The sequence below is a fragment of the Bison bison genome, unplaced genomic scaffold, assembly GCF_000754665.1.
Source record: "Bison bison bison isolate TAMUID 2011002044 unplaced genomic scaffold, Bison_UMD1.0 scf7180017864373, whole genome shotgun sequence".
In the NCBI taxonomy this organism is placed as follows: domain Eukaryota; kingdom Metazoa; phylum Chordata; class Mammalia; order Artiodactyla; family Bovidae; genus Bison; species Bison bison.
The window spans coordinates 10,799,728-10,871,816 of record NW_011494945.1 but is presented as its reverse complement, the minus strand read 5'-3'; positions in this window follow the sequence as shown (position 1 = coordinate 10,871,816).

Sequence of the window (72,089 nt, the reverse complement as noted above, 5' to 3'; positions counted from 1 at the left end):
ACTGCACAGGTTGTTCCTACAATCCCCAAGTAAATACAATACTGATGAAAAGAGACAGCCCTTATATGGCACTGCCACCGACCATTAGCTACAAGGTGCTACATAGTAGGTCTTCTTGACCACAGCAAGCACACTGATATCAGACATCACAAATTCAAAGAGACAGTTCCGGACTACGGAGAATTTCCAACATAAAGATCAAAACAAAAACATTTAAAAGACCTTGGAAAGATTTCTCTCCCTTGCCCCATGGCCTTCCCATGGAGGGAACCAGTTCAACAGGGGAAATTCAAAGGAGGAAAGCCTAAGAGAACTCCCCTACTTCCACAACATTAACTTTAATCTTTCCACAACATTGGCCCACATAAAAATCAATTCATGTGCCAACCTTTCAACTCAAACAGTTCTCTTTAATAGGCTTCCATTCTGGTAATAGTTATAGATCTAAGTCCAACTCTGCCGGAGCACCACTAAGTGCCAAGTAGGAATACCTAAATTAGAATTGGCCCTAACAACACTGATCCTCCTCCACTCCATTTAAAATTTACCTTTATAAATGGAACCTAGTGCGAAAGGAGGAGGAAATGGCAACCCACTCCAGTGTTCTTGCCTGGAGAATCCCAGGGACAGGGGAGCCTGGTGGGCTGCCGTCTCTGGGGTCGCACAGAGTCGGACACAACTGAAGCGACTTAGCAGCAGCAGTGCGAAGCAATGGGAAAATGCTTTTCTTGTAAACCTCTCCTTTATATATCTCATTTATGGTTGAAGGAATCTAATTTCAATTTTAAGATTTCCTTTACCAGTTTCAAAGGAAGTTCAGGCAAATACTTTTTAATCTACGCCCCTTACATTTATACTGATAACCCTCACTCTCAACTGCTGAGAATTCTTTCCAACACTTATATTTTAAATCCATTTTTTATTGATAATCACAACGTATCTCTTGGGTTAAAGTTTGGGAAGCACATACACACACACTTATATTTCATTTTAATATCAGCTCTGATAGATATTATTTGCTTTGTTGAAAAAAAGATAAGAGCAAAACCTCAGATTTTATCAGAAGCCCCAGCCCTTCTCCAACTCTCTAGTATATTGAGTCATAAGTTTTTTTTTAAGTTAGAATTCATTTTTCTTTTTTTGTTTGAATGCTGCACATAGTTGCTTTGTGTTCTACTAAGCCTGTAAATAAGAAAGTGTTAGTTAATCAGTCGTGTCTGACTCTTTGCTACCCCATGCTCCTCCATTCATGGAATTCTCCAGGCAAGAATACTGGAATGGGTAGCTGTTCCCTTCTCCAGGGGATCTTCCTGACCCAGGGATCAAACCCAGGTCTCCTGCACTGCAGGTGGATTCTTGTCCATCTGAGCCACCAGGGAAGCTCTCCACTGAGCCTAGTGCCCAGGTATTTATGAAAAGAAACTGTTTGAAAAGTCAGAGATCCAAGGTATCATGCCTTTACCAAGCACAAGAAGAACAGAAGGGCAAAGTGAAGCAAAGACACAATGGTCTTCTCAAATGTATTAAAGTTGCTAAGCTAAAATTCTATCTTCTACGTATTTAGCTTAATATTTGCTAAGCTATCAAATAACATGAAAAATAGGAGAGTAGATTTGCCTATACTATTTGCCTACATATCTTTGTAGTATTTATCTTTTTATTCATCAGATCATTGGTTGCTTTTTATACACTCCTTGAAAATAAAAATTATTCCAGCTTTCATCAAAACTGGCAGTATTCTCCATAATGTGCAAAATTCTTTATGTTTACAAGGAAAAGCTTGTGAGAAAATCACTGAATTCAAAGATTACAGAATGAAAGGAGAGACTGTTTTAGAAATTTACTTATATCCACATTACTGACTTTTAAGTAAAGCAAAATTACATTCCTTTGAAAGAAATAGCCATATAAATAATACTATATTCATGTTATACAGAATAATGAACATATTGATCAAAATAATCAATTGTGATTTTGGTGTACCAAAATTAAGATGCTGAATGCTTTAATGTTTTCATCTTATAAAATTATTTAACATTCTTCACTAACTTTTCCTGAGAAGCTCCCAAAAATAGATCTATTATACATCAGACAGTCCAATCCCTTAAAGATATAATTGTATCAGCTTTTATAAAATAATCCTATACTCTATAAATAAAAATGATTTTAAAATCTGTCCTCCATAGAACAAAGAACTTGTGAAATCCAAAAAAATTCTGTAGTTTAATAGTACTGTACTGATGCTAATTTCTTGGTTTGACAAATCTACCGTGGTGATGTAAGATGTTACCACAAGGGGAAGCAGGGTGAAGGGTATACAGAAATTCTCTGTACTATCTTTTCAAGTCTTCTGCAGATTTAAAATTACTTAAAAATAAAAGTCTTTTAAGAAAATCATGCTTTGTATTTCAATGTAAGATTGGCAATTGGAGAAGAAAAACTTCTAAGATTTTATTTGGAACCTAATCATAAACACGCAATTAACAAAGAACATGTGTTCTCAATTGACTTCTGACATTAAGCCTATTTTATAGTTCTAGAGACCACACTAAGGCAAAGGGGTTACGACTCCAACATGAGCACAGTATATTTGTATTCTCATTCAGACCACAACCTTTCAAAGTCTCTGTAAATCAACATCTATTTTCAATCACAGAAAAGTAAGATAAGCACTTATTTCCAGAATGGAATTATCCAAACCAGTAAAGCACTTTTTAATGCACATATTATGAAAATTATTCATGGAACAGAGCAGAATATTGAACTTACCTGTCTATGTCCATTATTTACATGAAAATTTTACATTCAAAACTAATATCTATCTTGACTCATGAGAATTTTGAAGACTTTGTGACCATCAGACATGTTATGTAATCCCATACTAATAGTGAAATCTCATTAGACCAAAGTGTAAGGGAGTTTATGTGTCTGCCCAGTGAAGAAATCCACTGTCAGCTCAAACCCAATGTGGAAATCACGCTTCCTAGCAATGAAGAACAAAGGAACCATATCCCTCCTCTCCATGTTAGCACAGAAGTAAACAAGAAAATGATCCTGCCCTGATGGAATGGAAAAATGCACAAATGAGAAAATGGCAAAAAAAAATTATATTCAAATAATAACAAATACAAACATTGTACAGCAACTCACAAAAAAAGCAACCCACAATACAGATGCAACACAGATGATGGAGGCATAAGAGATGAAATCTTCACTTTGAGTAACTGCAAATACAATGAAAATTCTCTGCAATTAGTAAAAAGAGTTCTGATAACAGGAGGGTTCTGATCCCAGCACAAATGGGGGACAAGACAGAAGAGCTCAGAGAGAAGAGGGCATGCAGAAACTGAACAACTAACAAACAGAAAAAAATGGGAACCAACCAGAACAGAAACAGTTCCCATGGTGGTGAGAGATACGAATTAAGTGTCAACCAAGAGTCATCAATTCCTAGCACGAGGAGCCAGAAATGAATCACCGAGTGCCCCAGTATATCGTGTCCTGGTATAGCATTTGATGTTTTTGTTTAATATACTTGCACTTAAACCCATACTAGGTAAGTGAATGCAACTCACATTACACAGTAAGTGTTCTATCAGTGTCAGTACCTTTATTGTCTTAAACCTGAGTTAAGGAAACTCTCCAGGCTTTCATAATCCTGCCTGATCACTGGACAAAGGGACCACACTGCCAGTGTGTCCACTCTGTGCCTAGAGGCACGAGGTGAGCAGGCAAGTAAATCGGATGACGTGCCACTCACCCTTCGATATAGAAAGTTACTCTACCAAGCCTTGTTTCTGGGTGCTACAAACCAAATGTTACTCATTTCACCATATTTTACTTTTAACATGAAGTAGCGATCGTCACCATACTCACAGGAGTTCACAGGAGCATCAGAGTTTTCATTTTTAAAGAACTTTTTGAGATTTATTCATATTGAGGATTGCTTATCCAATATTATACTTAGTAACATCAGATATATATTAAAGATGTTATTTTATATAAATATTTCATAATTAAAAAGAAAAAGGACTCTATTGAAAGTTCTGAAATGTCATTTATATACATATTTACATTTGTATGTATATTTCTATGGGCTTCGCAGGTGGTGCAATGGTAAAGAATATACTGCTGATGCAGGAAAAGCAGGAGATGGGGATTCAATAAGATCCCCTGGCTGAAGAAACGGCAACCCATTCCAGTAATCTTACCTGGAAAATTCCATGGACAGAAGAGTCTGGCAGGCTATAGTCCATGGGATCACAAAGAGTCAGAAACAACTGAGCAATTGAGCACACACACACATATGTATAAATATATGCACACACAAAACATATATATTAGCTTTCACATTTGCTCTTCCAAGTCATTTTTCTGAAAATATTTTATTTTGGCTCTGCAGTCCTTCAAAGAGGCAACTAAAGTGTACTGCATCTTATCTTAGGTTTAATTACTCAATATAAAAATCACAAAGCTCTCTGCAGTATCACACTGAATAACAACTTGCAGTAATTCCACAGTTCATAAAAGTTGTATACTTTATTAAGATTTCAACATAAAATAATATTATTAAAGATTATTTTTTAAATATATTAAATCATAAATGTACTATATTATAGACTATAGTCCATTTCACAGGTCCCTAGAAGTTCTGAGCATGCATTGAAATAAAATGAGCACTCATATCACTTTCTTCTTGCTTTAATGACTTGAGTTTAATTGTAAGCATCTAAAAACAATCTAGGTTTCACTTGAACTAAATTCAAATGAGAGGCCAGCAATGAAACAAGCAAGCATTTTTTAGCTAGAGGTCTGGTTTCAATGAACAAGTATAAAAACACTCATTCTTTAATTTCTTGAAGCATTTTTTTTAAAACCTAATGATTTAGTAAGGGCATTTGGCCTACTTTCCTAAAAGAAGTGTAGGTGCTCAGAAAATCAAACCATAACAAAACTGGGGGATATTTTAGTGAGAAGTAAAATCATTAGATTCTTCCAGATTAAAACTCACACTTGCCCAAAATATTTGCATATCTTCATAGTCCCCAAGAGGGAAGACCCTACCAGAAGGCGGAAGCAGAAGAACAAAAGAGGTCAAAACAGTAGATTCGTGAATTTTCTGAGCACTTGTCACTAGACTACAAGGAAACAGAAATGAACCAAACAATATAGTATTGAAATACCTTCCTCCTAGCATTGACACCTAGTATGAAACTTGAGAAACCTGTATGCAGGTCAGGAAGCAACAGTTAGAACTGGACATGGAACAACAGACTGATTCCAAATAGGAAAAGAAGTACATCAAGGCTGTATATTGTCACCCTGCTTATTTAACTTATATGCAGAGTACATCATGAGAAACGCTGGGCTGGAAGAAGCACAAGCTGGAGTCAAGACTGCCAGGAGAAATATCAATAACCTCAGATATGCAGATGACACCACCCTTATGGCAGAAAATGAAGAGGAACTAAAAAGCCTCTTGATGAAAGTAAAAGAGGAGAGTGAAAAAGTTGGCTTAAAACTCAACATTCAGAAAACTAAGATCATAGCATCTGGTCCCATCACTTCATGGTAAATAGATGGGGAAACAGTAGAAACAGTGTCAGACTTTATTTTTGGGGGCCCCAAAATCACTGCAGATGGTGACTGCAGCCATGAAATTAAAAGACGCTTACCCCTTGGAAGGAAAGTTATGACCAACCTAGATAGCATATTCAAAAGCAGAGACATTACTTTGCCAAAAAGATCCATCTAGTCAAGGCTATGGTTTTTCCAGTGGTCATGTATGGATGTGAGAGTTGGACTGTGAAGAAGGCTGAGTGCCGAAGAATTGATGCTTTTGAACTGTGGTATTGGAGAAGACTCTTGAGAGTCCCTTGGACTGCAAGAAGATCCAACCAGTCCATTCTAAAGGAGATCAGTCCTGGGTGTTCACTGGAAGGACTGATGCTGAAGCTGAAACTCCAATACTTTGGCCACCTCATGGAAAGAGTTGACTCACTGGAAAAGACCCTGATGCTGGGAGGGATTGGGGGCAGGAGGAGAAGGGATGACAGAGGATGAGATGGCTGGATGGCATCAACAACTCAATGGACATGAGTTTGGGTAAACTCCAGGAGTTGGTGATGGACAAGGAGGCCTGGCGTGCTGCTATTCATGGGGTCGCAAAGAGTCAGACACAACTGAGTGACTAAACTGAACTGAACTGAATGAAAGGCAGACAGCAAACAAGATATTTTATTTACTGTTCTGATAGTGGCTAGGAAGAAGAATTTGAGAAGTAATTTTTCAAGCTGGACAGAAGGTTCAAATACAGTTAGAGAGATTGGGGCAAGTAAGGACAGGAACATCCATCCCCTTAACAACAATGATATGAAACTGAAAACAGGTTCTATTTGATGAGCTCATTCTGTGTTAGAAAGTATCTCACAAAGACCCCATTTAATTTTCTCAGCCCTGTAGGGGAAGGGGAAGGTAAGTTTCATTGTCTCAATTATTCAAAGGAAACTGAGGCTCAGAGTGTAAAAGGACTTCCTTAAACTCCAGTACTTTGGCTGCCTCATGCGAAGAGTTGACTCATTGGAAAAGACTCTGATGCTGGGAGGGATTGGGGGCAGGAGGAGGAGGGGACGACAGAAGATGAGATGGCTGGATGGCATCACTGACTCAATGGACGTGAGTCTGAGTGAACTCCGGGAGTTGGTGATGGACAGGGAGGCCTGGCGTGCTGCAATTCATGGGGTTACAAAGAGTTGGACACAACTGAGCGACTGAACTGAGCTGAACTGAAGGTGCTACCACCTAGGTGATTAACCCTCTGTCGATGGTCTATACTACATTGAACCCAGTAGGGATCATACACCCTCCCAACACAGTGAGAGGAATTTCCTGGGCCACTTTGACAACATGGATGCACCAAGGCCATTTCCAGGAAACATTCCTAGAACCAGGACATCCTTCCTTTGATAACCTGGAAGGTGTAAAAGTAGGCATCTCTTGATTCTGGGATCCAGACAGGAAAATATCCCACCCCATGGTCCTAGAAACCTAAGCAAAACAGAAGCATCTCTTACAAATATACTTTGTCAAAAAGAGATCAAGTCAAATTATTTCAAAATACAATGTAATTTCATTTTGAGATAAAAAGCTTAGAGAGCAGAGCAGTGAGCACCTTCTATCTCTTTTATTAAATATTTTCTTTACGGAAAATTAATCTGGCCAAGACAGCTTCCTGTATCTGCCATCATACATTGAAACAAGAACTTTTCTTTCTCCTACCATCTCCTCCAAAACTGGACCACTGGATGAGCCCAGTAGGTAACTGAATAACCTTTGGGGTTTTCTTTTCTTCTTATAAAGCCATTGTGCTGCACACATCTCAGCAACGTGGCTGTCTTCTGTCTATCAAAAGCAGCTCTATAAAATCAAAATACAATGTAAAAGATGACCTCAAGCAAGGTTCTGTGGTTTGGCTCTAAAAGAGGTGGCTGTGCTGAGCACGTAGTTTCACCCCCAGCGCATGGTTCCGGCTCCCTGAGAGCTTTTGCAGGACTGCAGTGAAGTAAGGAGTTACAGTAAATGAAAAGAGATAGGAAAGGGGGAGCGGGAGAGAGCGAGATTGCAATTTCCTTGTGTGCACTGAGCCTGAGCATTTTCCATTTCAACTAAATATGAAGAATCATGGCCTTGTTTTAAGGATTTAAGAAAAAGAAGACAGTTTAAAACCAAATGCCTGCTCTCTGCTATGGCAGTTCCATTGGCAGGCTGTAATTTGTCAGTGAGAGGTAATGGAAATGCAGTTATGTTTGTGAAATCCATGGGCTGTTTATCAGCTAGGTAAAGCCCAGAGATACAGGGAGCAGCAAATCTTTATGTCTGAGAAAAGTCTTTCAACTCAGTAAAAGAAAAATTCCCACCATTTTAATATAAAATATAGTTGCATTTCATTTTTCTGTAGATTATTCTGAAGCCAAGGGAAGAGGTTAGTGGAATAAAAGAAAGGATCTGTAGGACGATAGGCATGTCTCACAGCACGTACAGAAGGAACACGAATGAACATTTCTCAAAAAGAGACACTTCTATTCATGCCTGACGTATCTTTAGCCCATAATTTGGAGCCAAATACCACAAATGACAGTTCTGAGCAAATCACTCCTTTGATACTAGGATTGCATCAACCAAAACCTTCTTTGGGAAGAAAAAGGCATTGTAATCAATGCAGGCAATAATTTGTTATACTTGGGGTTTTTTCTTGTCATTGTTGGCTTTTCTGGAAGAATCAAGCTCACAGTAAAACCTCACTCCTATCTGAAAGTATTAAATGAGCATTCACTAGTTTTGTAGTGAGAAATAATGTACATAGATATTAATGTGATAGGCTCCTTAAGAGCCATGTAAAGCAAATCCTGAAAATTGCTTCTTTATTCACAGATATTGGTATTTACTTCTGATTTCCAGTTTCTAGGCTGTATGTTTTACTCTGAGATACAATCTTACATCATCTTTTCAATGTCAGTATGTCAGTCTTCGATTAAATCAACAACGATGAAACCAGAGCTTATTTAGTAATAAACAGAAGGAATATGCACAGACTACAAAAACACCATGTAAATACATCTCAGAATACAGCAGCACTAAATTTCCATTTCAGCACATCTTGCAACCACACTGCATAATACTAAAGAAACTGGAGTGAAATGGCATTTCAGACCAGGGTTTCCCTGTGAGATTTCCATCTTGATCAGTGTCTGCACTGTTTAAATGAAAAGAGGAAAACACATAAGTCATGAGCATTTCTCCAACTTAAACATCCCTTACTGGTATTTCATTCTCTGTAATCTCAAGTGAGCTTCAAAAGCAAATCCAGCCATCAGCATCCGGCCACACGAGTAGCAGACCACTGCAGCTTTCTATCTTCTGATTTGGAGGGGAAGGAATACGTGCTCCCTGGACTTTCACAATTTTACCAAGCTCTTAAAAGTACCGGGGTATTTCTCCTTCACAGGATCCTTGTCAGGATTCAAGGCAGGAATCCCCCTAAAGAGCATCACAGAGCACTGCACACATAGCAAGCGCTCGTTAAATCATGTGTCATTCTTGGTATCATCATAATTAGTGACTTTTCTAGTTATTTTCTCTAAGCCGTAATTTCTCATTCAATATGTTGTAGCACACCCAGAGAAAGACTGCAGCAAAGAAAATTGCAATGACTTTTAGGGGACTTGAATTCAGATTTTGGCTTCATCATTTAATAGGAACATGACTTTGGTTAAGTTACCATAACTCACTGAGATTCAGTTTACTTTCCCATGCAATGGAGTAGATAATACTTATTTCATAGGCTTGGTGTCAGGATTAGATAATAAATCTCCCCACCCAAGATACAGTATAGCAGACAGATATAAAGAATGGAAACTGAGTACAAATGCTAAGGCTGCCAACCACTGTGTAACCTTGGAATTCTTTATCTCTCTATGACTTAGTTTCCTTAACTGTAAAATGGGCATAATAAAAGTGAATGTGCCTAATACAGGTGTGGTGATGACTTGATGATTTATAAATAACTTCCAGAAATGTGTCTGGAAGGCAGCAAGTATGAGTTATGATAGCTGCCTTTTTTTTTTTTTTAGTAATGAGATACTTATGGAGCAACTACTGTGTGTATGTCACTATGTTAGTCACTGAGGACACAAAACACAGACATGATCCCTGCACCCATGAAATTTAAGAGTCTAAAGAGGAGATAAACACTAATCCAATAATCACACAGATCCATGTTTACTTACGAACTGAGATATGTGCTTAGAAGCATGGGAAGTTTTATGAAAGCATAATTAAACAGGGGAATCCTCACTGGAGAAGAGGCATTTGAGCTGAAAGCTGAAGGACGAGGCATTAATCAGGCAAAGAGGACTGGGGAGATGGATGAGGGAAAAGGAGTTGTATATACAGAGGTCTTGTGGTGAGAAAGCATCCTACGCTATAGAAAATGACTAGAGAATGCAGGAAGACAGAGCAGAGTAGGAGCTGAGGCCTGGTGCCACACCATGAAGGGCTTGGGGACCAGGCTGAGGATTTAGGACTTTATCCTAAGAGATAAGGAAACTTCAGGAATTTAAGCATTGGAAGGCAAGAGGTGGTGACATGATCAGATTTGCATCTTAGGTTTGCAAGATTTGCATCTTGATGACTGATATGATTTGGATATAGGCATAAGTATATTTGGGAGGGGGTAGTTTCCCAGATTCCCAGGTAAAGAATCCACCTGCCAATGCAAGAGACAAAAGAGACTTGGGTTTGATCCCTGGGTCGGGAAGAGATCCCCTGGAGGAGAGCATGGCAACCCACTCCAGTATTCTTGCCTAGAGAATCCCATGGACACAGCAGCCTGGTAGGCTATAGGGTCCATAGGGTCACAAACAGTTGGACATGACGGAAGCAACTTAGCACACATGCACATATTTGGGAGACCAGTTAGGAAGCTGTGGCAAATGACTCTAGAGCTGGTGATGGAGATGGAATAAATGGGAACATTTACTGAATTTAGTCTGGGATGTGCGCGTATGCATGGTGGCAGTCAGCACCCTTTCTTTTGCCTGTCATTGCTTGGCATGGTTTTCCTGTACCTAAAACAAGGACACAGATACAGACAGACATGTATGATCACCTGTAGGGTGGGATGTGACCTAAGGATGATCTGGGTCAGAAAAAAAGAGTAGATGACCAGAGTAAGCTGCAGCAAGTGCTTCTGAGGGTGAGCTTTCATGTGAACTCCCCAGACCAACCCCAGCCCAGGTAGAGCAGAGAGCTACCCTGTCACTCAGGAATCCTGCAGACACAGGGGACTCTAGAATGCTGAAGCTGTTCAGCTCCTGACTGCTGCCTCTTTGCAAAGTCACTTCAGTCATGTCCAACTCTTTGTGACCCTATGGGCTGTGACCCACATGTCCATGGGAGTCTCCAGGCAAGAATACTGGAGTAGGTTGCCATTTCCTCCTCCAGGGGATCTTCCCAGGGATCAAACTCACTCATGTCTCCTATGTATCTTGTATTGGCAGGTGGGTTCTTTACCACTAGCACCACCTGGGAAGCCCTTTGCTACTTGGCAACTTTATTTTCTTGGGCTCCAAAATCAGTGCAGATGGCAATTGCAGCCATGAAATTAAAAGAAGCTTGCTCCTTGGAAGAAAAGATATGACAAATCTAGACAGCATATTAAAAAGCAGAGACAACACTCTGCCAACAAAGGTCTGTCTAGTCAAAGCTATGGTTTTTCCAGTAGTCATGTATGGATGTGAGAGCTGGACCATGAAGAAGGCTGAGCACCAAAGAATTGATACTTTCGAACTGTGGTGTTGGAGAAGACTCTTGAGAGTCCCTTGGACTGCAAGGAGATCAAACTAGTCAATCCTAAAAGAAATCAACCCTGAATATTCATTGGAGAACAGATGCTGAAGCTGAAGCTCCAATACTTTGGCCATCTGACACAAAGAGCCTGATTCATTGGAAAAGACCATGATGCTGGGGAAGATTGAAGGCAGGAGGAGAAGGGGATTACAGAGGATGGGATGGTTGGATGCATCACCAACTCGATGGACATGAGTTTGAGCAAGCTCTGGGAGATGGTGAAGAGACAGGGAAGCTTGGCATGCTGTATTCCCTGGGTTCACAAAAAGTCAGACAAGACTAAGTGACTGAACAAGAGCAACAAAAAGAAATCAGCCCTGATCTACCTAAGATCCACTCTGAAGTCTAAGTCACAGATGAACTGAAAAGTCATCTATCAATGTTTGATGTTAATTATACCTAATTTTTGCCAGAAAAAAGCTTCACATCATAACGCATGAACAGGATCTGGTAGATCTTCTTCTCGGTTACAGAGAATAGATCAAGTGTCTCCTTTAGTTTCTGTAGATGCTGACTTGTAGCCATAGAATACCATTTCTAAGCCTGACTCTGTGGTGAGGTTTGTTTTCTTTTACTCTGGGGTTAACTGGTGGCAATTATCTGTTACTTAACCCTGACTTTCAAAACACAGATCCTCCCTCAACAAAGATCAAACGTTTATTGAGCACGTACTATATACCATGCCTATGTCAGCTGCAGGGGACCAGTGAATAAGCAGCCCAGCCCCAGTATCAAGGATCAGCAGATTAATGGAAATGACAGATATAAACCCGTTAATTACAACCGGATATAAAAGTGTTAAGTCGTTCAGTCATGTCTGACACTTTGTGACCCCATGGACTGTAGACTGCCAGGCTCCTTTTTCCATGGGATTTCCCAAACAAGAATACTGGAATAGATAGCCATTCCCTTCTCCAGGGGATATTCCTGATCCAGGGATTGAACCCAGACCTCCTGTATTGCAGGCAGATTCTTTACCATCTGAGCCACCACGGAAGCCTACAACAGGATATGTAAGTGCTAAAATAAGGGCATGAATAAACTGTGGAAATCTAGAGCTAAGTATAATTAATTGCAGTCTGGGGTGGTACATAAAATCTCCACAGAATTTGTTACAAAACACAATAAAAATTAGCCTTTCAATTAACAGCTTCCTTCTGGCATTTTGTTCTTATCCTTTAACCTCATTGCAATTGCCTCATAGTTCTTGCACTATATTATTAATAGAAATGTTTCCCCTCATTATCCAGTGACTTTGTTACATAGACAATTGTGTTCTGGAAGATGCTTGAGAACTTCTTTAACTGATAAAAGAATTAACCTTTTAGACTAAGGCAGCCATTTACTTCTGGGCAAAACACTCAGGAATTTTGATTGCTTAGGAAATTCAGAACATTGATTTTGTATGAGTATATATATAGCCTAGCAAATAACTACTCATAAGAGTGAGATTTTATTATAGTTAAAGAATTAAAGAACAACAACCCTCATAATCATGCTTATGAAATATTTGAATCTCAATTTTTCTAGTTCCCAAAGAATAGAAATGTCACACAAAATCTTTGGGGTCCAGGGCCACATCTTCAGGAACGGAAGCAGAAGCCATGTGAATATGATGACTTGAGGACTATGGAAAAACTATCAACCCAAAAAATATCTTCCTCAGGGATTACGGTACTTGGTTATTTTGTCGTTGTTCAGCTGCTAAGTTACATCTAACTCTTTATGACCCCATGTACTGCAGCACACTAGGCTTCCCTGTCCTTCACTATCTCTCTGAGTTTGCTCAAACTCATGTCCACTGAGTCAGTGATACCACCCAACTATCTCATCCTCTATCACCCCCTTCTCTTCCTTCCCTCAATCTTTCCCAGCATCAGGGTCTTTTCTGATGAGTCAGCTCTTTGCATCAAGTGGGTTATTGGTGGGAATGCAAAAGTGATGTCCCCTGACATTCTATAGCTAAGAAATGAATTAAATTTAAGAACACATGAATTGGGGGATTTATGGTACAAATGGATGGGAGATTCATACTTTGGGTTCTTGGGAAAGATTGTCCTTCCTTTAATCTATCCCTCCCCATAGCATATAGAATAGAATCCAAGCATTCTAAGTGCCAACCTACATTCAATGAGTTGTATCCCACCTTCCCCATAACAAAGCCTTCACTCCAACCAGATGAGCACAGTCACTGTTCTCAGTTCGTTCTTTCCTCTTTCCCTCCCAGTGGAGATTGGAGCAGGCAGAAATTCTGTTGGAGGTAGCTGCAGAATTGGCTCCATTATGTGAGGGATGTTTCCAGCACCATACAGTGAGTTCCAAAGTCCCAAATCATATTATCAATAATCAAATTAGCAACTGAAGAAAGAGTAATCTCAGAAATAAACATCTAGGAATAGACACCCGACACCCGATGCGAGGTAATGAGTTAAAACAACAGGTAGCCTTCCTGAGGGATCCAGATGCTGTGCCTTCAAAGGCATTTCAGAATGGATCAGGCTTTCTTTTTAATTAATTTTTATTGGAGTGTAGTTGCTTTACTGTGTTGTGTTAGTTTCTGCTGTACAGCAAATATATCAGCTTCCCAGGTGGTGCTGGTGATTAAGAACCCACCTGCCAATGCAGGAGACATAAGGGAAGTGGGTTCAATCCCTGAGTCAGGAAGATCCCCCAGTGGAGGGCATGGCAACCCACCCCTGTATTCTTGTCTGCAGAATCCTATGGATAGAGGAGCCTGGTGGGCTACAGTCCATCAGGTCACAAGGAATCGGACATGACTGAAGTGACTTAGCACGCATATATATGTATCCCCTCTTTTTTGGATTTCCTTCTCATTTAGGTCACCACTAGCACTGGGTAGAGTTCCCTGAGCTATATAGTAGGTTCTCATTAGTAGTGTATATATGTCAATTCCACTCTCCCAATTCATCTCACCTCCAAGCTTTACTGTGAAAATGGCATGCTAACCAAAGATCTAGTTAACCTAATCTTTGTTACTAAATGAGAGATGATAGCATAATAATAACAACAATAATTGTTGTTGTTCAGTCGCCCAGGTGTGTCTGACTCTTTGCAACCCCATGGACTACAACATGCCAGGCCTTCCTGTCCAATAGCTAACATTTATTTACCATTTGCAGTGCACCAGGCACAATTTTAAATGCTTTACATGTATTGATCCACTTAATCCTCAAGGAACCTTCTGAAGTAGGTAATGTTTATTATGTTCACATTATAGATGAGAAAAATGAGGTCAGAGGTTGAGCAACTTGCTCCAAACCACACAATTCCTAAGTAGTAGACTCGGAATTCGACTTCAGGCTATATAATTTAAGAATCTATGCTCTTAACTCAGTAGCCAGGAAACATCAGACTATAGGTAGGACTATGTACATGAAGTAAATCTTGATGCTTCAGGTTTTCTGGGATATAAATATTTACGGAATAAAAATCAAGAAGAGGTATAAGCTTATTTTTTTATACTTGCTGAAATATTCACTTTATCCAACCAAAATACAAAGGACAAAAAGCCTTCCTACCAAATACATCTTCAGACACAGGAAAGATGAGCAAACGCCTTGGCCCAAATTACCATAAAGTTTAAAGAATTGATCACATTTTTCTCCAAAAGTCTAGACAAAAGATGTACACTCTGACCTATAAAATTTACTGTGAATTTATCCCATTTGGCAAATATCTTAATCTGAAGGAAACTAATTGGTTTTTAGAAGACTTTTCACAGAAAGAAAATATGAAATTTTATTGCACCTTACATTTCCCTCAGTAGTCCTAAACATGAATCATAATAATCCATTTGTAACATGAATCCTGCACTTGCTTGTTTCTAAGTTATGCAATGGAATAATATGCATCTATTAAAAGCAGCTTTACAAACAGTTTTTATTAAGAGATTAAAGATTCTTATACTATAGTTTTAAGTGAAAAATGGCACAAAAGTTTATATTTAGTGTGAATACATGGCTGGGAATACACTTTCACAGGAAATAAGCTAGCAGAAAACAGTAATGTTAATAAAACAGTTGTCTTTGGTGGCATGTTGGGATTTTTTTTCTTTATGCTCTTATGTATTTCTATCTCTTAAGATTGCACATCTCTATGTTTGTAAGAAAAGAAAGTAAAACTTTAAAGTAAATATGAACAAGAAAGTCACTGGCAATCCAAGTTCTGTTTCTACACTCAGCCCTTTTAAGGAACATTTTACCATCTAGTTAAGAAAATTCTCTTTGAACCAGTCACCAGATGTAAGTTTACCTTTATGAGACCTCTCAGCATTTTATAGACAACCACTAATCCAGAATAATAAACATTCTTTCTCTTGGGGGGAAAACATTTTTTCTTTAATTGAGAAGAAATAAAATGGGCTTGTGGACTACGTTTGAATCCTGGTTCAAATACTTCAGCAAATTAGTTAAGCTCTCTGAGCCTCAGCTTTCCCACATGTAAAAAAGTTGCTGTTAGGATTAATTCAATAGCAACAGTCAAGGGGCTAGCTCAGGTGACTGCAGCCCCAGATCATGTCTGCCTAAAACTGCACTGCTAGTTTCTTTCCTCTCTCAGCCCTTAAACCTAGTACAGCATCCAATATTGGAAGGAAATACAAGTGAATTTCACATGAGAACTTCATTTTAGATTCACCTAAAATACCAGGGACTCCAAAAGTAAGGTATAGAGAAAAGTCAAGACTATTTTCCCATCAACATGCTTATCATTCTTGTCAATATAGAATGATTGCAGTTCTTAAATGAGTGTTTAACTCTCTGAAGAAGAATGAAAAATTAATTTACTTAATTTTAAACATATTTTTCATAAGATAATGTGTTAAATTTACCCATCTTGCTTATCTTGGGGCTTCCCTGGTGGCTCAGGTGGTAAAGAATCCGCCTGCAATGCAGGAGACCTGGGTTCGATCCCTGGATTAGGAATAGCCCCTAGAAAAGGAAATGGCAATCCACCCCAGCATTCTCGCCTGGAGAATCCATGGACAGAGGAGCCTGGCAGGCTATAGCCCATGGGGTCACAAAAAGTTGGACACAACTGAGCGACTAATACTTTCACTCTCTTGCTTATCCTATCTTCTGTCTGTCTGTTTTTTCTTATTTTTTTCCTTATATTATTTTTGACAAATGGGGAATTCATTAGCTACTTTATTAAACACCCAAAATACTAAGTATTTTCTTATAACTGGATAGTCAATCAGGCACAATTTTATCTAGAAGGTTAAAATATATTATAATTCATATATGTAAAGAAATATATCAAAGAAAAGTCTTCTGCTTAGTATGAATGTTTAGTAGAATGGGTTAGAACTCTCATGTGATACTTCAAACAGGCATTTTCTCTTCAAAAACATTTACAATCTTTTTCATCTCCTGACCTTCAAAGTTTCCTTAATAGCATTCTATTCCTCATAATATAGTTATTTTAACTGGTTTTACAGATCATAAGTCCTTCTTACCTAGTATCAGTGACAGGACAAATATGAAAAAGGATTAGATGTGTATAACAGATTTTATCATAAGAATGTCATTTGTATAAGCATTATTTTTATGTTTGTGGAGTTGGTAACTCTTCTCTCTGCCTTGATAATTCCCACTTTTTTAAGATTTTATATACAAGTAGCACCCATTTTCTGAACTCCCACTCCTGCTCTCAACTCACCACCTCAGATGAGGTTGGGAGCTCTAATTATGTCTTTTCATTAAACACTAAGGTTTTTCCTTTTTACTTCATACCACTATCCCTACAGTAACTAAACCATTACTAGTTAGTTCAGTTCAGTTCAGTTGCTCAGTCGTGTCCGACTCTTTGCGACCCCATGAATCGCAGTACACCCCCTGTCCATCACCAACTCCCGGAGTTCACTCAGACTCATGTCCATCGAGTCGGTGATGCTATCCAGCCTCCACTTAATGTCTGTCCATCTGAATAAACTATGATTTCAATGGAATAAGGTACACTTGTCTTACTCACCTTTGTAGCCCAGGTCTCCTGTGGTATCTGACCTGTACCAGATGCTCACTGAACAATTACTGAAGAAATGGATGAAGGAAGCCTTCACTTGGTGCCATAGAAACACCCAGTTTTATCCTTTCAGTTTAGGGTAAAACAGCCTGAATCTCAAGGGCCCGTTTAGAATCAACTGTACTCAACTCACTGTATAATTTAGTAAAAATATGACAAGGAACCATTCAGCTTCTAGTAAATATCTATGCCAAAATAAGCAATGTTTGGCTGCAATTCACACAAATTTTTGTATTACCAAAGATTGTTTACAACTGCAGAATTGGTAGCAAAAGATGCTTTCTAAATCCGGATGTGGACAGGCAACTGCTTTATCAGGTGTTTTTTTTTCTCTTGAAAATTTACTATGAGAATTAATGGAATCTCTACTTCCAGACATGACAAGGGCTATTTCTTATAGCTATCAGAAAGATCATATGCAATGAAGATGAAGTATATTATGAAACATGAACACAATTAAAATCAGAAATATGGAAGTTCTCTAGTGAAGTAGGGTCGGAGGCTCAAAGTTGCTCTAAACCCCACAACAATAAACAAGCTCAGACAGCCAACATGATCACTTTTATATGGAGCAGAGTGAGCATTTTGAGCTGATAGAATGTTCACCGTGGAGGAACATCTAGGTTTATACATTACAAACAGTGTAATTCAGGTTACTCTACTTGCCTTCTGAAGTCATGAAAAACAGCTTCATTCTGGGACAGGCCTGGTGTCAAGTGGACAGCTTAAACTCCCACTGTGTGCTAAAAAGGAAATAATGAGAACACAGGAGTGAAAAGCAAAGCTGCAAACCCTCATTACAGCAGGCACCAGACAGTTATCAAAAAGTTATACCAAACGATTTGAGACAATAACATAGGATTTTTCCTAGCTTTGCTCAACAAATAATTATAGACTTTTATGTGCCAGGCATTGAGCATGGCTTTAGTGACAAAGACAGGCTTACATCTTCACTGAATTTACAAAATGTCTTCTGAAATACAAGCAAGCAGCACTAATTTCTAAAGAGTGTTGGTGAATGCTGTTTACTTGCTTGTCATTAATGAATTGCAAAAATGGCATGCCATGTGTCCCAGTCACTTAGAAAACTTTTCAAGAGTTGACATATGAGTGATCCAAATGATAAAGACTAAAAGAGTCCAAAACAGAGGCCACTCAAGACAGCAAGGTGGGGACGTTGTCATATTAGAGGTGGGGCTTGAGCCGGGATTTGAAAGAATAGAAAAGAAGGGAAAAGGGAGGAGGGAATATGACCTTGAGTAGAAGAGTGAATTGGACCGTGAGGCTGTGAGGAAAAAGAAGTGTAAGCAGGAGTCCTGATGGCATCAAGGAGAAAGGTGGGTTTGACTGACTCTTCAAATACCTTATACTTTACACTGTAAAGTTCTGAGCTTTCAGAGGAAAAGGTTGAAGAAGTCTCTGCATTAGAAAAACTAATCTGGTAGTAGTTTCTAAAATCTAGCTTGAAAAGTGGTGCCAGCTGGTTTAATTAGAATCTTCTGGGGCACTTTATGAATACCACAGATCCCAGGTCCTGCATGCCCTCATTCCTAGAAATATAGACTATAACTGAGAATGGATTTTTTTTTTTAACTAGTATCTTAAGTGATTTCCTATGTGATTCTGAAGCACAGCCAGGTTTGGGAAGAGCTGCTACCACAAGATGAAATGAAAGTTCTGACTGCACTGGCTTAGGAAAAGTGACCAGGGCCAGGCCTAGAGAGAGTTTAGCTTCCCTGAAAGACAGGCAGACTGCCCAATTTCAGTCAAACCTATGAGGTCTAATTGACATCTGGAAATATTTGTAGGAACTTTTGACCCCAAAAAGTACATTACTCTCACATTGCTGGGCTCATTGTTTAGAATAAAAGGTTTACTATGCAAGGACTCTAAATGAATCAAAAAAACTACATCTGCACATCTTGACTCCATCTGTTTTCTCCAATCCCCTTCCCATAGAGAGAAGACAAGTTCCTGGAAGGCAGAGAACCCACTCTCTGCTCAGTCTCAGCCCCTACAATGGTGTTAGCACAGACTAGGCAAGCAATCCTTCTTTTTTTTAAACAAATGAAGAAAAACCAGTCTTTTTGATCACTGAAAAAAGTAGCTGACATTCACAGATCTTTGGGAACCATGTCTAAAATACTCATTTCCCGGGTAAAGACCGAAAAAATTCAAATATGTCCATCATGAATACTGAATGCTTTTGTATACGCTTGAGGGTTTCAAGATAGGAAAGAAGCCTGGAAGAAACCTCAAAGAAAACAATGAGACAAGGCAACAAGGCAGCAAGAGTAGCAAAATCCTCATTGTGGGCTAATTTCAACCTGATTATGAAATGTCTACCATCTGTAGACATTATGCATTTCTGGGTTTTTTCACCTCCTAACATCTGCAACAGAATTTCTGGATCATAAAGGAATTTCTTTTCTTCCCCTTTAAGAGTTCTAGAAGTTTGAGAGACTATCTTTAAATATCCAGCATTATTATTTGAGAGTTAGTAGACCTCACATGGAGAAGGCAATGGCAACCCACTCCAGTACTCTTGCCTGGAAAATCCCATGGACGGAGGAGCCTGGTAGGCTGCAGTCCATGGGGTTTGCTAAGAGTCGAGCACGGCTGAGCGACTTCAGTTTCACTTTTCACTTTCATGCATTGGAGAAGGAAATGGCAATCCATTCCAGTATTCTTGCCTGGAGAATCCCAGGGACAGAGGAGCCTAGTGGGCTGCTGTCTATGGGGTCGCACAGAGTCGGACACGACTAAAGCGACTTAGCAGCAGCAGCAGCAGCAGACCTCACATATCTATTTTTCTAAAAATGAGCAAGGCTAACATAGCTATATAATCAATTATTATTCCTTTAGTATAGATTTTTGAAAATTATCCTAATTTGGCATAGTTAGTTGAAATGACCATGTTGTTGAATTACCTGACTAGTTCCTTCATTCATGACTTTTAGGAGCATCAGCCTGACTTTAAAAAAAGAGGCCTGGAGGCCTGGAGAATTGACTCTGTGCCCAAAGTTTCAATGGTTACACAGTTTCAAAGTCACCATGACAACCAAGGGCTTTGCATCAAGAGTAAAGCAGTTATACAGAGTGAAGTCAGAAAGAGAAAGACAAATACCATATATTAATGCATATATATGGAATCTAGAAAGATGGTACCAACAATCCTACATGCAGAGAAGCAAAGCAGACATAGATGATAAGAACAGACTTTTGGACATGGTGGGAGAAGGAGAGGGTGGGATGATTTGAGAGAATAGCATTGGAACATACACATTACCATATGTAAAATAACCAGTGCAAGTTTGATGTATGATGCAGGGCACCCAAAGCTGGTGCTCTGTGACAGCCTGGAGGGATGGAGTGGGAAGGGAGGTGGCAGGGGGTTCAGAATGGAGGGGACACACGTTTACCTATGGCCAATTCATATTGATGTATGGCAAAAACCATCACAATATTGTAATTATCCTCCAATTAAAATAAATAAATAATATTTTTAAAAAACAGTAAAGTCAACAATACAATGCTTCCTCTCTTAAAACAAACAAACAAAAAGCCTAGGATTTAATGTGATTTAAACCTAGCACTTTTTCTTATATAGGCATTTTTCTTTCAGTAATCAAGAAGAAGCAACTTAATGAGAAACTCATTTTAAATTTTTGTGGATAAGATTGCTAATTTTAAATAATTCCATTTTACCAATTAAGAGAGATTAAATTGTCCTTATGACAGATTAGGACGGGAAAGCATAACATATAAAAATAAAGTACGTTTAGCTTCTCCAACACAAGTTTTTACTAGCATTGGTGAGGGGTGGCACCTGTCCCTGCAGGTAGGAGTATTTTTATTACATTGCACTGTTTAAAATCACCGGAGCATGATAACAATACAAAGCAGACCGACCTAGTTTTATTATTGTTTTTAAATTCTCAACTGATAATGTTCTTTCCCCCCACTGACTGCACCTGAGGCAGCTGGCTCCCACCACCTCCACCCTTTGCCGTCCAAGATGGCTTCCCAGGTGGCACTACTGGTAAAGAATCCCCCTGCCAATGCAGGTAGATGTAAGAGACACAGGTTTGATTCTTGGGTTGGGAAGATCCCATGGAGGAGGGCGTAGCAACCCACTCCAGTATTCTTGCCTGGAGAATCCCATGGACAGTGGAACCTGGCAGGCTGCAGTCCATCGGACACAACTGAAGTGACTTAGCATGCACACACACAGAGTAAGGAGGTACACTTTGAGAAAACCCAATGACACAAATCCCTGCCACAAATATCATCACCAAGGGTAGCAATAATATTCAAGGATCACTGTAAAAACATCTGAGATATTAGTAAAGGGTATACAAATGGGTAACACTGAACGAAAAGCAGTTCAAAGCGTATCTTGAGTGATGTGTTTAATGAGAGAGCTCTGAGTATATTGCACATGAAAGTTACACAAACTAAATGAAAGACTATTCTAAGGGCAGCTCTTCAGCCTCCTCAGACCACAGGAACTGGCCTTCAATTTCCCTGATAGGATCAGGCCCAGGTTTGCCTCACCACCCATTTACTAATGTATACATCATTCATTGATAGATTAATATTTTAAAAGCATAGTGAAAGTAGATATACAGAATAAGTTCTATGATGCTGAAAGAACAGCTCAAAATGTGGCATGGAGAAAGGGTTCCCCTGCAGCTCACCCAGCCTCTTTGATTCCTGACTTTGCGCTGTTCAGGATGCCTGTCTTGGTCATCCATTCCTTCCAAAGCCCATCCTGTGTAGTAGGGAAAACACTTTGGTTTCCTGGGTAGGGATCCCAGGACCTATTTACTAGTCAGGTGTCACTGTCCCAATTCAGGTGTAACCCTCCTCTGAGGTATAAAATGACCATCACAAACACAGAAATTGACTTTGGCAACACATTCTTCCATCCTATGGTCAAGGATTCTTCTGTCCAGGTTTTCATGGTCAAAAAGTGAAGGTCAATGCTAAATACTATATCCTCTTCTCAGAAAGTGACAATACAGTTTAGTCCTATCACGGGCTCTAAGAATGTGAAGAGACATGTTTAACTTTGTTTTGTCAGGTATTTCTGCAAAATCAGTAGAGCACAGAAGCCTTTTTTCTGTGGATCAGTATTCTGCATTCAGAACCAAGTGGAATTCAGATATTCAACCTTCCTTCTAAACATATTTTCTGAAACAGAACACACTTACAGAAAAGCTAGTACTCATATTTGGTTGTATAAATAAAGGAATGACTTGAATTATAGAATCCCAGAAGAAAAAGGCCAGGCTAAATGAGGCCAGACTTGAAAGTAGAAATCCATTATTGTATTTCTGGTGTTCATATATATGTTAAATTTAATAATGGTAGAATAATGTTGAATATTTAATTGTATGTACTCCACATACAGGCTTTCCCAGTGGCTCAGTGGTAAAGACTTCACCTGCAATGGAAGAGACCCAACTTCAATTCCTGGGTTAGGAAGATCACTTTGGAGAGGGCATGGCAACCCACTCCAGTATTCTTGCCTGGTGAATCCCATGGACAGAGGAACCTGGCAGGCTACAGTTCATAGGATCACAAAGAGTCTGAAATGACTGAAGTGACTGAGCACACACTCCACATACACATGGATATACAAAGCCCATGAGCATTTAATTGTTCATCTCAACGTTTACCCCCAAAGAAGTCTCTGGTTATGAATTCTTTTTTGAGTTGTAAATTACCAAAAGACTAAAAAATGAGTTTTTTATTCTCAATTTAAGTCAATGACAGTTTTTTAATGTATTTGAATTTAATCTCCAGTTTACAAACAGCCACACATTTCTTCAAATGTATGTGACCATTTAATAGGAAGTTTTAAAGTTTTGAGAATTCATGGGTATCAGTTTAATTAAGATGCTTTTTTAACACATTTCTAACCACCTGTTATTCTGACACTACATTTAGCAGATGTTATCTGTGAGGCCAATTAGTTTTTTTCATCCAAGAAGGGTGTGGGAGGTGACAGATTATTGTTGCCATGCAAGAGCAAAACTTCACATTCATTACTCTCAATTTAAAGCCTATTTTTTCTGGCACCTTTAATTTTTTCTGTCATATTCTTTCCTTTACCCTTTATAACAACTTCCATTAGTGGACTTTCTCTCCTTGGGAGCTGTTAGTTACAAGATGCCCTGAATCAGATGTCATTAGTTAATACGACATTCATCTTCTTGCAGGATTAGAAAAACCACCAAATAATGATTAGAGACAGAGTGTTTTTAGATATCCTAACCATATATCTCAATTCAATATTGATTTAAGTGATTAATTTTTCTATGATGATACAGCACCCTGACCAAATATAATGCTTACAAGGAGCATTAATCATAGTTTACAGTTTTCTTATAGGTATGATGGATGGTGAACATTTTATGAATCAATAAATTGACAAAAAAGTATTCAAGACTAGCAATATGGGAGCCCACACATGACTTGCTCAATTTTTATATGTTTTTAAAATTCCAGCAATCTCTCAATTATATACTGCATTTCAGTTTATATTTAAGGTTTTCTTTTATCAGCTTGTTTTCAACAATATGGAGCCATAGAAAACAAGTTCAAAACTTTAATACAATGTCAAACTGAAAGTAATAGCTAGTAGGGTGATTTATCCAGAGAAAACAATATTTTAAGTACAACTGCATAAAAATGATCTGTATATGTTTCATTTCCTTGGAGAACAGTCAAGATTTAAAGATTAAACCTAAAGTATAGTGGGCAGAAATAGATCAAGATTTTGCTAAGAAAACAGAGATATTGAGACAATAGAGGTTTCTTCTCACAATTCTACATGATCATATTTCTTTTTATTGTTTTGTTTTATTCTTTATACTAATTCACACCATTTTTTTATTATTTTTTTTATTTATTTTTTTTTAATTTTATTTTATTTTTAAACTTTACATAATTGTATTAGTTTTGCCAAATATCAAAATGAATCCATCACAGGTATACATGTGCTCCCCATCCTGAACCCTCCTCCCTCCTCCCTCCCCATACCATCCCTCTGGGTCATCCCAGTGCACCAGCCCCAAGCATCCAGTATCGTGCATTGAACCTGGACCGGCATCTCGTTTCATACATGACATTTTACATGTTTCAATGCCATTCTCCCAAATCTTCCCACCCTCTCCCTCGCCCACAGAGTCCATAAGACTGTTCCATACATCAGTGTTTCTTTTGCTGTCTTGTACACAGGGTTATTGCTATCATCTTTCTAAATTCCATATATATCCGTTAGTATACTGTATTGGTGTTTTTCCTTCTGGCTTACTTCACTCTGTATAATAGGCTCCAGTTTCATCCACCTCATTAGAACTGATTCAAATGAATTCTTTTTAATGGCTGAGTAATACTCCATTGTGTATATGTACCACTGCTTTCTTATCCATTCATCTGCTGATGGACATCTAGCTTGCTTCCATGTCCTGGCTATTATAAACAGTGCTGCGATGAACACTGGGGTACACGTGTCTCTTTTCCTTCTGGTTTCCTCAGTGTGTATGCCCAGCAGTGGGATTGCTGGATCATAAGGCAGTTCTATTTCCAGTTTTTTAAGGAATCTCCACACTGTTCTCCATAGTGGCTGTACTAGTTTGCATTCCCACCAACAGTGTAAGAGGGTTCCTTTTTCTCCACACCCTCTCCAGCATTTATTGCTTGTAGACTTTTGGATCGCAGTCATTCTGACTGGTGTGAAGTGGTACCTCATAGTGGTCTTGATTTGCATTTCTCTGATAATGAGTGATATTGAGCATCTTTTCATGTGTTTGTTAGCCATCTGTATGTCTTCTTTGGAGAAATGTCTATTTAGTTCTTTGGCCCATTTTTTGATTGGGTCATTTATTTTTCTGGAGTTGAGCTGTAGGAGTTGCTTGTATATTTTTGAGATTAGTTGTTTGTCAGTTGCTTCATTTGCTATTATTTTCTTCCATTCTGAAGGCTGTCTTTTCACCTTGCTGATAGTTTCCTTTGATGTGCAGAAGCTTTTAAGGTTAATTAGGTCCCATTTGTTTATTTTTGCTTTTATTTCCGATATTCTGGGAGGTGGGTCATGGAGGATCCTGCTGTAATTCACACCATTTTCTTATAAATAATTGATTTTTTAATTTATTTTGATATAATTTTAATTGTTGCCAATTTCATCTTGTGTATTTTAGTTCCATATTTTATCCTTCTTGTTGGAGTCTAAGAATTACATGTATTAAGTTCCAGAAGGCTTTCTACACTTTCAGCTTAGCCTGTTTCTAACATCAGGAAATTGTCTACATTTTTCCAATGGCTGCTCCTTCCCTGGAGCAAATTTTCCAAAGGCAGAATTTTGAGCAGCAGCTCCTTCATCTTGACATGTAATGGAATGGATCTTCTAAATACATGGAACCGGAAAGGGGATTTCAAGGTGAGAACAGGGTCATATCATTTGTTTCCTGCACCTCTAGCTAGTGCTACTACAATAGCGCACAATTATGTGAGGACAAATATCATGATAAGAGGTGATGCATGACCAGTCTCATATTCATGACACATGTAGCTCTTGAGTTCCCAAAACCCCAGGCTGATCTGCCCAGTGAGCAAGGAGGAAAATGGTGTCTACTGCCTATCAGCAGACAGTAATCAAGGACTGACCCCCAGACAGCATGCTTGATCTTAGGAAAAGACTCTTGGAAATATATCTGAATTTAAAAATGTTACTTCTCTGAGTTTTGCATTTAACTGGTCTCTTCTAAGAGTTTTCAAAAAACAGCCCAGTACTTGAGAAAAAAGAAACTGAAAATTCTCTTATGCTCCCAATGATATCCCAAACACAGGATTCATTTATCCTTTGGGGGTACCAGTTTAATATTAGAGAAGGCAGCTTGAAAATATTATTTTATGACATCAGCTTTACATTGTGTTTTATTCACCACTTATCCAAGACATACTATGTAACAGGCATTTGCTTTACACTGAACACTGAAAAAGAGGATAAGACAGTCCCTGTTCCCAAGGACTGCAGAGTCTAGGAAGAGAAGTAGACAAGAATACAGATGCTTTGGAATAGAAGCGATGGTGCTGTGACTCAAAAACAAATAAAGAACTGTAAATGTTTAAGGTCTGAGAAATTATTCTGCCAGAGGAAGTCAGAGAAGACTCCACAGCGGAAGTGAATTTGAACTGAGTGTTAAGGAATTAGTAAAAGTTTTCCAGAAGAGGAAACATGTTTCAAGAAGAAGAATGTGTGCAAAAGCAAAGTCATGCCAAAACCTGGGATATCTTAGGAATGACAAAAAGGTCCCTGAGGGGTGTTTAAGGATTAAAACAGGGGCAGGAGATGAAAGTGAAGCAGATAGATGTAGAGCAACAGTTAACATCTGTTGCTTGCCTGTTCTTGGATTTTTTGAGTAAGCAGCCCCCTATTACTGCTAGCTGGGAAAGCTGACTATACCTTGTTTTTTGCTCCATTTGTGGACAGGTGAGCCAGGCCTGGCCAGAGGGCTCCATACGTTGGACTAAGGGATATGTCCAGGGATCCATGTCTGACCCAGCCTGGGCCAATAAGAATCCTCATCAGGGCTATGAGCAGATACCTCTTCAGGTGTGTAACCTGTTCAGTCACAAAGGGCCTGTGCTCAACAGATTTAAATGGTTTGGTTTAATGTTCTGTACTTGCCATTTTGAAATTCTTAATAATTTTATCTTTGAGCTTGTGTTTTGTAAGAGAAGCCCAATGGGACAATGACCATACACATGAGCAGAAGAAATATAAACTTCATTTTCTGTATAGCATTTATGATGCCCATCAGCATAGCATTCCAGTGGACCTAAAATGTGTGATAATTCTATGAGATTCAAAGTGAGTACAAAGTAAGTATGTTATATTTAAAACAGAATAAATGACAACCCCAAAAGGCCATGTTTTCCATATTAGCCAGAGCTTACTTTCAATGCAAAAGGAAAGCAGCAGCATTTTACAAAACAAGATTGAAGAACTTCATCATATTCTTTCATACATGAGTTACTTCCCTCTATTAGACAAACTCACTGAAAATGATGACACAGAAGGAAAAAAATTCATAATTCCCTTTCCTTTCAGTTCTTCCTTACTCATCAGTAAGCTGAAGAGCATTGGTAGAATGTAACAGTATCAAGAAGTGAAATGAAAACAATTGAGTTCATTTTATACAACATTTCTACTGATCTACTAAAAACAAAATACATATACACATATGAAATAAAATTACGCTATTTTGGAGCTCCCATTTTGAGTTAAATGCATTGAAAACTGGCATTGCACAATATAAATGGTAAGATTCATATTCATAATTTAAATTAGTTTTATAACTTCAAATGATGAAATATTTATAAAAAGGTATAAAATATCAATATAAATGAATGAGCTTATACATAACACCCAGTTTAAAAATTTCTACCAGTGCCTTTGAAGCACCATAAGACCTCCCAAATCTCCACCCCTGACCACTCCCACACACCCAACCCAAGGTATCCATCTGAACTTTGTAATTAGCCTTCTCTTGCTTTTCCATATAATTTAGTAGCTTTCCCTGGTGAACTGTAGAAGAGGAATTGGAGGAGGCTAATCTGGAAGCCAGGCTTCCCTGGTGGCACAGAGGTAAAGAATCCACCTGCGAATGCAGATTTTAATTCCTGGGTTGAGAAAATCCCCTGGAGAAGGAAATGGCAACCCACTCTAGTATTCTTGCCTGTGAATCCCACGGACAGAGAAGCCGGGCAAGCTACAGTCAGTGGGGTCACAAAGAGTCAGAGATGACTTAGTGACTAAACAACAACAACAGTCTGGAGCCAGGAGATCAGACAGGAGAAAAGTCTGAGTTCAACTGAGCATAATTTGTGAGTGCTTGGTGTAGTCACCAGATCATGTTTTGTCAACTAAAATGTGGGCAACAAATTCATAAAGTGACATTTTTTCACAAGTTAAAAAACAAAGCATCTTTGTCCTTTTTTATGGGCAACTATTACCCCATGGCCCAGTTACTCAAGTCTAGAAATGAACTTTGGGCTTAGGCCCAAGGCACAGAGGTTCATGGATTTGCTACCTGCCTCATCAGTGGCAGTGAGAAAGGGAAGTAGAAAAGAAGAGGAGGAAAGAAGGGGAAAAGACATAAAGCAGTTTCTTGTCTCATGCTACATTATCCTCTCTCAACATGTTAAAAGCTAGCTGATACATAATATGGTGCTTCTCATGACTTTATGTATAACTGTCCTTCTCTTTCTATCAAATCCATTTTCAATAAATCAGAGGACTAAAAAAAGAAATAACCCAGATAAATGATTCCTAACTGTAAAACTTTGTGCAGTGTGGCACTTAGAGGTATGCAGAAACTGAGTTCCCTAGTATAAGTGCAACCTTCCTTGCACATTCTTGCAGGCTCACAGAATAAGAACTTCTGCTCTAGCTGTAGAAACTGTAGTTATATGGATCCTACCCACTGGCTTCTAGGAGAAGGAGCAAATTTTCTGTGGTTTGTGCTGAGACCCTGATGTCCTTTGCCCACTCTTTACTGCTGGGTAGATCAGCAATGCAAGGCTGCAAGTGGCCTCTCACTCAGTGTGCATTGGGCCACTGTCTTTCAAGAAGATAGCAGGAAAATAGCACTCTGTAGGCACAATCTATCCACCACAAAGGTCTCAGCAGCTACACTTGGAAGAAAGGGGAATAGGAAGCCCATTTTGGCCCCACATCTAAGTCTAGTCCTGTTTTGCATTTTTTTTTCCTCAGTGTCCATTTCCTGTGTCTGTTTCCCAGTTGATTCAAAACTCAGCTGTAATAAACTGATTGACCCCTTCAAATCCCAACACTCAGCATCCCTCACATTATATAATTCAGTTAACCAACTTATAAGACTGTCTTTTAAGCACAGAAAATTTTCCCTTCTTGTGAAGAAAATTAAATGGTACAAAAAGTCATGTAACATAATTCTAAGGAGTATACAAAACACATATATGTACATTCTTAATATGAAAATTTATTTTCTGCCTAACTTATCAAGTCTTCAATAAAACAATACTATTCTTTACCTTCCCACTTTTCTATAAGCCATGACCTCCTAAAATACAAGTTCAGGATTTGTAATGCTCTCCAGACTTCATGAAACAATCTCCAATTCTTAAGTCAGCAAAACAAATTTACCAGTGAGCAACCTAGGAGATGCCAGCATCAATTAAAAATAAGTGGTATAAAACAAACTGATGAAGGATAATTTTGATGCAATACCATTTCAGCTTATATAATGCCTTCCATCTCTGAAAATAAACAGACCTGAACAACCAAAAAAGAAAAAAAATTTCCCTAAGAAACAAACATTTGTTCCATTCAATAAATATAAATGGCTTTTATATTATCTGAAAGGGTTCAGTCAAACAGAAATATTGGCTTGAATCACAACATTTGAATATTTTGGCAGACTGCTTTTAAACCACTTCCTTACATGATTTAATAAAATGGTACTACCATTGGAAAAACAATGGAACAGAAAACTTTGCAGCATATAATTGAGTTACCATAAAATGTAAATAAGCTTTATTATGCTAATGGTTTATATGGAACTTATCCCTAATGCCCCTGAAATTTTATTTTTTAAAATGAGTTTTAAAATAACATGACTCCAAAAGCTACAAAAAATCATTTTCTATTTTAAAACTATTATCTCAATTCAATAAGGAAAAGCTGTTTCTAAATAAGTCATCAGAAATCCTTATGTACTGAGTACTTTTCAGGGCCAGTTTCCCACTCCCCATCCTGAGTTTAAATTACTTTCCTTTATTCCTATTATGATTGCTCCAAATCTTCTCAAACACACTGCTCAAACACATTGCTCAAACACACTGCTCTGTCCTCTACCTAACTAGTGGTGAGGAACTTGTGATACTGAGACTTACAGGCTCTCATATTCTTTCCTCTCCTCCCAAAATTTTCTATCTTCAAACATCCTCTTTTTCCTTCCCATTTCTGTGTTCTTATTCCAGACTAACCCCCAGAAGCTCTTCCCTTATTCCACCTTCCTCTCTACCTGTTTCAGTTCCCTGCGATCCACCTCCCACAGCAGCCTCAACATGGACTTTTCCCCCTTCACCTCTGCTAAAAAAAAGTTCAATCAAGTAAATTTGAAGATCTAATTGGCTTTATTCAGCCATTCATGAATTGGGAAGCATCCCATCTAGTAAACAGAAGGGCACTCTGAAAGGCTGTGAATTGAGTGCAATTATGCAGTAGTCTGAATAATCTTTGGCACTGCCTTTCTTTGGGATTGGCTTGAAAACTGACCTTTTCCAGTCCTGTGGACCTTGCTGAGTTTTCCAAATTTGCAGGCAGCACTTTCATAGCATCATCATTTAGCATTTGAAGTAGCTCAGCTGGGAATTCCATCACCTCCACTAGCTTTGTTCATAGTGATGCTTCCTAAGGCCCACTTCACTTTGCACTCCAGGATGTCTGGCTCTAGGTGAATGATCACACCATCATGGTTGTCTGAGCCATTAAGATCTGTTTGTATAGTTCTTCTGTGTATTCTTGCCACCCCTTCTTAATATCTTCTGCTTCTATTAGATATATACCATTTCTGTCCCTTATTGTACCCATCTTTGCATGAAACAGTGCCTTGGTATGTCCAGTTTTCTTAAAGAGATCTCTATTATTTCCCATTCTATTATTTTCCTCTATTTCTTCACACTGTTCACATAAGAAGGCTTTGTTATCTCTCATTGCTATTCTCTGGAACTCTGCATTCAGTTGGGTATATCTTTCCCTTTCTCCTTTGCCTTTTGCTTCTCTTCTTTTCTCAGCTATTTGTAAGGCCTCCTTAGACAACCACTTTGCCTTTTTAAATTTCTTTTTCCTGGGGATGGTTTTGGTCACCTGTACAATGTTACAAATCTCCATCCATAGTTCTTCGGGCACTCTATTAGATCTGATCTCTTGAATCTATTTGTCACTTCCACTGGATAACCATAAGGGATTTGATTTAGGTCATACCTGATGGCCTAGTGATTTTCCCTACCTACTGCAATTTAAGTCTGAATTTTGCAATAAGGAGTTCATGATCTGAGCCACATTCAGCTCCCCATCTTGTTTTTGCTGACTTTATAGAGCTTCTCCATCTTTGGCTGCAAAGAATATAATCAATCTAATTTCAGTATTGACCATCTAATGATGTCCATGTGTAGAGTCATATCTTGTGTTGTTGGAAGAGGGTGTTTCTTATGATGAGTGCATTCTCTTGGCAAAACTGTTAGCCTTTGTTTGCCCTGTTTCATTTTGTACTCCAAGGTCAAACTTGCCTATTACTCCAGGTATCTCTTGACTTCCTACTTTTGCATTGCAGTCCCCTATGATGAAAAGGACATCTTTTTTTGGTGTTAGTTTTAAAAGGTCTTGTAGGTCCTCATAGAACCATTCAACTTCAGCTTCTTTAGCATTAGTGCACCTTGGAAGAAAAGCTATGACAAACCTAGACAACATATTAAAAACAGAGACATCACTTTGCCAACAAAGATACATATAGTCAAGCTATGGTTTTTCCAGTAGTCATGTATGGATGTGAGAGTTGGACCATAAAGAAGGCTGAGTGCCAAAGAATTGATGCTTTTGAACAGTGGTGTTGGATAAGACTCTTGAGAGTCCCTTGGACTGCAAGAAGATCCAACCAGTCCATCCTAAAGGAAAATCAACCCTGAATATTCATTGGAAGGACTGATGCTGAAGCTAAAGTTCCAACACTTTGGCCACTTGATGTAAAGAACCAACTCATTAGAAAAGACCATGATGCTGGAAAAGATTGAAGGCAGGAGGAGAAGGGATAACAGAGGACAAGATGGTTGGATGGCATCACCAACTCAAGGGACATGAGTTTGAGCAAGCTCCAGAATTCGGTGCAGGACAGGGAAGCCTGGCATGCGGCAGTCCATGAGATCGCAAAGAGTTGGACAGGACTGAGCAACTGAACAACTGAAAGGCTATACAAAAACCAGAGGTTCTTACAGGCAGGAGGGTGGGGCAAGACGCTATTAGCAAAAGAAAAGAAAGGACTGTTTCAAGCCAGGTCATCTTCTTTTGAGGGAAGAGTGGAGGTCTATAATGCAGATTATATCTTCTTCCTTTGGCGGGCAGGGATGAGCAATAAAGAGGGCCCAAGGGACAGATTACCTCCTTGATGCTGATCAGAATATTCCAGGTGGGCTGACTAAGGTTCTGTTCCTGGGGAAGGTTGAAACTACCACTAAAAGTGAAAGTGAAAAGTGAAGTGGCTCAGTCATGGCTGACTCTTAGTGACCCCATGAACCGTAGCCTACCACACTCCTCCATCCATGGGATTTTCCAGGCTTGAGTACTGGCTGCTGCTAAGTCACTTCAGTCGTGTCCGACTCTGTGCAACCCCATAGACGGCAGCCCACCAGGCTCCCCCGTCCCTGGGATTCTCCAGGCAAGAACACTGGAGTGGGTTGCCATGTCCTTCTCCAATGCATGAAAGTGAAAAGTGAAAGTGAAGTCGCTCAGTGGTGTCCAACCCTCAGCGACCCCATGGACTGCAGCCTTCCAGGCTCCTCCATCCATGGCATTTTCCAGGCAAGAGTACTGGAGTGGGGTGCAATTTCCTTCTCCAGAGGATCTTCCTGACTCAGGAATCGAACCCAGTTCTCCCACATTGTAGGCAGATACTTTACCATCTGAGCCACCAGGGAAGTCCTAACTGCCACTAAGTCAGGTGCTAAATCTAAGTTTGGTATGGGCTTTAACACAAGGAATGCCATTCAGGGCTTTTGGTTTTCTCTTTAACACCTATGAATGGAGCTCAGGGCTCCTCCTCTCCCTTTCAAACCACCTAACAGATATTTGCATCAAGTCCAAGTCTCAAATTCTCTTCCCTACAGAGGCCAGGGAGGTCATGCACATGAGAGAAATGAGCTGAGTGGAAAGGATAACCACAGGGACAGGACTGTGTGGTGAACCAAGAAAGCAGTTATTTCTAAGGTAGATGACCAATTATTGCCAACAGGAAGCAAACAGTGTCCGATCTCCCAGTTTTTTCAAGAGAAATAAAAAATTGTGTTTTATATGAAACTTTCCAATTTATAAACATTGAAAACTATTTTTGTAACATTGGAATGCTTTGAAGGTCATTCAAAGTACATTTGTGAGCCACATGTGCCACCAGTTTATTACCTCTGTCTATACTCACTACTTCCATGCTTTCAGGCTTTTACTCCTTACTTGTTTCACACACTGTCTTCCAAACACCATACACCGAAACTCAATGCAACCCTCTGGCTTCTTCTAGCTCCTCACCATGCCTAAATCACCATGGCATCTGACAGTGACAGATGCTGATGACCAACTCACACTTCTGAAGGCCCCTCTATTGGTGACCTTGCCTTGGTGTCTCCCTGGTTCCACTTCCCTCTTTGACTTCTTCTTCCCCAGTCCCCCAACCTCCTCCACACCTCCCACATCTTTCTATACTGGCTTGTAGTACCGCATGGGCAGGTTCATACAGAAAGAATGCCTGTACCACCAACTCCACAAGGGCAGTTCAAGAGGACAATATTGTTCGAGCAGCAACAATGCTTTTCACTCAGAGGGGATATTTGATGTGTTTCTGATCCTTGAATAAACATTAAAATCCTCAGAGCAGGGGAATGCATCTGGTCTGTATAGTACCCTGGCCTAAGGATTTTTTAAAGTTCCCCAAGTGATTCTTATGCACAGCCAAGTTGAACACCACTCGTATACATGTCTAAGTAAGTAGGTAATGACTCAAAATTGGTGGGTCTCACCTTGTGCATAATGCTGCTTTCAGGGTCCGCCAGATACTGTAGCTCCACATAGTCATTCAACCAAGATTTCTGAGTGCCAAGATTTCTGCACCACAGACCTAAAGGAAGGCAACAGAAGGTGGAGCCAGCACGGGTGCTGAGCATCCTCTCTTAAATTAGATCATGTATGATCTGAATCAAACTCTTCTGTGAAAGCAAATTGTTTCATTGGAATACAGTTTGTAGAACCTTCTCTTATACCAAGTTTTTTCCCTTTGGCTTATAAATGAAACCTTCCAAATTTATTCTCTGCCTCTCTAATTCTGAATGCTCTTTTAACTTTTGCCTTTCTGCTGTCAGTGAATTTAAGGTCCTTTCTTGCTCGCAAAAGAATTCAGGGATGAAATGATAGCTAAGAAATGTATTTATTTAGACAGAAACATACTCCATAGGGTGTAGGCCATCTCAAAAGATGAAAGAGAGCACACAATTGAAATGAGAGGGCCTTGAAACATGGCATGATTAGCTTTTATGGGCTGGGTAATTTCACAGCCCAGTGAGTGGGAAGACTATTTCAATTATTTTGGGGAAGAGGGTGGGGATTTCCAGGAATTGGGCCACTGCCCACTTTTTAACCTTTTATGGTTGGCCTCAGAATGGTCATGATGCTGGTGGGTGTGTAATTTAGCATGCTAATGTATTACAATGAGTGTATAATGAGGCTCAAGCTCTACTGAAAATCAAATCTTCCACCATCTTGGACCTAGTTATTGGTTCTAACCAGTTTTTGTCATGTCCTATGGCCATGTCAGTCTTTTAAAGGTTGTGCCCTGCTCTATCACCTCCTGTTTCATTTCCAGCCTCCTGGTAGACACTGTCACGTCTCTTCTCCCCATTATCCACATCTTCTCCTCCTCCTCTTCCGTCCCACCTGAGTGTGAAGCCTTGACATAATCCTGGTCTCCTATCTCTAGCTTCTCCTTTCTAATATTCATTCTTCTAACTCCTCTAATATTGATTCTTCTCTCACACTGTCTCTGCCATCTCCCTTCCCACGACACCTTCCAACTTAAGACATGGCTACTTCATTCCTCACCTATGGCAATGGTCCTCAGTGCTCTCCCTGCTCTCAGCCTCTTCCTTAACCAATCCATTGTGCTCTGCAACTGTTTTTACTGCTTCTTATGAGACCTTGTTGCACCCTGCAGGAATAAACTAAGACAGGCCTACAGCCTAGATCTGCTTGCTGTGTCAATTCCACCACCCAGTCTCTTGAGTAAAGACTCAGAGATGGGCTTAGCTTCTTCTGGAACAGTTTCTTGCACCTAGTAAGTAAGCAGACCCAAGCCAGTGTCTACAACACAGTCAGACAGGTGGCTGCTGCTGCTAAGTCACTTCAGTCGTGTCCGACTCTGTGCGACCCCATAGACAGCAGCCCACCAGGCTCCCCTATCCCTGGGATTCTCCAGGCAGGAACACTGGAGTGGGCCACCATTGCCTTCTCCAATGCATGAAAGTGAAAAGTGAAAGTGAAGTCGCTCAGTTGTGTCCGACTCTGTGCGACCCAATAGATGGCAGCCCACCAGGCTCCTTTGTCCGTGGGATTTTCCAGGCAAGAGTACTGGAGTGGGGTGCCATTGACAGGTGGCAGGAGGCTATAAAACCCACCAAGAATGTAAAGGTGAACCTCTCACTCCTGGCCAACTCGCCACCAACAGAAATAGAGTCAGCAGCAGTAGTGTCCTCTATAGAAATTTGGGAGACCTATGCTTCCACGTGGGACCATGCCAAATAGCCTTCTGCCTTATGTAGTTATTCCAAGTGAGGATGTTTCTGGGGATCCTTTGCCATTGAAGAATTTTTCACCCTCTTATTGTGTCTATTGGTATCTTTCTATATTCCATATCATGCTTCCAAAGTAACAGCCCCACAGACTTCCAATATTCAACAAGTAAGATCCACTCTCCTTGGGGCTGGCATGCCATGCCTTTTCCAGTCTATCATCACCAGTCCTGACCTTGGTTCCCACTACACCTGGGCTCTGGTCCTACTGGGACTCTGGCAACATTCATTAAGGCCAAGATATATGTGAATCATGAGATACTCCATCCAAAAACCTATGACCTTCCATATTTTCCATTAAACTATGAAAACACAATGTATCTGAAACTAATAATCTAGCATAATGTGCAATGTTGGAAATTATAATGAAAATTAATCTTGTTGATTTTAGTAAGTTCTATGTCTCATGTTAACATTATAATTTTACATAACACTGATAGCACTTGAAAAGGTCCTTTGCTTACATTATCTCTTTAATCCCCACAACAATCCTATGAATATTTACAGATAAGAAAGTGGAGACACAGAGATATTACTTTCATTTTGCCAAGGTCACAGTTTCTGGGAGGTACAGACGGTTTCCAATCGCACATATGCTGATTTTAAAATTCCATTAACATTCTACCACCCAGTCTTGCTTTATTCATCAATGTAAATCTCCACAATGTTCACCTAAACTGACTAACAATGAAAATTAATAAAACAAGCTACTCATCTTTGCAAATTTCAATGCAAAAACTATGCTTTCTTGACACTTGATTCTTTTAGTGCTGTAATAAGAGCTATATGCCTCTCTGCAGATCAGTGCCACTAGAAACCTCATACACTCAACCAAGACTGTCCACAGATGGAGAAATGAAAGCTTGTAAAAGGCACTAGAAATGAACGAAAATGATAGTAATGAAAAGGTAGGAAGACAAACAGCATTTCAGCAATTACACTGTTCTGCACAGAAAGTTGCCCAGCATCAAATATTGGCCTCTTTATGTTGTTAGGCAAACATCTAATTGCACCATTTACCTTCAACAGTGCTGACGAGAGACCAAATGAACCAAACGCTATTTCTTCATTTGTCATCTGCCATGGATTCTAATGTTAGAAGGAAGGAATGGAGAGTATATGAAACTGCAAGAATCTACTCTGTTCTGATACAGGTGAAGATAAACATCCATCCCTGGAAAAACCCTTGGTATCTATATGGAATGTGGATTTGGGAAAAGCAGAAGTGAGTGAAGGAGCATAAGATGTAACTCTCAGGGCCTGACTCATGGCACATACAGGAGGGCTCAAATGGATCCATTTAAAAATATTAAATACGAATATTTTTCACAGAAAAAAATATTTACTCACTTTTGAAAAGAAATGCTTCCCATATCTTTGACTCAGCTATCTTACTTCTAGGAATTTACATGAGAAGAAACACACACAGACGCACATATCCATATGTGACAGAAGTGTCAATACACACAAACACACTAACAAACCCCTATATGTGATAAAAGTCTTGGTTGAGATTGAGAAGGGTATCAGAGGAAGACAAGGAAGGGTTGGAAAAGATTTAATTTTTACTATATTTTTTTGTACCTTTGGACTTTTCTCCAATGAACACCTATAATCCATATAAGAAATTAACTAATTTAACAAAAATGTTGAACCCATGCTTCAAATACACATACCCTGTAACCCAGAAATATCTCCTTTAAAAATATTTACTGGTTAAGAATTTGCCTGCAGTGCAGGTGACCTTGGTTTGATCCCTGTGTTGGGAAGATCCCCTTGAGAAGGGAATGGCTACACACTCCAATATGCTTGCCTGGAGAATTCCATGGACAGAGGAGGCTCTTCTGTCCATGGAGTCACAAAGAGTCAGACACGACTGAGTGAGCAAACTTTCACTTTCAAGCCCCAAGAAGTTTATACAAGGATATTTGGCACAGTAACATTTGTAATACAAAAGATTAGATGGAATCTAACTTCTTCCCATCAATAGGGAAACACTTCCACTCAATGTAAAACTCTGTAGCCATGAAAAAGAATAATATATCCACATGCAAAACACATCATTTTTAAAGCAAAGTAAAGAACAACATGTATAACTTACTACCATTATTGTAAAAATAGGGAATATATATAGATATAAACATTCCTGTATAAATTTCCTAGAAGGAGACTAAAGAAGCAGTCTAAGTAAAACTGGTTAACAGTTGAGAGGGTTTCTGAGAGGTTCATGATTTTCAGTATATACCCCTTTTCATTTCCTTTTTTTTTTTTTTTTTGCTTTTAATTTTTTAGTATCAGTATGCATTAATTTTTCAATTAAAAAAAGATCTTTCAAAAATCAGTGCCTTTCCACAATGACACAAAGAAAACCCACAGCAGCCACCTTTATCTATGAACTTTGTTCTTTAATTATGAATCTGAGCAGAAAATCAAGCATTAATGGTATCCAAGGAACAGCAAGAATCCAAGAGAAAAGGACCAAGACAAACGAAGAAAACAACTGACCTGATACAAAAGAAAGCCATTTAGTATTCCCAGAGATATTTAAGATGATATTATAAACACTTCCTTCCCCCAAAAAAAGCAAACAGAAAACAAATTGTTCTTGGAAACTAAAAATATGATTGACAAATATAAAAGGGTCATACACGTTATACAATCAAAAGAAAAAGAGAAAATATGAAAGAAAAGTTGATGAATAGAGGATAAATCCTCAAGAACACATATGTATCTCATAAAAAGTAAGAAAAAAGAAATAGAAGATGATGATATAAAATTAAAAATTACTGAAGAAAATTTCCCAGAGCTGAAGAACAAGCATGAGTATTCATATGAGAGTGCCAGTGACAGCCAAGCAGAAGACTTGAACAAATCCCAGTGAATTTCAACAGCCCCAAGGATAAAGTTGTTGCTATTGTTCAGTCACTAAGTTGTGTCTGACTCATTGCAACCCCATAACTGCAGCATGCCAGGTTTCCCTGTCCTTCACTATCTCCCTGAGTTTTCTCAAACTCATGTCCATTGAGTCAGTGATGCCATCCAACCATCTCATCCTAAGTTGCCGCCTTCTCCTTTTGCCCTCAGTCTTTCCTAGTATCAGGGTGTTTTCCAGTGAGTTGGCTCTTTGCATCAGGTGGCCAAAGTACTGTTGAAGCTTCAGCTTCAACATCAGTCCTTCCAATGAATATTCAGGGTTGATTTCCTTTAAGATTGACTAGTTTGATCTCCTTGCAATCCAAGGGACTCTCAAGAGTCTTCTCCAGCACCATAGTTTGAAGCATCAATTCTTCAGCACTCAGCCTTCTTTATGGTCCAACTCTCACAACCATACATGACTACTGGAAAAACCATAGCTTTGATTATTCGGACTTTTGTCAGCAAAGTGATGTCTCTGCTTTTTAATATGCTGTCTAGGTTTCTCATAGCTATTCTTTCAAAAAGCAAGCATCTTTTAATTTTGTGGCTACAGTCACCACCCACATTGATTTTGGAGACCAAGAAAATTAAATCTGACACTGTCTCCACATTTTTCCCATCTATTTGTCACAAAGTGATAGAACCAGATGCCATAATCTTCATTTTTTGAATGTTGGGTTCTAAGCCAGCTTTTTCATTCATTTCTTTCACCTTCATCAAGAAGCTCTTTAGTTCCTCTTCACTTTCTGCCATTAAAGTGGTATCATCTGCATATCTGAAGTTGTGGATATCTCTCCAGGCAATCTTGATTCCAGTTAGTGATTCATTCAGTCTGGAATTTCACATGATGTACTTCTGCAGAGAAGTTAATTAAATAAGCAAGGGTGACGAGGGTGACAATATATAGCCATGATGTACTCCTTTCCCAATTTGGAATCAGTCCGTTGTTCCATGTTTAGTTCTAACTTTTGCTTATTGTCCTGCATACAGGTTTCTCAGGAGGCAGGTACTGTATCTGGTATTCCCATCTCATTAAGAATATTCCACAGTTTGTTGTAATCCACACAGTCAAAGGTTTTAGCATAGTCAATGAAGCAGATTTTTTTTGGAATTCCCTTGCTTCTTCTATGATCCAGCATATGTTGGCAATTTGATCTCTGGTTTCTCTGCCTTTGCTAAATCCAGCTTGTACATCTGGAAGTTCTTAGTTCATGTACTGCTAAAGCTAGCATGAAGGATTTTGATAATCTTGCTGGAATGTAAAATGAGTACAATTGTACGGTAATTTGAACATTCTTTGGCACTACTTTTCTTTGGGATTGGAATGAAAACAGACCTTTTCCAATCTTGTGGCCACTGCTGAGTTTTCCAGATTTGCTGGCATAATGAGTACAGCACTTTATCAGCATCATCTTTTAGGATTTGAAATAGCCAGCTGGGAATTCCATCATCTCCACTAGCTTTGTTTGTAGTAATGCTTCCTAAGGCCCAACTGACTTCACACTCCAAGGTTTCTGGCTCTAAGTGAGTGACCACACCATAGTGGTTATTTGGGTCATTAAGAGCTTTATTGTACAGTTCTTCTGTGTATTTCTTGCACCTTTTATTAATCTTTTCTGCTTCTGTTTTTTGTCCTTGCCATTTTTGTCCTTTATTGTGCCTATCTTTGCATAAAATGTTCCCTTGGTATGTCTAGTTTTCTCAAAGAGATCTCTAGTCTTTCCCATTTTATTGTTTTCCTCTATTTCTGTCCATTGTTCACTTAAGAAAGCTTTCTTATCTCTCTTTGCTATTCTCTGGAACTCTACATTCAGTTGGATATATCTTTCCTTTTCTCCTTTGCCTTTCACTTCTCTTCTTTTCTCAGCTATTTGTAAGGCCTGCTCAGACAACCACTTTGCCTTTTTGAATTTCTTTTTCTTGGGGATGGTTTTGGTCACCGCTTCCTGTACAATGTTACAAACCTCCATCCATAGTTCTTCAGGGACTCTGTCTACTAGATCTAATCCCTTGAATCTATTCGTCACCTCCACTGTATAATCATAAGGGATTTGATTTAGGTCATACCTGAATGGCCTAGTGGTTTTCCCTACTTTCTTCAATTTGACCCTGAATTTTGCAATAAGAAGCTGATGATCTGAAGACCTTCCTGAGGATGAAACAAACCACATGAAACAAAGACAGATTTCATGCATTGGAATAAGAAACATAATGCCACTAGATTTAACATCAGTCACACTAAGTGCTAGAAGAGAGGCAAACAATGGCCTCAAATTCAGAGGAAATAGTACTGAATCCGAAATTCAATACCTAAGAATCCTATCAACATGAGGGTAAGACAGATATAGTTTAAGAAGTAAAAGCCTGAGAAAATGGATTTCCCTTGTACATTAATATGGTTAATCTGTATTCAAGAAAAACTGTGGTTAAACAGCTGACAATCTTAGGCTAGGCTGTCTTTCTTATATAAAAGATAAAGTGTCAGGAGAAACAAATATGAAAAAGAATGAGGTCCAGATAAACAGTGGCATGATCTTGAAAAATGACAGAGTGTTAAAACAAAAAGTCCATCTGAGCTTTGTGCTTATAACATTCTTTTATGAGCAATCCTAATTTTGTGATATTAAAATTATACCTTCTCCATAAGTCCGATAATACTATTTGGTTTGGCAAAGAAATTATTTATATATTATAAAAACTCTATTGGGACTTCCCTGGTGGTCCAGTGGTTAAGACTCTGTGCTTCCACTGCAGGGGGCCTGGGTTCAATCCTTGGTTAGGGAACTAAGATCCCATGTGCCATATGGCCAAAAAATAAATAAATAAATAAACCAAATGTGCCTATTTTTAAAAAAGAATATTTTAAAAAATAAAACAAAAACTTTCTATTGATTTTCTATTTTCAGAATCAACCTACAGACCAACATGTATATCCAAACACAATACAAATATGATATATCTTGACAATGTACAAGTATTATATGTGATGTAGTTGCGAGTTGGTCATATGGGAAAAGGAATTGGAAAGGATAGGAATGCTAATTTGATCATGTCAATCACAGGGAGCAAGACTGTCTAAATCATATCAAGAAATAGGTGTTAGGTATATAATTTAAAGTTACAAAAGTAATCAATAGAAAAACTAAAATATGATTAACTCAAATGAAGCTAGTGTGGTGAAGGTAGAAATAAAATATGCAAGCAGCCTTAATTCAGCAATATTTATGGCATAGGGTCGATTGACACTATTTAAAGTTGATAAATCATCTTAATGAGTATTCTGGAGACATTTTACATAAAAATTAATTTTTTAATATTTTTCAGTGGCTTCCTCTGGGAAGTAAGGTTAGGCTGTAGGACAATAAAGTCTTTTCATTTTTGTTTTATTCATATTTATGCTGTTTGAATTTTCACTTCAATGTTCTTAGCTTTTTCATAATTTTTTATAATGTACTTCTTGTATAATTGAGCTGCCTCATAAACTCTAATCAAGACATGTATATAAGTATTATTATGACAAATTATAATAATAATCATGAGTAAAAATATATTTTACTGAGATCTTTTTATGTACTGTAGGTTATGTGAGCACTCCCACTGATTCATCACAACAGTCCTATTATAAACACTGTTATCTCCTGCACAAGGAAACTAGTCTTAGAGATTAAGTAATTTCCCATAGTAACACATCAAATAAAAACCAAGGGTAGTTATGGCTTAGATTCAGGACTGTCTGACCTCAAAGTTCATGCTTATAACCATTAAATCCTGCTACCTGCACTTATCCTATGATTTTGAACTTGCAACTTACAGACTCCATTGTCTCTATCCAACTGTATCAGTTCTGACAGTTCTTTACTTGAATTCCAGGGTACTTTGAAGACAAATTTCAAGACCAACACTTTATATACCAGTTGCAGTAAAGGCTAGAAGGTAGAAAAGAAAGGGCCACAAATTCTAAGAGCAGATAATTTTGACTAAAATTCAGCACCGAAGTATCCCGTCAAATGTAAGAGTGAGATAGAGATATTTTCAGATATAAACAGGACTGAGAACATTCATTTCTTTTGTATCTTTTCACAAAAAAAAAAAAAAAAAAAATCACCTGAAGATTTATGCTAGAGAGGGGGACTATACATTTGCAAAATTAGACTACTTGAGTTTAATTGTTTTTTTTTTTAATCTGTCATTCCACTTCCTACAGGCTTTACAATTAGGAAAACAAATAAAAAGTCACCACTCATTACTTCATGTGACAAGTTAGTTAGTTTCTACTTTTGACAAACGGGAACAGATTCTGGTTATCCTGTCATTCAACAGGTGTTTAGAATCACATTTCTTGGTGTTGGGGATATGACAGTGAACTATAGACCCAGTTTTGAGTTGCTCATCATAAAACAAATTGTGGTTGGAGGGGTGCTTGAAACTCCATCATCTCAACCAGCATCCCCATGCTTACTCTCACTAACATTCTTCTCATTTTTCACAATGATTTTAGTACTGGGCAAATAAAACTTCAAGTCCTCCATACATTCCTCCCCTTCAGAGGGATTGCAGCCCCAAGGCCATCCTACATGAAAATTCAGAAACCATTATGAGAGCTTAGAGTCTTGTGGGGACAGACAAGCAATTAACCACAATTATATTCACATACATTCACATACATGGGTGATGAAGTAAAGGGTTCTGAGCTTTTTTATTATTATTTATATGATTTTATTGTTACAGTAAGTGGAAGAATGAGAAGTTATGCACCAAGCCATGCAACATAGTTTCAAAGTAAAGGATTAGAATAATCAGTCACATTTCTTATCTACCATATACTTTGATAAGCTATAAACTATATTTTTACATTTCAAACGTGTTTAAAATTTCCACATTTCTTGTATAGGCATAGACACAAAAATCTCTTTGGGAACTACATGCTTCTATTTGCCAACTTCAAACAAGCCTCAGGATAGATCATATTATTAAGATAACACAAAATGCATCCTTTTTTCAGAATCCTTCCCATAAATTCCACAGCCAGATATTCTGCAGAAGTCTCTTCATCTTAAAATAGAAATTCTATTCTATAGATAGCTGAAAAAGATTTGAGATGAAGAAGGTTAACTGCTCTTTTGTGGGTCACAGCACTGATGTACTTCAGCCCTCAGAGCACAGCTGAACTTTTACTCATTGACTAAGATAGTTACCACTTCTTTCCCTCAATGTCTTTCTGACACATTGGTTTATTAACACATTGGCCCATATATGGTAAATTCATTTGATAGCTCCTCCCAATCCCTTCAGGCTTCCCTGATAGATCAGTTGGTAAAGAATCCCAAACCCTTCATACTAAATATTGAAGCTTGATTAGAGATGGAAAATGATGCTACTTATAGTAGAAGAAACCAAAATCCAGTCCTCTCTCTCCCTTTTGCTAAATAGATGCCTACATTTTTTGGGTATGTCCTCCCCTCTGTACATTGTGATGCTCAGGAAAGGAAGGAAGACCTACTCCACACTGCCTGGTCTCCTGTTCTTATCGTCAAGGATTAGTTTGGATATGTACATGAGGTATAATTCTGGATACTGTGATGTGTGGGACATTTTGGAAAGGCTCTCCTTATTAACGAAAAAGATAGTTGGGGATAACCACCCCCTGTACCCAATGTCACTGTGTTGGTAATGATTCGTGGAGCTATGGCAGCCATCTTGCAACCATGTGGGGAACTAAGTCAACAGGTCCAAGAGGGCAGAACAGAAAGACGCAGGGAACTTATATTCCTGCTCTTGTTGAGTAGTTGAATCAACAAATATGGAGCTGTTCACATTTGGACTTACTGCTATGTGAGATAATAAATATTCCTTATTGGGTAAACCATTTTGAGTCAGGATTTTCTGTTTCTCAGCAGATAAACACATCCACACATGTCCACATAGATGTGTTCTGTTATCCATTTCTTCCTCCACCCACCTGCCATCCTTAACATAATTCAATTGGTATCAACATTTTTACACAGGTAGATTTTAGCTTTCTTCAGTGATAAATTTAAATTTATCCTCATGTTTTATACTTTACTTTGGCAATCTAGTTTAAGAAACTTAATCTTATCAATGATATCTGGTTACAACACTCTTGGGGTACTAATAATATTCCTAAGGTCATAGGAATAGCACTAGGCCTTTTGATAGCCTAACATGTCCATTTGGACCAAGGACTCTTTTCCCAATTAAAAAGGACAGAAAATAAAAACCTGAGTTATATGCGGAAGTATTCTAATTCTTACCCCAATTTATTTCTTTTTGGATAGACTTTCGTTATAGCACTCTAAGCCTGACTCTTTGGCTTTCACAGTTTAATTTATTAGCTTTGAGTTAATACTATTCCCTTAATCTCACTAATCCTCTAAGAAAGATGAACATAATGGTGAACTTCATATAAGAAACACTCTATTAAATTTGAAATTATTAAATTGTACACATAAAAATAAAATATGAATCTACATTGAATTTATATCACTGCCTGCCCAAATTCCTGAATTTTAAGCCATCTTTTCACCAATACCACTTCCAAATGTCTCTCTACGTGAGCTTATCAAGACAAGTATCAAAATTCATAAAATCAACCAAAGCAATTGAAAGGCCCATGCTAATAAAACATAACACAAGTCAAGTTAATTACAATTAGATTTTAAATATTTTGCTTGAGGATGCTAAGCTTATTTCATCTGGAATATAGTTTTAAAATGAAATGCTTATATGTAAAAGACTTACAGTGTTATACAGCTTCAAGGCATGAGGGAGGAAGCCCTATCTGGCACTATTTAAACATTACATATTCATCTCCAAAATAACAAAAATAAGCAGTTTGACTGTAAAATTATTCTCAAGACTTTTAACCTTAAAAAAAAATGTAACGGCTGTAATCTCTTAAGCACTTCTGGACAATAACAATTTTTTAAAATCGTAACCTGGGGAAAGCTAAAATACCAACATTCATTTTTTGGATTTTGCAGCCAACTTTATCACACAAAGTGCTTTACTATTTTTTTTTTTTTCCATTTCTGTGTTCTATTCTAAGAGGAATTCTCTAGAACAAAGCCTTAAGTTTATATCAAAGACAAATTATTCAGTACCCAGCCTACCATATCTTTAGTGTTTCTCTAGCACCTTATAAAGAAAAATACTGGAGACGCTGCTGCTGCTAAGCCACTTCAGTCATGTCTGCCTCTGTGCGACCCCATAGATGGCAGCCCACCAGGCTCCTCGGTCCCTGGGATTCTCCAAGCAAGAATACTGGAATGGGTTGCCATTTCCTTCTCCAACTGGAGATGAGGTTAGAATTTTTAAAAGTAAATATGAGGATGTGGTAAAGATTATCTTCTCCAGTCTGTAAAGTGGGTATGGGAGTTTTAAAGTCCAAGAATAGTGGACAGTCTCATCCAAAACAGAGTCTGAAGATATTCCTTAAGTAAAAAAAAAAAAAAAAAGAAATTCCTTAAGGAAAGTTTGAAGGAATTTTGAGAACTGTACTTCAACTAGGCAAGATATAAACATCTAGAGGATCTGAGTGGAGAATATGTACCGTTCTTATTTATGGTAATTTTTTGAAAAGTCTAAAATTATTATAAAATGAAAAGTTTTTAAATGTTTTAAAATCATTACTATTTTGGCATGAAGAATTAATTCAGCTGTCTAAAATGTTTTATTTTCTGACCAGAGTCATAATAGTAAAGAATATTACTGTGCCAGAAAAAGTTTCAACAAGTGGTCTACAACCTCAATTCCTATCTTGGTTCTCAGTGGTATTTAAAGATATCAATCTCCATTGGTAGATTTTCACACAGATGAGTTCAACATAGAAGAAATAATTTAAAAGTTCCATGTAATATATGTTAATTATTTTTCAATAAAACTGGGGAAAAAAAGCTCCATGGACATTTGCCTGGTTTAGTTGGTATTTAAAATCTGACTTAAATACACTGCTTTTTGATTTGGTGGCTTATCAGTTCCTATTATATTATTTCATAACATTCCTATTTTTATTGGTACTTAAAAATAAAACATAGGGATTTTCCTGGTGGTCCAGTGGTTAAGAATCTATGCTTCTAATGCAGAGGACAAAAGTTCGACCTGTAGTCAGAGAACTAAGATCCCATATGCTGGGCAGTGCAGCAAAATAAATCGATAAAAGACAAAACTGTTGACCTAAAATGGCTACAATCATAGACTCAGACACTCTCGGAGCTCCACAACAATATTACAGATCATCCTGTACTGAACAGGGATATAAAGGAACTTACCCAAAGCCACAGAGTACGACCTAATACATCACATCCTAAAACAGAACACATCAGCCAATTGCAGCGTAGGAACCTAGACTGACTAATATATAAGACATTCTTGTAACAACTAGAGAAATTTAAATATGGAATGACTACTAAATAATGTTTATGATTACTGTTAACTTCCTTAAGTATAATAAACTATTTCCATTGTCTTTACTGTTAGATGATACATGTTGAAATATTTATAAAATTTTGGAACTTTTACTAATTTTCAAAAAGTACAGCATATGTGTTTGCATGTGTTAATATGTGTGTATGTGTTACTACACTGAGGGTGAGAAGAAGAAATTATAGAAAAATGTTAACAATTATTTTTATTTAGGTGGAGAGCACATAGGAATTCAAACTTTCTGTATGTTTAAGAATATACAGTAGTCAGGAATTCCCTGGTGGTCCAGTAGTTAGGGTTCTGCAATTTTACTACCGAGGGCACAGGTTTGAACCCTGCTAAAGGAACTAATAATAAGATCCTGCAAGCCACATGGAGTAGCCAAAAAAAAAAAAACAATGCACAGTAGCACTGTGCTTCACCGAAAGCCATAATAGCTCCCACAAAAAATGTACTAAGGACTTTGTCTAGAGCCTTAGTGATTCTTTTTAAGCAGACAGTTCTTAATAAAGTTGATTTATCTGTTTTTCTTTAGTACAATAGAGTAGAAGTAAAAGTTAAAAGAGAGAAATGGATATTAGAGACAGTCATGGTCCACTTGACAAACATTTATAAAGTGTCTCTCACACTTGGGAGACAGCAATGGCCACAACATGATTTTGGCCCTGAGGAAGCCTACAATCCAGCTGGTAACAAAGACATGCAAACAATTAGCCATAAAGGATAACTAAGATACCTAATACAGAGAAAGAATATGAAACAGTAGATACAACTGTATTAGCAACCAGTGTACAATGAGACTCATAATGACTATCCTAAGCCATAAGGGAAATGTCAAATTTTATTTCACATACATTTAGAAAGTTAGAGAAGTTAACATTACATTTTATTAATATTATTGTGAAAGTGTTGTATTATGCAAAGTTTCAAAGTTTACAGAGAAATATTTTACATGTTAAAAAATTTATTTCCCTGGTTAGGAAAAGTTAATATTCTTAAAATATTAATACTCACCAACTTAACTCCAAAATCACTGCAGATGGTGACAGCAGCCATGAAAATAAAAGATGCTTGCTCCTCAGAAGAAAAGTTATGACCAACCTAGAGGGCATATTAAAAAGCAGAGACATTACTTTGCTGACAAAGGTCCATCTAGTCAAAGCTATGGTTTTTCCAGTAGTCATGTATAGATGTGAAAGTTGGACTATAAAGAAAGCCAAGCACCAAAGAGTTGATGCTTTTGAACTGTGGTGTTGGAGAAGACTCTTGAGAGTCCCTTGGACTGCAAGGAGATCCAACCAGTCAATCCTAAAGGAAATCAGTCCTGAATAGTCATTGGAAGGACTGATGCTGAAGCTGGAACTCCAGTACTCTGGCCACCTGATGGGAAGAACGAACTCCTTGGAAAAGACCCCGATGCTGGGAAAGATGGAAGGCTGGAGGAGAAGGGGACGACAGAGGATGAGATGGTTGGATGGCATCACCAACGCAATGGACATGAGTTTGAGTAGGTTCCAGGGGTTGGTGATGGACAGGGAGACCTGGTGTGCTGCAGTCGATGGGATCGCAAAGAGTTAGACATTACTGAGCGACTGAACTGAATTGAATTGAACTTAACCTATAATCAATACAATCCAAATCAAAATCCTGGCAAGTTTTTTGTGTGTCAACAAAAATAAATACTAAACCTTCTATGCAAAGACAAAAGACCCAGAATAACCAATACAATATTGAAGATGAATAAAGTCTGAGGATTGACACTATGTGACTTCAAGACATACTATAAAGCTACAATAATGATCAAGACAGTGTGGTATTGGTGAAAAAACAGATCAATGGAAAAGAATAGAGATCCCCAAAATAGACACACAAATACAGTCAACTGATCTTTGACAAAGAAACAAGAACAATTCAGTGGAGAAATGATAGACTTTTCAACAAATGGTATTGTAACAACTAGATATCCATGTGCAAATAAAAAAAGAAGAATCTAGACACTGGCCTTACACATTTTGCAAAAACATTCAAAATGGATCATAAGCCTAAATGTAAATTGCAAAACTATAAAACTTCTAGAAGATAACATTGGAAAAAAATCCAGGTGACTTTGGGTTTGGCGATGAGTTTTTATATAGATTACCTATATATGCACAATCTATGAAGGAAAAAATTGGCTAATGGGACTTCAAGAAAATCAAAAACTTCTGTTATACAAAAGAGACTGTTAAGAAAATAAAAAGAAAAGCCAAAGACTGATATAAAATATTTATAAAACATATCTGATGAAGGACTTATATATAAAGTCCTTCAAAGAATTCTTAAAATGCAATAATAAGAAAACAATCCAATCACAAAACAGGCAAAAGATCTAACCAGATATCTCACTAAAGAAGATAAACAGATAACAAATAAGCATATAAAAAGATGTCAAACATCATATATCATTAGAGAATTGCAATTAAAACATCACTTGGATACCACGACACACATATGAAAGTAGCAAAAAAAGTTTTTTTTAAATGAACAATAACAAATGCTGGCATGGATGTGGAACAACAAAAATTCTCATTCATTGCTGACAGGAATGCAAAATTTTACAGCCACTTTTAAAAAGTTTGGCAGTTCCTTACAAAATTAAATATAGTTTATCATACAATCCAGCAATCACACTCTTAAGTATTTAGTCAAATGAGCTAAAAGTTACATCTACACAAAAACCAGCCCACAAATGTTTATAGAAGCTTTATTCACAATTGCCCCAAACTGGAAGCAAACAAGATAGCCTCCAAAAAGTGAACAGATAAGCAAACTATGGGACATCCATAAAATGGAATTTTATTCAGCAATAAGAAGAAATAAGCTATAAAGCCATTAAAAGGCATAACAGAATCTTAAATGTATATTTCTTAGTGAAAAGAACAAGTCTGAAAAGTCTACACACTACATGATTACAATTATATGACACACTGGAAAAGCTAAAACTATAGTTACAATAAAAAGATCAATTGCCGAGAGTGGGAATGGGATGAATAGGTGGACCATAGAGGATTTTTTTACATCAGTGGAACTATTCTTCTGGATGTTAAAATAATGGACACAAGACTATGCATTTATCAAAACCCATAGAACTTTATGACACAAAAATGAACCCTAATGTAAACTATAGACTTTAGTTCATAATAATATACCAATATTGGTTCAGTTGTAACAAACATACCACACTAATGCAAGATGTTAACAACAGGGGGCATTCTCAACAGGGGAGAGAGGGAACTCTGTACTACGCGCTCCAGTGTCTGTAAACCTAAACTGCTTTAAAATATAAAGTCTGTTAATTTTTTAAATTTTGTGTGTGTGTGTGTGTAATACTCATTTTCCCCAAATGCCAAATAATGAAGCTCTATTAGAGTAAGCATGTGTTGCTCACAGTAAGCCTTTACCTACACTAAACTGTTTTTTTGTGAATCGTCAGTCACTTTTAGAAATGCTCAAATAATGAGCACATAAATTATGGGTAGGCCCTGGGCAGAGTTTCGAAAAGTGTGGTCTTCAAACCACCTGCACCAAAATCATTGGATGCTTGTTAAAAATCATATCCCTACTAAATCATAACCTCAAGGGGTGGGCAATCTGCATTTTTAACAAGTTCCCTGGGGATTGTGATACATGACAAGTGTGGGAAGCACTGCATTAACGGTGTATGAGGATACTTAAGGACTACTCCTTTTATTTTACTGCTTATAAAAAGCAAACAATTAAAACATACCAGCTGCCCAGTAATTGAGAACAGGTTTCCCTTCATCTCCCTGGCACAAGCTGACTTATTTTGCAGTTTCAGGAACTCCAGCCATAAGGACTAACTTTTCCAGAAGCAATTTATTATATAACACCATGGTTTTTAAATTTCTGGTCTTTCAAGAAAGAAATAACTAGACAGTGAAGACTAGGATGATGCTTATGGCCCTTTTGTGCTTTTTTAATTGAAGACTTTTGAATCATACTTTTAATAAAGGATTAAAAAAGAAGCTTTCTGATGCTTTTATCATTTATTATTCCCCAAAATTGAATAAATATTTTTAGATAAAATTTTCAGAGGACATTGTCAACTCCTCTTTATCTGAATTAATTTCTTTGAAATAATTTTTGTCTTGCCCTTTTCAGGAAGATATTATTTTACTATATCTAAACCAAAGAAGGTCACAGAGTCAGATCCCAGGGCAATGGGTTCATGATCACGTCCCAAAACAATCATAGAGCGTGCCTGATCAATCCTGGCTGTCATCATTTCTTTGACTCTATATCTTGCCCTTTTGTGACCTTGGCAATCCACCTTTAAGCAGTATGGTATTGTTATTGCCCCAGTTTATCCAGTGGTCAAACTTCAAGCAATCCTAGTCATTCAGAACACAGCAGACATGTGTCTTTCAAATCTTTGCCTTGTCTTTCTGCATCCTTTCCCTCTTCATCCAACAAATCATTTATAGTCCTTCCCTAGTGGAAGCAATCTGAGCTTCATCATTTATACTTATAATCTAGGGCAGTGCTGCTCAGACTTGAGTATGCATAACAATCATCTGTAGGGCTTGTTAAAAGACAGATTGCTGGGCCCTGCCCCCAGTTTCTGATGCATTGAGTCTGGGATGGGGCCCAAGAATTTGCATTTCTAATAGATTTCCAGGTGATGCTGATACTGCTAGCCCAGGGACCACACTCTGAGAACCATTGATATAAGAGAATTTGCCACCTTTGTTCTGGTATTTGCACCAAATAATGTATGACAGGCGTTGTAATTTATATAAATTGTTACAGGACTCATTAGAGTGGGAATCATAATTAACAAACCTTAGGTGGTATGTATATTAGAGACTATGCAAATTGACAACTCCTTTTGATAGTGGTCAAGGCTACCATATACACTGGTTTGGCCAAAAAGTTCGTTCAGGTTAAGACGTTATGGAAAAACCTGAACAAACTTTTTGGCCAACCCTATAACTACTTTTCCATTGTCCCAGAGAAAATCATGCAACAAAAATCTCAAGTTAGCATGTCAGAATCTTGCCTTTTATTTATTTATCAACTCTTAACTAGCCAAACCACTCATCTGTCCCTGCCCTGAGCACTTTCACTCAATTTCCAATTGCCTGCCTTGTAGTCTTGGCTAATCTGTTGGACCTGGACCCACTCCATGAAGACCTGCCCCTTTCTACCACAGACCCATACTGCCTCCCACCCTGCAGAATCCAACCTGGCTTTCTGAGCCCTAGTCATGGATCTTCTCCATGTTTCTCCCTGAGGACCTGAGGAGTTCTGGCCCAATTCCTCCCAGGGCTCCCAGGCTTCTAGATGTGTCATAAATCTCTGGCATTAGTCCCCTTAGCTGCCTTGCTAGGCATAATTTGGAGAAGAATGTTTATTCTCTTTTAAAGGGAATTGGGAGAATGCCAGAGCCAAGGCAAGGCAAGGACCATTCTGGGAATTAGATAGTGAAAGTGCCCTCATTATGTGGCAGGAAAAAGGGGAACATTCACACACAGGAGTATATTGCGGGAGAAATATCAAGTCCCACATTCTTTGATTTTCTCTGATATTTTCCTTACGTGAGGTGCCAACCAAAATGGTTTCTCACCTTCAAATAACAGCTGCACACTCAGCTGAGAGACATTGCACTAGGAAGATCAAGATCAAATCCAGAAGAGATCAAGCAACAATAAAGGTGGGCTACACAAACAGCAGAGGGCGGCAGACCATGTCACAAGAGGGACTCCATCCTCAAGCAGTGCTTCCCGTAGGAAGTTCAGGTCTGCTGAACTACTGGGGTTTCAAATGGGAGTACATTGGAATATTATTAATTACTTCCATTTTATTACTCCTCATGGCTGGATGCTAACAAGAAAATGTCAGAATAAGAGAAGACCACTGGATCTGAAGTCTAAAAAGCCAGATTCTAGCATTTTCTGTTTGACTTGGCCAACACCCCAGAGCCTCTGTATTCTTACCAGTGAAATGGAGGGGGGAAATACTTAAAAGCAATCAATAGCATCACTTGTGGTTCATAAGTAAAAGGAAAAAGTCTATATGTACAAACATTAGTTATCTCCCAGGTTGTAAACTCAAAATTAAAGAAGTATGTTCATCTCAAAAGGTCACCTCAGCTCTTCCTTCCACAAGCCCAATGCTTGAGAATCCTTTAGCCTTTATAACAATTGTGGAAAGATATTCCAAGTACTGGCCTGCAGAAATAGAGGGGATTTCTGGAGTAGGAGCCCATTCAGGGAGTCACTTAAATCTCACTCCATAATTAACAACATAGACCACAGCACCCCAATCCCAGGTACTTAAGCGAGGCTGGCAAAAGAGAATCCAGAAGCCTCAGTGCAGAGAATTGAATGGCGGGGGAAGATTAAAAAGAAAGACTAAATCTAGGGCTGTCTTTTCCAAACAATTACTGGAAAATTGCAGAACCAATCTGCCCCAGGGAACCTCAGGGAAAATATTACTTTGATTGTGTGATTGCATCTTTCACCAAGCACAAAGAGCCCTAGCCAGCATGGCAAGGCAGAAGCGTAGAGCTCCAGTGGTTCTATTACGCCTTTGCAGAGTTGCCATGCTCAGCTGATGTTGAAAGAAGCACAAAATTTAAATGCCAAAGTTAAAATCACAAATTCTGGACCAAACTACAAGACAGAATTCCAGATGATTTCATTATATTTTTGTGTGACAGACTATTTATTAATTGCCATCACTGCAGAGAATTTTTATTTTAGGATAGCTAAGATTTCTCTTGCTTCCAAGCACAACCAACACTGTCCTCTCTTCTGCTAGAGAAATTTCTCTAACCAATCTTCCTGTCATTTGCCTCAAGGGCTTACTCAAATTGACACTGGAGAGTTAATTTACACCTTCCTATTTTACAAAAACAATCCCAGAAGAAAGTACTAGATGATCTATCCTATTTGGATTAAAAGTCTAAATTCTAATTTTCGGGCTCTGCTATGGATTATATAAATGGGAACCCTCATAGAAGCTAGGAAATGTTTTCTGTCCTTTAAATTATTTTCTGTGCTGGTTACTTTTAAATCTGTCTCTTCCTCAAAATCTAGCTAACAAACAAATCATTATAAATACTGCCATTTGGGGAAAACAAAATATAAAACCATTGAATTCTTCTACAAGGAAGTCATTAATTCAGTTAACTGAATTTGACCAATTTCCAGAGCAGTCACATCTTTTCTGAACCTTAACAGATCTAGGGTCCTTTTTAAGTTGTAGCTAACATATATTGGAATTTTTTTAAGCTAACATATACTTAAGACCAACATAGGTTTCTTTTGAATGTATGTGGTATTAAGCTATCCACTGACACTGCCTTTTGCCTGCCTTCTGTACACATGGTGATGACACATTTCCCTGCCCCAGTGAAAAGGCAGGGCCAACTGAACTGCTTTGGCCAGTGAAAGGACAAGCATGCATCACTTCTAGGCAGAAGGCTACAAGAACCAATGCCCAAGTGGCCCATCCACTTGCGCAGTCACTGTGTCCAGTTATCTACCTGGACTCTGAGTGAGCAAACCATGAATCAGAAACCCCTTAGAGAAAAAATGGACATGTGATGCCAAGGGTTATAAACAATAAATCTTTGCTGTTTTAAACCACCGAGATTTTGGCCTAATACAGCTTAATCCAGCCTATCCTGACAGGCCAGGTTCAAAACCTGGCTCTAACACTTATTATCCTTGACTATACAAACAAGTTCTTAAACTCTCTGAGCCTGTTTCTTCCAGCATAGTACGAGGAAAATTACACCTTTCTTAAATGAGAACCTACATAGTAATATACCTTTCATATAGTAAATTTTCAACATGGATTAATAATTGCTGTTATCATTATCACTTGTTTATATAGAAGAGAATCTGAAAATGGGCAGTGCAAGAGCAGAACATTTCCACTTGTTCTTCTTTGAAAAATGTTAGGTTAAGAACTACCACTTAGATTTTCTAGTTTAAACAAGCCCTGTACAGGAAATACAAATTTTATTAATAGTAGAACTGGCATATTATGAATGCAGAAAACAATGAATATATAGATGTTAAGTACTCAGCAAGTCGATGACAGAGAGGGATTTATTTATTTACTCAATTTAGGAAATTGTGACCTTGAAATTCTTATGCAAAAAATCCATAAATTCCAATTTGTAAAGTACATGAAAATAGCAACAGGAGTAGTAATATAAAGGACAATGCATGAAGAATTAGAATGGCTTTTAAAGCAACATTTGTCTGCTTCCTTCTCATTAAGCCTGTTTTAAAAGGTGAGGTATGTCTCTGACCCTAAAAATTAAAATTCCTCACCCCAATCAGTCTGGTTTTGTACATTGAGATATATTGCCTTCCTCCACAAGCACTAAAAGATTTCATAAACCCCAGGGTAACAAGAGATAAATTTCTTAATAAAAATTCAATTTGCAGGGTTTAGATATTATTTACTTCTTGATTGGAGAGCAATTTGTGAACCTTACTCAACACAGCTATGTAACTTCTTCCTCTGGCAATGGGAGCAGAATTGATTGGATCCTTTCACGGAACAACACATGGATTGATCCAAATTTTTTTTCTCTCACATCTCAATATCGCCTTGCTATTTACTTTCTGTCAAAATAATCCTAGCATGCCAGCCACCAGGCAAAACATAGATTTTTATATAAGATTTTCATCTTTGTTTTGTAAATGATCCTGTCTGCAGCAGATTCTTTCTGCTTACCAAACTCACATTTTAAAAAGAGATAACTCAGGTTTGTCCATTTATTCCACCTTTGTCAAAAATTTGCCGACACAAGTCCTTGCTTCTCATTTGTATAATATTAAGAACTCCGTTCCTCATTTTGCACATCCAGAGCTATTAGTTCTCTTCAATAATCACTCAGGACTTAATTATACCCTCGGAGCCAGAAAAGATGCATCTACTAGCCACAACCACATGCCTACCTCTCCGTTACAGAGGCCAGTTGGAGGCCTTGGCTCTATGGACTTGGCCACGTTTCATGAAGCACTGGCAAGACAAGATAGTCCATATGGGTACTACAACACAGGACTTCCAGGGCCTAAAGGAAAATAAATCCTATTATGTTCTCTCTGAATGTATCAGTTCAGATCATAAATACCTGGACGGTACCCCTCTTTCCCATGAGGGAGTTGTTGCTGAGATTGGGAATCGTGAACATGTGACTCTGCACGGGCATTCCCAGTAAGCTGGACCCCCTGAATGATCTGACCAACTGTGACTCATTCAGCTACACTTAAACTGAGAGAACAAATAGCAATAATAAAACTAAAACATTCAAATCTCATAGCACATTGTAGGATAATTTCATGCAGTGCCCAGGAGCTCAACAACATGGAGAGGGCATTTCAGTGTTGAAAACTGCCCTTGATTCTCTCTGGGGATAGGACAGAGAACAAAGGAAAGGACATACCTAATTGAAACTGCCCAGAAGCCTCCAAGTGCTTCAGGCTGAAATTCACCAAGCATGATGTGGAAAATGGCTATGTAGCCTGCATTTCCTTTGGGCCACAAACCCTGAATATGGTTGTAATCGTGATTGTTACTGGTCAGAATTATTAGACTTTGGTCAATGGTGTATGAAGTAGTATAAGGATATGGGTTTTTGTGTGCAATTGTACACAGTTTGTTGGCTTTACTCTCAAATTCCCACACCATGCTCATCAAAACAGCATAGGAGCTGCCCCAAAAAGGAACATTCATCCAAACAGTCAGTTACAAGAGAGGCCAAGGAAACTGCAGCCAGAGGAAGAAATTCCAACATGACAGATGTTTGACTGTTATAAGTTCAGAAAAGCAAAGAAAATGAGAAACAGAAGTCTAAAGCTGAGGTTATAAAGTTTTCTCTCCTGAATGTCTTGCTCACAACTCAGGAAGCACAAATTGCCACAAAGACCCCTCTAAGAAGATAATCAACAAGAAGGCTTTACCCAGAATGGTAAAGATCAGAGAGCTGAGGCATCTTGGTCCCAGCCTAGAACATCACAGATCAGAGAGACCTAGCTTGGAAGCTTTTTGTAAGATTATCAAAACAGTCACAGTTTATTTTGATAACATGCAATCCAAAGAAAGATGTGCCTCCTCCTGCTTTACAACCAGCCTTACTACAGAGCTGTTTTAAAAAAATAAACAAAAGCCTAACTCTGGATCGTTGCTGAAGATTTTCATTAAGAGGAGCTGGTTGAGGAGCAACAGAGGTCTAAATTACGATACTGTGAACAACACACAGGAACACTTGCTAAAAATCCTCCTATCATCCTAATGGAGATCAGTCCTGGGTGTTCATTGGAAGGACTGATGCTAAAGCTGAAACTCCAGTACTTTGGCCACCTCATGCGAAGAGTTGACTCATTGGAAAAGACTCTGATGCCGGGAGGGATTGGGGGCAGCCGAGAAGGGGACGACAGAGGATGAGATGGCTGGATGGCATCACTGACTCGATGGACATGAGTTTGAGTGAACTCCAGGAGTTGGTGATGGACAGGGAGGCCTGGCGTGCTGCGGTTCATGGGGTCGCAGAGCCGGACATGACTGAGCAACTGAACTAACTAACTAACTCATCTCTGTCCCCCAAGTTCTGTTTCTTGGCAGAGCTGCCCTTGTTCTTATTCTCTCTCTTAAAATATTCCAGCATCAATAAGCTCTATTTCTCATTAATTTGTCAGCATCTTTTCCTTTATTACTCAGATAGTTTCAGGCTCTTTATTGTGTTCAGTCATCAATCTTCTGTAGCTCCTTCAGTTTTTATCTACAAACATTTCCGCAACTATATACAGTAGTTCAAGGAAGAATCTTGTTTCTTGACAAGACAGGAGGAGGAAAGGGTTGCCTTTTGAATATTCATTTTTCACTGTACATATGCAGAGATACTCATATACACAGTTACAGGCTATCTACAGAAGCTAAAGTCATTAAAATATTTACCAACGTATGGTTTCTGTTTACCCCACAATTCTCACAACCTCATCTATCACTATTGTCCTCTCTGAGGTCAGCATTTTGATTAGTATCTGGCTGTATTAGATTCTTATTACTACAAACTAAGTCCCTTAAAACAACATTCACTTTTCCTTTTACAATTCTGGAGATCAGAAGTCTGAAATGATTCTTGAGGGGCTAATATCAAAGTGTTAGCTGGGCTTCCTCCTTCTGGAAGTTCCTGGGGGGAATCTGTTCCTTGCCTCTTTTAACTTCTCAAGGAGGTGAGCTATGCTTGGCTTAGTAACTGCCTGTGCTAACTCTTGCTTCCATCATCCCATTTACAACTCACTCTGATCTCCTGCCTTCCTCTTACAATGACCTCTGTGATTGAATCAGACCCACGCCAATTATCCAGGATAAGATTCTGACAATCTTAAGAGCCTTAACTTAATCATATCTGCAAAGTCCCTTTTGCCATATAAGGGCAAAAAGTTCAAACTTGTGAACTTGACATTCAAGTTCTACACATTAGAATGTAGACATCTTTGGTGGGGGTAGGGAGGGAGGGGTTATTCACACTATTAGATATCACAAGCTATATAAAAACTCAGTACAAATTCAATGCAAGACAAAGTAAATTGCCAGACTTGCAAAAGATGAATGAATTCATAAAGTCAACAAAAGTTATGGTTGAGAACTGCTGGAATTATGAGCAAAGCTATTGATGAATCATAATTCAGCAGAGAGAGAACCTTTTTTGAAAAAAAAAAAATACAAAATAAGCAGGGATAATAACAGCTGAGTATAGCAAAGAAAAAAATATTTAAATACCACTGGATTAATAGAGAATCCTTGGAAAACTTGATAAAGCCCTCAAATTTTTTATGATGCAAAATGTGAAATAAATGATATTATATATATATATGATCATACAGTTGTCTTAGAAGAAAATCTTTTTTACCAAAAATGAATCAAGCTTGATGAATTCCTTGTTCACTCTAAGTTTATAGTTGGAATTTTGTTGATGTTATTCCAATAAAGAAACTTATTTTCAAAAGTTTTAGTTTTTAAGACAAGTAATTAGCTTTAATTTTTTTTCTCTATGTACAGAAAGCACATTCCAGGGGCAAGGGAGGAAACAGCAAAGTCATGGAGGAACTGAAGTATTTCCCACCATAAAGCTATTTTTACTACAGCAGATTTCTGAGCATGGTTGTATGCCACGACAGGTGTACTCCAGTACCTGTCTCTCCCTGTCACAAGGGGATAGATGAGACTGGTTGGATGTGTAGACAGTGCACTGTGATAGAAAAAGATCAACAATGTAAGGGAGAAAATCTGGTCCTAGGCCCTTTTCAAGACTTGTCATTTTTGTGATTTTGAAACATAAGGATGTTTGGGACCTCTCAAAACATTCTTCTCTCAATTCTCCTCTATAAAATGAGAATTTTATCCATACTTGTCCTCATACATTTGTTAAGTTCAAAAAAACTCACCTTGAAATTCAGATAAATAGCTTGTAAGACTAAAAATTAAAGATGTCCATTTAATGCTATCCCAATAAAGACACTAACAGGAATATTTTGAATAAAACAATCTGATTCTAAAGTTAATAAAAAATAAACTCACAAAATAGTCAAGAATATTCTGAGAAAGGTCAGTAATGAGAAGGTAAGCCCAATCACAGAAGGAAAGATACTATAAAACTATACTAATTAAAGCAGTATGGTATTACACTTGAAAGTTTAGGACAGGAAAGCAGAACATAGAGTTCTGAAATGGACTCAAATACACACAGACTTTCAAGATAGGATAAAAGTGTCCTTCCAAATTAACAGGTAAAAGATAAATTGTCCAATAAATGTTGTCAGAATTGAGTAGACATCTGGCAGAAAATAATTTCTGCTTTTTTACCTTTCACAAAAATAAATTATGGATGGATAGATTTTAACATACCAAATGAAACCATTATAATTGCTAAAAGAAAACATGGGAGAAAATTTTACTATCTCAGATTATGATGGTCTTAAAACTATAATATAAAAATGATGAATTGACTACACAACAATTTTTAATTTCTACTTGAAAAGAAATCACAAAGTGGAGAACTGAGTGGAGAACTCACTGTTCTTTCTAGTCTTCCTGCTTGCCTCAGGATATTTTCACTCTCTGCCTGAAAATGCTTTCTCCCACTTGCAAATAACACAGGAGAATGTATTTGCAATACATATAAACACTCTAACAAATCAATATGAAAATATCAACATCTCAAATGGAAAAAATAGACAAAAACAGTGAGTCACAGAAAATTAAATACAAATAAATGACTTCCCAGCATATTAGAAGATAATCTACCTTACTCAAAATAAGTGAAACTCACTTATGATTCCATTTTTTAACTATCAGACTGGATAAAAAGAAAATTTTAACTGTGTGTTAGATTGAAAAGGTGAAACAAATACTCTTCCATAATGTTGGTGGGATATAAGTAAAACAACTGTTGGTTCATAACCTCAGGAGTTTCCAGGTGAAATCAGAAATTGGTCCCTATACAGAGTGAGCAAAGAGAAACTGAAGAGGCAAGCAGAACCTCCAGATTGGTAGGTGGAGGTTTGATAAGCAAGTGAACTTACTTACAAGGCTTGTCTTGGGCAGCTGCAAGATGAGATCTTCACACTCACCCACCAGAACCTTAAAAGTTTACACAGAAGGTCTTAACCGCATTCAGTCACACATACTGTCCAGATGTCTCAACACCACATTATTCTCAAGGCTGTGTTGTTGAAACAGCTCCATCTGTGGGAACTCTGGGCAGAATGCACATTCCATGAGCAGGGGAGGGTTATAGGAACCTGCTATTACCAAGGTTCGGCTTACAGGAAAACCAGCAGTCACATCCTCTCAATAACTTCCTCCAACAACACTTTACAGTCATACTTGGGAATATTCATCAAAAATATAAATACACAAATTTTTAAAATTTATTTATTTTTAATTGGAGGATAATTGCTTTACAATGTTGTGTTGGTTTCTGTGATACATCAACATGAATCAGCCATAGGTATACATATGTTCCCTCTCTCACGAAACCCTTCCCACTGCCATCTCATCCCACCCTTCTAGGTTGTCCCAGAGCACCAGGTTGAGCTCCCTGTGTTATACAGCAAATTCCCACTGGCTATCAATTTTACACACAGTAATGTATATGTATCAATATTATGCTCTCAATTCATCCCACCGTCTCCTTCCCCTCCTGTGTTCAGAAGTCTGTTCTCTATGTCTGCATCTCTACTGTGTGCATGCTAAGTCACTTCAAAAGTGTCTGACTCTTTGCAACCCTAGCCTGCCAGGCTCCTCTGTCCAGGAGCCTTGGGATTTCCCAGGCAAGAATACTGGAATGGGATGCCATGCTGTCCTCCAGGGAATCTTCCCAACCCAGGGATCAAAACTGGGTCTCCTATGTCTCCAGCGTCGGTAAGCAAGTTCTTTACCACTACTGCCACCTGGGAAGCCCTGAAGCCCTATTGCTGCGCTACAAACAGGCTCATCAGTTAAATGCACAAATTTTGACATATAAGTTCCACTTACATTAAAATTAAGAGTCTATAGCCAGGACATGGAAGCAACCTAGATGTCCATCAGCAGATGAATGGATAAGAAAGCTGTGGTACATATATACAATGAAGTATTACTCAGCCATTAAAAAGAATTCATTTGAATCAGTTCTAATGAGGTGGATGAAACTGGAGCCTATTATACAGAGTGAAGTAAGCCAGAAAGAAAAACACCAATACAGTATACTAACGCATATATATGGAATTTAGAAAGATGGTAACGATAACCCTGTATGCGAGACAACAAAAGAGACACAGATGTATAGAACAGTCTTTTGGACTCTGTGGGAGAGGGAGGGTGGGATGATTTGGGAGAATGGCATTGAAACATGTATAATATCATATATGAAACTAATCGCCAGTCCAGGCTCGATACATGATACAGGATGCTCGGGGCTGGTGCACTGGGACGACCCAGAGGGTTGGTACAGGGAGGGAGGGGGGAGGGGTTCAGGATGGGGAACACATGTATACCTGTAGCAGATTCATGTTGATGTATGGCAAAACCAATACAATATTGTAAAATAATTAACCTCCAATTAAAATAAATAAATTTATATTTAAAAAATCAGCTGAAACATAAAAAAAAGAGTCTATGAAAATTTTACAGACACTTATTCTGACCCTAATGTATCATATAAAAATACTTTCACATGTGTACAAATAAGTATGTAAATGAAAATTAAACTGTAACATTTTTGGTAATAGAAAACAAGCAGGTAAAAATCAAATGCCCTTCAGTGGGGAACTGGTTAAATAAGTGCTAGTACACACATACAATGAAATATTCTGCAATTGATAAAAGGTGTAAGATATATCTAAGGGTATAATAATATTATTATAAGAAGTAAATCAAGGTGCAGAACAGAACATGTGGCATGCTACCACATTTGTGTGTTTAAGGGATATATGTACACAGTTATGTGTATACAATTGTAGGATCAAGGATGGAGGAAATCTTGAATTTTTCAGTCATGTTCATATATTATCTATTCAAAATATTAAGAAAAAACATTCAAGCAAGGTCTTAGACATTAGGCAATAATCTGTGCTTTACCACTGAGTCTTGTTGTTGACATAGATAACGAACAACTAACTGTATATTATCTCTCACTGTTCATCAAGCACTAAATTTAGAGAAGTCTGAAATTCAGTGGGAAAAAGCATGATGCAGTGTGAATGCACAAGTATTTGGAGTTAGAAGATCTGAGTTCAGTCTTCGGCTCCATGTCTTAAAAGCTAAATGATCCTCAAAAAAGCACTCACATTTGAATCCCAGTTTTCTCAACTATCAGGAGGGACAAATACTATAGGGTTTTCTTGAGAGCTTCCAACTGGGTAATACTTAGGTTGGTACAAAAGTAATTGCGGTTTTGGACCTTGAATTTTAAATCATTATAACTAGGCTCAAACACATCTTTATTAATCAAAATAGGAACGATTACAATCAATATATTTTTGCCAACAAGAAATGCTTGTTTATTCCTGTAACATAAAAATCCATGTTTCAGAATTCAGCAAACTCATAGAAAGCATTTTCTGCCTCCTGCTGGTTGTGAAAGCATCTTCCCTACAAAAAGTTGTCGAGATGCTTGAAGTAGTAACTGGTTGGTGAGAAAGGAAGGTTTACTGAGGGCCATGCAAGGAGACAGGTGACCTTTAAAACCCCAAATTCCAAAAAATCTTTCAGGAAAGCCCTTTTCTAAGAAGGGTGAGGGAGGAACGTGGTTAGTTGTTGCAAACTTCTTGGTGTCAGAGCCTTTATTCTTGAGGTCAGGTCATGGTCAGGTAACCATGTTCCTATAAACCTCTCCCAAACAAACGTTATTCTCTGACAAGAAAGAGCAAGGTCCCAAGGCACAACTTTCCCCCTCTGAGTTCCCAGTCCTGGAGAAGAGGAGGCAGATCTCAGTTGGCAGCTCCCTCAAGGACAGGTCCCCAGACACTGCCCAGCTGTCACAGCTGAGGGAGCCAGGTGCCCAGGACCCAACTGGCCCTCAGGCTTCTTAGGCCACCCAAAGTGGCAGGGTAGGTGAGTGTGAAGGGGGTAGGTAGGTCCCACAGACTGCAACCCAGGCAGACTGGCGTTGCTACCAAGTCACAGGGACAGGGATGGGAGAGAGGTTTGCCACTGTCTCAAGGCCTCAATTCAGCCAGTGGGTGGCCCTGGAGAGGACTCTGGAGCCATGCAGGAGACAGCCCCCAGTTTGTTCCTTGAGCCCCCCAACTCACCCACTGGCCCAAGATCCGGTGGGCTGGAGTGTGGGGGCGGGGTAGGGGAAGGCCGGAATCTGCTTCTTACCTCATTCTTCACCCCACGACCACCATTCCACTGACAGTTGACTGGAATCTGCCTCTTACCTCATTCTTCACCCCACGACCACCATTCCACTGACAGTTTACTGAATGCCCCGCTAACGGTCACTCTTAGACCGTTGGTTGCTTGTGGGCGGGGCCTACTGTGGCACTGACCAATGGCTGAGCAGGACCATGGCCGGTCCTGTGGTAATCACTGCCTCGTAATGAGGTGTGGCATAACAGGTGCACAGCAACAATAGCTGTGTGCTGAGGGCTATACTTAGTCTTGCTCTGTTAACAGTATCTAACAGTTTATCGCCAAAGGGCTTCCCTGGTGGCTAAGCGGTAAAGAATCTGCCTGCAATGCAGAAGATGCAGGAGATTCGGATTTGACCCCTCAGTCAGGAAGAGCCTCTGGAGGAGAGCATGGCCACCCACTCCTATATTCTTGCCTGGAAAACCCCATGGATTTCGGAGACTGGCAGACTACAGTCCACTGGGTCACAAAGCATTGGACATGACTAAAGCGACCCAGCACACACACAGCACACAAACTTTAAGTAACATAAACAAGATGGTTAATATGTAAGTTTCATTTAATTAAGAAACTCAGTGGCCTGACTATAAGACAATAACCTGGAAAGTCTTGACTATGGACTGTAGCCCACCAGGCTCTTCTGCCCATGGAGATTCTACAGGCAAGGATACTGAAGTGGGTTGTCATGCCTTCCTCCAGGGGATCTTCCCTACTCAGAGATCAAACTCAGGTCTCCTGCATTGGTAGATGGGTTCTTTATCATTAGCACCACCTGGAAAGCCCAGTTACACAACAATGAGGATTAAATAGAAAAACCCTCTGTAGCTACAGACCAAGATGTTCAATGGGCCCAAGTAGAGGCTGCTGTTCATATATTTGTCCAAAGAGTGGCCATTTGGTTTGTGTGTGTCTGTGTGTGTTTATGTGTGTACTGGGAGGAGGGAACATACTTTTTTTTTTTTTCATTTCAGCTTGATCCCCACTCCAGAAGTTTTTCTTCCTCTTGAAAAAATTCAATGAATTTAACTGCTTCCTCTGCCCTGGCAGGTGTTGAGCACAAACGAGCACAAATGGACCTACACCAGAGGCAGCTTGCCACCCAGTCCAGAGCTCAGTGACAAGCAGGAAATTCTGACAAGCCATCTCCAGCAGGGGAGAAGCATTTCATGAAGTAAATTTGAACATCATAATTCCATACAACTGTTAGAGACATATTATTTAAAATTTATATTTGACTAACCTCAAATTAAAACTGAAAAAAATTCTACAAATAGTACTAAAGGACCCTCATCTAAGGAAAGAGTAATACACACGCAACAAGAATAAAGGGAATGATCAGAACACAGAGAAGTCCTAAAAAAGGCAGAGGCAGCATTAAAATTCATGTCTGCAAATTCACTGACACTCTTGTCATCTCAAGATGGGTTTCCAAGTTTCATGCCCTTGAATATGGGTTGACCTTAATGACCTTAATACTCAAGAGTATATGATGATAGGGACACTATGTGACTTACAGTTGTGGGACATACGACATCATAGAGGGCAGCGTGCCCTTCTCTTAATAAGCATAATAAGCATAATAAGTCATTTCAGTCAAGTCTGACTCTTTTTGTGACCCTATGGACTGTAGCCCAACAGGCTCCTCAGTCCATGACATTCTCCAGGAAAGAGTACTGGAGTGTGTTGCCATGCCCTTCTCCAGGGAACCTTCCTGACCCAGGAATTGAACCCGTGTCTCATATGTCTCCTGGACTGGCAGGTGGCTTCTTTACCACTAATGCCGCCTGGGAAGCCCCTCACTTGGTTTAATGCTCTACTATTACAATCTTGAGATTCTTAGCAATTTTTGAACAAAGGACCCACATTCTCCTTTTGTACCAAGCCCCACAAATTATAGAGCCAGTCCTGCTTCTGAATCTGGGTCATAAAGGCAATACAGCTTTCACTTGGTATTCTAGAACATGCATGCCTGAGCCCTAAGCTACCACATAAGCAGTCTGAATTACCCTGAGGCCACTATGCTATGAGGAACCAAACTATCCCAACCAAGGGGAATGCAAGTGCTGAGAATACATGAAGAGAACAGTGCCAGGTAGCACCCAGCTACTCAAGGCCCCTGAGTTCCATTTCCAGCCACTGTCTGATGTAAACACATGAGAGACCCAGAGTCAGAACTGTCCAGCTGAGCCCTCCCCAAATTCCTTATTGGAAATTGTCAGAGATGATAAAATGGTTGTTGATGTTCTAAGTCTTTACGATTTAGGCTATTAAAAAAAAAAAAGTTAACTGGAACACTGGAATATGCCAGACTAGATTTACTTCCTTAAATCATACCTTCTTAATCTTTTTGTATGCAGCAAAGGAGAGAGAAGCAGGTAAGAAAGAGTAGAGACACTTTCTTTAGACCTTTTCTCTGAGTCAGTGAGTGAGTGAAAGTCTCTCAATCGTGTCTGACTCTTTGCGACCCCATGGGCTGTAGACCTGCCAAGCTCCTCTGACAATGGGATTTTCCAGGCAAGAATACTGGAGAGGTTTGCCATTCCTTTCTCCAGAAGATCTTCCTAACCCAAGGATCGAAACCGGGTCTCCTGCATTGCAGGCATATTCTTTACCATCAGAGCCACCAGGAAAGCCTTTTCTCTAGCTGCTGCTGCTGCTGCTGCTAAGTCACTTTAGTCGTGTCCAACTCTGTGCAACCCCATACACGGCAGCCCACCAGGCTCCCCCGTCCCTGGGATTCTTCAGGCAAGAACACTGGAGTGGGTTGCCATTTCCTTCTCCAATGCATGAAAGTAAAAAGTGAAAGTGAAGTCGCTCAGTTCTGTCCAACTCTTCGCAACCCCATGGACTGCAGCCTACCAGGCTCCTCCATCCATGGGATTTTCCAGGCAAGAGTACTGGAGTGGGGTGCCATTCCCTTGTGCTTTCTCTAGCTACTAGCCATTAAACAAGAAAGGGAGACAGTCTAGGGGAGCAACTGGGCCGGGGATGCAGGAAACAAGGCACATCCATCCAGTCACTGTCTGGGTTGGTGCCTTGACCCAGAACCTCAGAAGCCAGGGGTGCATCAACTCCATGAGCCTAACTGAACGAGGTAAAGAGAGTAAAAAGAGATCATATCTCATTAACCTATCCTATCACCTATTAACCTAACATATCACACTAACCTATAAATCTCCAAGAGGTTTGTGTGTCTCATGGCATCAACTATCATACTGCTGAATCCTTCTACAACTCCAACCTCTGATGGGGTTTGCAGGGCTCAGGGAGAACGGTGACCAATCATCAAGGACTCAGCATGAGTCAGACTCTCCACCTACACCAGCTCTAATTCCACAAACTCCATGGAGAGGGTTTTATCATCCCCATTCAAGGATTTAGGAAACAGAGCTTAGAGTTGAGAACTCATGTCTCTTGAGTGCTGACTGCATGCATGCCCTGCTGCCTCCTCCATGTGCATCATCCCACTGACTGCTCACAGCTGTGCTCTAAAGTAGGGACTAGCATCATCCCTGTTTCCAACAGAAGATACCTAGTTCCAGAGAGGTTAGGAAACTTGCCCAGGGTCAAGGGTGGCCTTGAGAAAGCAGTTTGAAACCTTGCTCAGGGCCTCTCTGCTCTGGTAACTGGTCCCACGGACCAGACTCAGCCCATGAGACATCTCCCTGCCTCCTAGCAAGACTCCCTATTCAGAAAGAGGGATCAGCATAAACAGTATAATCTTTGGAGAAGGAATGGGGATATGTCCCCACTCCCAGGGTCCTGTAATGAGACTACTGAAATACACAATCTTTACAGATTGGGAGATTCGCAAGGCCTATTTTATAACAGATATCACCATAAAACTTCAGTGAGTGCATCTTGCTTCCCACAAAGTCTCCCATCAAAGGAGTGTGCCATTCAGATTATGTATGGCAAATGGTATAGTACCCAATTTAGCCTGGGGAAAGTGCTCTGGAAACACAGGCTCCTCTTGCCTGTATTTGGCCTGAAATGTTTTCTGTGTTCATACAAGCTGTTGTTTGGTTCCACTTCTCTCAGACCAGCAAGGCAGTACTGCTTACAACAACCGCTATACCATCCAGGCCGGGCCTTGTCACCGTTACGTGGGTGATGGGGAGCCACACAGAACCTAAGTTTTTTCTGTCTTTTTGGTTTATATTTACAAGTGTTTTATAACTTTCAGAGCCAATTTGTTGACAATTTCTAAGGTTAGCAACATCACCCCCATCAGACACCTCTTGGCCATCTCCTAGACGGCATCTTACACCATCCATTCCCAATCATTGCTTCTTGCTTATTGTGTAAATTGCATTTATCACTCTAAAAGGACTTGAGACATCTTGACTGTTTTCTCCTATGTGGAACTTGAAGTGCATCGATTTCTGTTGCTACAGCCCTAGCTATATGTTTATTATCTGTCAGTTCTAGTTTACATAGAAGTTACCTCGACAGAACTTAACAGTCTAAAACCAGCTCACAAAATAAGAGAATCAAAAGCCAGATTTCATTCACATATTGGCATTTGTCATCCACCCTCCTGCTTCTACTCAACATAATGCTACCAGAAAGGCCTCTGGCATCCAGTGGCTCTCTCTCCCTCAGCAGTGGCCAGAAGAAAAGCCTTCTAAAAGCCTCCATAGCTAGAAGAGAACAAAGTTGTCACTTCTTGTGATCAAATTCAGCACTTCCTTTCTTCTGCCACCATCATGAATGTATGTTACACAGAAAAGCCACGTGAGGCTGAGTCCCAGGACTCCCATAAAGCCAGGAATACAGTTATCTCCAGGCAAGTCCTGGGGAACTACTGCAGGTAAGTAAAGGCAGGTCTAGAGGGCAGAGGGTGGGCTTTGGGGCCACAGATGTGGTGTTAAAAAGTCATTTAACTGCTCTTGAGGGGTAGTTTTCTTCTCTATACATGGTGATGCTAATTCAGGGTTCATATAAGAACTAAAAATAAAGTCTCTGGGACTTCCCTGGTGGTCCAGTGGTTAAGACTCTGCCTTTCAATGAAGGGGATATGGGTTAGATCCCTTGTCAGGGAGCTAAGATCCACATGCCTCCTGGCTAAAATAAAAACAAACAAAACAGAAAATGAAAGCAATATTGTAACAAACTCAATAAAGACTAAAAAAGTGGTCCAGTCAAAAAAAACTTAAAAAAAAGGAAAACTGTCTCAAAAAACTTACTTTTATGACTAACAGAATGTCCTCAGTAAACAGTAGCTATTATAGTTATGAAAAGAATTTAACGTAATAGCTTTCTTTAAAATGTTACTTTTAACCAAGTTACACATGTTAATATTGTAAATGGTCTAATGGGACAAACAGTCCTCTTATAAAACACTGTCTCTTACCTTACGCCTACTTTCCCCTCCACATGTGAAACCAAAGTGGTTTGGTACACTGATATTCCCACCAGTCCGTGGGCTCTTTGATTCTGGAAACTCTTGTCCTTCAGTACTGCAATGTTTTAAATATTATTTTTTGGTCTATCTTGTGGGTTATTTCTTCAACTTTACCTTCATGCCCTTCCACTGACTTTTCATTTCTTCTCTCATAGTTTAAACTTTGGGGATCACTTATTGTTTTCTGAATGTCATTTTTATAGCCACTATTTTTTTTGGTCCATGGCTGCAGTGTGTTCTTCCATCCCTGATTATATTAGTAATTTCTTCTGGTTCTATTTTCTTCTCCTATTGCTTTCCTAGTGCTTATTCCCTCCAAGATGCTTTTTTTTAGGTTGTTTTCATCTCTGTTTGTCTTAATGGACATTTTCCTAAAAGGCATGAAGATCTCTGGTTGTCTGCCTCTCTTTAGAAATCTTTCACTAATAAGTTTATTGAAGCTCTGCATACTTGGATGAGGTTTGGCAACTTTGTTCTTCTGTGTAGTCACCTGCCAAGGTCCATTCACTCAATGTCAGAAGAGGAAGGACTTTCTCTTGGGTTGATCAGATTTTTCAGACTCTTTCAAGTTTCCTGCATATAGGTAAAGCCTGACTCTCCAACCTGGGAACTGACAGGAGATGTGAAAGGGGAATTGAAACCACACTACCAGTATGTAAACATTCATTTAATCTGTCTATTTTTAGTATGTGTGTGGACATGCTCAGTCGCTCAGTCGTGTCCAACTCTGCAATCCCCATGTAACTGAATAACTGAAGCCTGCCTGGCTCTTCTGGCCATGGAATTTTCCAGACAAGAGTACTGGAGTAGGTTGCCATTTAAGGGATCTTCCTGACCCAGGGATCAAATCTGCATCTTTTGCATCTCCTGCATTGGCAGGTGGATTTTTTACTACTATACCACCTGGGTATGGTCCTGGATAAATAAACCTGCAGTATTCTGCCACGTAGGCAAGAAATAGTCACCTGGCTGTGCAGTTAGAGACAAGGTCCTAAGATCTGTTTTTTTGTTAATTAGGAAGATACTTAATTTTTATCTCAAAAATTAGTTCAGAAGTTGACAGATGGTGATGGGTGGGTGGGCTATGCTTCATGAGGAGAAAAAAAGAAAAAAAATAGAAAAAGAAAAATCCAGGTGCATTCTAACTGTTGCTCCACCTTCTCCTAGGAGGTCCTCTTCATCAGTATGGGCATGGTCAAGGACTCAGCATGATATCTACATTCCAGCCCACAGGAAGAGAGGAGAGAGAAACTGAAGGGCAATTAATTTCTTTTCCAAAAGCCTGACCCATCACATCCCATTAGCTAAAACTGATTCATGTAGCCATCTCTCCCTGCAAAATCAGTCCAAGAAATGCCATTGCTCTCTGGGCAGCACATGCTCACCTAAAACTCAGTGATGAGGGGGTTTTGTTCCAAAAGGAAGCAAGGAAGACTGGATCTGGGGACAGAAGCTTTAACACTTACCAGACATATTTTTCAATCAGTGCCCCTGTCCTTGGCCCACCTCCACATCTCCCTCTAGAACATTTGACACCAATGGGGGGCTTCATCAGAGTTTTGCAGTGCTACTCAGGATGCTTTTTTAACTTTCCCAACTCTGGACCAGGGTTCAGACTTCTTGAATCTGCTTCAGCATTTGCAAAGAATCCATCTGTTCTACAGCATCCAAAATTTCATGGCTGTTGTCATCTCCTGATCTTCTTTTCCTTGAAGATGTATTCCTTGTTTAATAAAACTTTTTACTCGTATTTTAGTGGGATTATGGGCGAGAATGGTGGTTAAATATGTGTGCTCAATCAGCCAATTTTAAACAATTCTGATTTTACCAATTCTAATTTTTAATCAGGATGAAAGGTGACAGACATCTATTTTGGGCCTGTTCATTGGTCATATTTCATATAGTCATTAATTAATTCCACAAACATCAATTAAGGGTCTGCCATATGGCAGTCATCGTGCTAAACACTGGAAAGACAATGCCTTTATCAACCTCATAGCCCAAGGCAAAAACAGATAAGTAGATTTTTAGAAGGTAAGCATGAAGTAAAAATTAAGAAATACACAATAAAGAAAACAAACATTACACTGAGACAGAAAACAAAGAGAAGGTCTCTGAAGTGGTCACGTTTGAGTTGAGACTTGCAAAAAACCTAGAAGTTACCAAAGCAAGGAACATGTGCTAAATTTGCTTTGTTTGATGAGCTAAAAAGATACTATGTTTTTATGGCTTCTTTACAACTTCTTACCTCAGTTCAGGTCAGTTCAGTTCAGTCACTCAGTCGTGTCCA